Source organism: Nansenia antarctica, assembly GCF_963989245.1.
Source record: "Nansenia antarctica genome assembly, chromosome: 4".
Taxonomy (NCBI): Eukaryota; Metazoa; Chordata; class Actinopteri; order Argentiniformes; family Microstomatidae; genus Nansenia; species Nansenia antarctica.
The window spans coordinates 48,464,272-48,536,168 of NC_137689.1; the positions used below are offsets into that span (position 1 = coordinate 48,464,272).

At 43.1% G+C, this 71,897-nt stretch overlaps 6 protein-coding genes across 6 annotated transcripts; 2 read left to right on the forward strand and 4 right to left on the reverse strand.

Annotated features, from left to right (window-relative positions):
* Window positions 1-1,237: 1,237 nt before the first annotated feature.
* LOC308156031 (putative global transcription activator SNF2L2) lies at window positions 1,238-8,009 on the reverse strand (the record flags this gene model as incomplete). The annotated part of the gene is made up of 6 exons (XM_080529393.1): window positions 1,238-1,338; window positions 1,608-1,752; window positions 4,207-4,308; window positions 5,340-5,445; window positions 5,736-5,959; window positions 7,914-8,009. The coding sequence occupies 6 exons, from the start codon at window positions 8,007-8,009 to the stop codon at window positions 1,238-1,240; spliced, it is 774 nt and encodes a 257-aa protein (XP_080385519.1).
* Window positions 8,010-12,061: 4,052 nt separating this feature from the next.
* LOC308156032 (KN motif and ankyrin repeat domain-containing protein 1-like) lies at window positions 12,062-30,014 on the reverse strand (the record flags this gene model as incomplete). Its single annotated transcript, XM_080529394.1, has 11 exons — window positions 12,062-12,136; window positions 17,049-17,147; window positions 17,388-17,588; window positions 17,767-17,909; window positions 18,113-18,332; window positions 19,705-19,792; window positions 20,424-20,618; window positions 20,860-20,959; window positions 21,581-21,730; window positions 22,118-24,769; window positions 30,005-30,014. 11 exons carry the CDS (start codon window positions 30,012-30,014, stop codon window positions 12,062-12,064), a joined length of 3,933 nt encoding a protein of 1,310 aa, XP_080385520.1.
* Window positions 30,015-33,390: 3,376 nt separating this feature from the next.
* On the forward strand, window positions 33,391-37,926 carry LOC308155595 (fructose-1,6-bisphosphatase 1-like). Its single transcript, XM_080528960.1, has 7 exons — window positions 33,391-33,632; window positions 34,417-34,579; window positions 34,832-34,924; window positions 35,534-35,674; window positions 36,375-36,512; window positions 36,642-36,761; window positions 37,144-37,926. The coding sequence occupies exons 1-7, from the start codon at window positions 33,463-33,465 to the stop codon at window positions 37,330-37,332; spliced, it is 1,014 nt and encodes a 337-aa protein (XP_080385086.1). The 5' UTR covers window positions 33,391-33,462; the 3' UTR covers window positions 37,333-37,926.
* Window positions 37,927-42,176: 4,250 nt separating this feature from the next.
* On the reverse strand, window positions 42,177-45,975 carry LOC308155597 (fructose-1,6-bisphosphatase 1-like; the record flags this gene model as incomplete). Its single annotated transcript, XM_080528962.1, has 7 exons — window positions 42,177-42,852; window positions 43,106-43,225; window positions 43,347-43,484; window positions 44,036-44,176; window positions 44,536-44,628; window positions 44,729-44,891; window positions 45,806-45,975. 7 exons carry the CDS (start codon window positions 45,973-45,975, stop codon window positions 42,664-42,666), a joined length of 1,014 nt encoding a protein of 337 aa, XP_080385088.1. The 3' UTR covers window positions 42,177-42,663.
* Window positions 45,976-48,775: 2,800 nt separating this feature from the next.
* LOC308155596 (fructose-1,6-bisphosphatase 1-like) lies at window positions 48,776-52,320 on the forward strand. Its single transcript, XM_080528961.1, has 7 exons — window positions 48,776-48,984; window positions 49,680-49,842; window positions 49,929-50,021; window positions 50,587-50,727; window positions 51,431-51,568; window positions 51,690-51,809; window positions 52,063-52,320. Exons 1-7 carry the CDS (start codon window positions 48,815-48,817, stop codon window positions 52,249-52,251), a joined length of 1,014 nt encoding a protein of 337 aa, XP_080385087.1. The 5' UTR covers window positions 48,776-48,814; the 3' UTR covers window positions 52,252-52,320.
* Window positions 52,321-55,991: 3,671 nt separating this feature from the next.
* LOC308155599 (procathepsin L-like) lies at window positions 55,992-58,324 on the reverse strand (the record flags this gene model as incomplete). Its single annotated transcript, XM_080528964.1, has 7 exons — window positions 55,992-56,091; window positions 56,261-56,378; window positions 56,534-56,702; window positions 56,856-57,080; window positions 57,395-57,550; window positions 57,925-58,047; window positions 58,199-58,324. 7 exons carry the CDS (start codon window positions 58,322-58,324, stop codon window positions 55,992-55,994), a joined length of 1,017 nt encoding a protein of 338 aa, XP_080385090.1.
* Window positions 58,325-71,897: the final 13,573 nt, after the last annotated feature.

Below are 71,897 nucleotides of genomic sequence, written 5' to 3' on the forward strand. Positions count from 1 at the left end.
CATCTGAGCGTTTGAGCTTTGTTTGCTAGCCTCGACCACGGTCAAGAGTGATAGCGACCTCCATGGACCTCTTGTTTCATCCTTCATGCACTCAGTTTGCCCCTGGCGACTTTAGGGTGACGATACCTCCTAACACTGCGTTTGTTCCCAAAGTCATTTCTATGGCATACAGCGGTCGTGCTGCTGAATTATTTTCTTTCCACCCCCCCACTGTTTCTTCTCTGGAGGATAGGTGTCAGAACACTCTCTGCCCAGCCCTGCGCACTAAGCATTTACAGATCTGAGGCGTTCAGGGGTGATCTACTGTTTGTAAGTTCTAAAACGGCGGTAGCCTAGAGGTTAGAGAGGCAGGTAGCCTAGAGGTTAGAGAGGCAGGTAGCCTAGAGGTTAGAGAGGCAGGTAGCCTAGAGGTTAGAGAGGCAGGTAGCCTAGAGGTTAGAGAGGCAGGTAGCCTAGAGGTTAGAGAGGCAGGTAGCTTAGAGGTTAGAGAGGCAGGTAGCCTAGAGGTTAGAGAGGCAGGTAGCCTAGAGGTTAGAGAGGCAGGTAGCCTAGAGGTTAGAGAGGCAGGTAGCCTAGAGGTTAGAGAGGCAGGTAGTCTAGAGGTTAGAGAGGCAGGTAGCTTAGAGGTTAGAGAGGCAGGTAGCTTAGAGGTTAGAGAGGCAGGTAGCCTAAAGGTTAGAGAGGCAGGTAGCCTAGAGGTTAGAGAGGCAGGTAGCCTAGAGGTTAGAGAGGCAGGTAGCCTAGAGGTTAGAGAGGCAGGTACCCTAGAGGTTAGAGAGGCAGGTAGCCTAGAGGTTAGAGAGGCAGGTAGCCTGGAGGTTAGAGAGGCCGGCTAGCAATCGGAAGCTTGCTGGTTCGATCCCCGCCTCAGGAGGGAGCTGCATGTGAGCTGGTGACTGGAGGGTTGCTGGCATCATATCTAAGATGCCTACCACTGCCGTTGTGCTTTTGAGCAAGCTTTAACCTTTAATAGCTCCAGGGGAGCTGACTATGGCTGACTCTGTGCCTAGAGCAAAAAATACATTTTACAAAAATACTTGCAATGATACTTGCAATGACAAAAAGGTTGAATCTAAAAAAAAAAACTGCAGACAACCACTTTGGGAGTACAGGAGCATTCCACAAGAGAAATTGCTACATCTTGGGCTCTGATCAAAGGCATCTCTGTTTCTGACATTTTGTGCTGCTGCCAGTTTGGCTCCCATTTTCCCCTTCCTGAGATTCTACCGCCTGGATGTCACTTTGGCACCTTCTTTGGCGCATGCGGCCCTGGGCCCTGGAGCTGAGTAGGGTGGGCCGGGAAAATGTCCATGAACTCGATGAGGTTGTCTGTATGGGCTTTGGCAATTGGGGAATAGGGAATGCAAGGGGTGCATATCCCATAGTCTAAGCGTCCTTGGGTTTGAGAAAGGCGCTATATAAAACTAAGATATTATTATTATTATTATTATTATTATTATTATTATTATTATAGTGAGATGTCTCCCTCATCTCCATCAGAGAATCGTGAACGTTTGTCATTATCACTGTGTTGTATCATCTTCCACTGTGTTTTTAGAGTAAGGTGTCTGTCCCTCACAAAGACTCTTTTCAGATGGGGCACTTACCTGATGATGAAACAAACTGGTCTTCATCTTGGCCACCGTTATTGTCACGAATGGCAGTGCTCTCCTCCTTCCCCTCCTCATAAATGACCATTCTCTGTCTTGCACTCTCAAACACAGACTTGAGAACGATCGAGTCCTCGAATATCTGTTGGATATACACAAAACATACACTCAATCAGCATATCCAATTCAAGAACAGGGCACATGGGATGTGCAGTTATTTCAGTGCTGTTTTTGTAGCATTTCAACTATATGGAATTAGTGGCAAGAAAAAGTAAGCGATCCCTTTGTAATTACCTGCATTTATGTATAAATGTGTCTTAAAATATGGTCTGATCTTCATCTAAGTTACAATAATGAACAAACACAATGTGTTTTAACTAATAACACACAAATTATTGTATTGTTCTTGTCCATTTTGAATACATCATTCAAACATTCACAATGTAGGTTGGAAAAAGTATGTGAACCCCTAGGCTACAAAAGCTAATTGGAGACAGGATTAGCAAACCTGAAGTCCAATCAATGAAACGAGATTGGAGGTGTGGGTTAGAAATACTTTGACTTATAAAAAATACTCAAACATTTTGAGTTTGCTATTCACAAGAAGCATCTGCTGATGTGAGCCATGCCTCGCAAAAAAGAGATCTCCGAAGACCTACAATCAAGCATTGTTGATTTGCATGAAGCTGCAAAGAGTTACAAAGTAATCACAAAGAGTTTGATATTCATCAGTCCACAGTTAGACAAATGGTCTATAAATGGAGATGATTTATTACTGTGGTTACTCTCCCTAGAAGTGGGCGCCCAGCCAAGATGACTCCAAAGGCACAATGCAGAATGCTCAATGAGATCAAAAAGAACCCTGGAGTAGCAGCTAAAGGGTTGAAGGAATCATTGGAACTGGCTAACATGTTCATGTTCATCAGTCTACCATACATGGCAAGACACCACAGAGGAAGCTGCTGCTCTCCAAAAAAAACATTGCTGTGCGCCTGAAGTTTGCCAATGAGCACCTTGACACTCCACAACGCTACCCAGTAGAGATGCTGAGAAATCACCTCAAGAGAACCATTTACACCAGACATCTTAAGAATATGGCTAAAGCAGTTCTGTAAGGAAAAATGGTCCAAAATTCCTTCTGAACGTGGTGCAGGTCTGATCTGCAGCTGCCGGAAGCGCTTGCTTGAAGTTATTGCTGCTAAAGGAGTAGGGATGTCCCGATCCGATATTGATATTGCATATCGCCGCGATATTGGTCCTGAATGCTGGATCGCAGATCGCACCAGAAAAAAAATAGCCAGCGATCTGGGGCTCGCGATCCGGCGTGTCACTCACGTGATGACAACAGTAGTAGTCAGTGGTCACGGGCATGAGAGTTGGCTAGTAGCTACCTGTGTGTAATGAGTCTGACAATGTCATGATGCTAGCTGGTGAAATCATAAACCATTTGCTTATGTAATTTTTCGGTTGTTTACATATTCTGAAACTACAGATGGTAAGCTTTCAAATGATGCATCATACATTGAAATCGGAAAACAATTCAAGACTACACGAGTATTTGAATGTTTGTTTGTATCAATGTTTTGCTCAAGAATGGTGACTGCTAAAAACACTGCTAACAGCTAGTGGCTAACGTTTCGTTCTAAAACGAAAGTATGTTTACAAGACAGGTATCACTTACCGGGTAGCCTCTGGCAACAGTGAATCCAACCCACAGATTATAAGTATTTAGTGATCGTTAAACTGTTATATATTATATCGAGTGGTACTTCAAGTTGCCTGTTATGAAAAAAAAGAAAACCAGATATTGTTTTACATACACCCCTTTAATTCTGCAACTGGTTTCTGGTCTCACCAGCAGCGCCACTAGGCTACACTTTTAAAAAGGGTCCTATAATTGATTTGCCATTTGTAAGAGAAGATAAATAGAATAAAAACATGAAGGCACTAAAACTAGAAATCAGACAGTAACTTTTTTTTTTCTACAATGCTGAATGCTGCAGTTTAAATAGTTTTAACTTTAAACCAGTTGGTCACTGAGTACTGCAGAGTACTGTTTTTGTTGCTTGAATAAAGGCTGGCAGTCTTTAATAGCCAACTGTTGTTGTGGACTATACTGGGGAAGTATTTGTTATTATTCAGGAGTAAAACAATAAATACAAATATCGGATTGATATCGGTATCGCAGATACCTGAAGCCCAGGTATCGGTATCGGTAGTGAAAAAATGGGATCGGGACATCCCTATAAAGGAGGTTCAACCTGTTATTAAATCCAAGGGTTCACTTCCTTTTTCCATTAGCACTGTGAATGTTCAATGGGTGTGTTCAATAAAGACATGAACGATTATAATTGTTTGTGTGTTATTAGCTTAAGCACATTGTGTTTGTCTATATTTGTGACTTAGATGAAGATCAGATCACGTTTTATGGCCAGTTAATGCAGAAAACCAGGTAATTCCAAAGGATACTTTTTCTTGCCACTGTTTAAGAACTGTTGTATTGGATGATGGGCATTTCATTTCAGACAGAGACATTTGTGTCCATTCTGAGTGGGCCCATGATGAATCCCTGGGTAACACACACACACACACACACCTGAGATCCCTCCAAGTTGAACGTCTGAGCGTTGTGACACAGGAGTATGATGTCCTTCTCCAGATCCCCCACACTTCTGTACTTGTGATTACGTACACGCTCCTGACACAATAAGAAAACACACACTCGCATAAAACGACAACAAATGTGTGTCTGGCACATCTGATAGATAAGCGACAGTTCATGGGGATTGAAAAAAGGACCTTGATGAAGGTTGATGAAAGATAAATGATATCGTAACCAGAGCGGCACACTGACAGCTGGGCACAACCAAGACCTGTGCTGCCATCTGTGGCTCTTCCATGAACGGGTCCAGGTCTACAGGCTGGAACTGAATAACAACTAGTTGACTTCGTGTGGTTTCATCTTCTATGTTGGCGGTGCATGGCTTAGCTGCCACTCAAACGTACTTAGTGTAATTACCACAAATATAGAAAATGTCTATCGTTGTTCAACATAACTCTGGATCGGATGTGTATGATATTACAACAGCTACTAAATATACACTTTCATCCTGACCCTGTCAGTGCTGACACTATTGGGAACTGTTGTGGTATATTTTACTTAAAACACACACACACATAAACCATATAAACTGTATAAGAATGTATAAACTGTATAGGTTGCCTTTTGCTAGAAGGATCCTCCTGACAAGGGGGTTTTATGACTGCCATATGTTCAGAATACTGCCTCAGGGATGGTCATCTGAGGAATTACTTCCTGTGAATCTGCCCTAACCTTTGACCTGGAATAACATTAGCCCAGAGTGACATCATATGTGGGTGTCCTTCTTTCACACCTGGGTCATCTCTACAGTAAAGGTGATAGGCTATTATTTGAAACTGTATTTACATATTATTGTTTACAAATAGGGCAGCCAGGGGGCTGAGCCCGTTCTCTTTGTCATTCCAGCACTCTCTTCACCTCTTTACCACCAGCATCAGCTGTTCTTATAAACTGTACCTTTGTTTAATAAATAGTCTTAAAACTCAGAAGTTTATTCGTGATCTATCTCAAACAAGTTACTTAAGTTAAGAACCAACACTGTCAACCTTACTGACTTGACATGAAGGAGACATGACTAAAGCACGTAACCCACACCATCAGTATGGGAGTTGAGTGGTGCAGCCTACCCTGATCCTTCTGAAGTCCACAGGTTTACGGATCAGCTCGTAGTACTCCGGCACCTCCTTCTTAGAGGGCAGCTGGACGAAGCCTTTACTGATCTGTCGACCCAACCTGAAAGTATTAGTAACAGCTCAGTAGAGCTCAGTGGACCTCTGTGCTCCTGTCTGGAACAAAAGGTTCTACTGCTGCTAAACCTTACGCACAGTGCCAAACAGGAAAAAAGAACAGTGTCAAATGGAGGGAAGCAGTCCTTAGTGTCTCAAAAGAGAAAACTGACACATTAGCTAATTATGTAGGATATGTCATGTGTGAACAACGTTTCTAAGTGTTCACTAAGTGTTCATTAGTGTCCATCACGGTGTTTTAGATCATTAACGTACGTTTCAGCGTTTGAATCTTACCCGTCCTTGTAGTTGATGACCATGTCCACCAGCGTGTTGAGCTGCTTGGTGAGTTCGGGGGGGTTGGGGGGAAGTTTCTCGGCTGGAGGACGCCCACGCCGTCTTTTGACCTTTTCACCCGCATCCTGGCCGGCCTCGGTGTCCTTATCACCCCGGTGTTCGCCTTTGCGTTTCTTCAGGCCGATATCCTCCTCCATGTCCTCCAAGGCCCCGTTTCCTAAGGCCTGAGAGATGAGGAGGAGGAGGAGGAGGAGGGGGGGGGGGAGGAGGAGAAGGAGGGGGAGGGGGAGGAGGAGGAGGAGGAGGAGGGGGAGGGGGAGGGGGAGGGGGAGGAGGAGGAGGAGGAGGAGGAGGAGGAGGAGAAATTATACATAAATAAAAGAGAATACATGCATACTTAGTATAACTGTAACATTTCATTCAACTGTCATTATTCATGTATTTTTCATCTTGTTAGAATTTGGTAATAGGATAAGAACAACATCGGGGCTCTGGACAATGGTTTTAACTCTTACTTTTGACAACCACTCCTGACAGCTGCCGTTCTCACCCTGCTGTTAGATACATGTCATCTCAAGCTGTCATCGCAAACAAGTACAACAGTTTAGAAGGCTTTCCCTTTCAGACAGTCTGACAAAGTTTGAGCTAGATAAATGTCCCTCTAAAATACCTAAAATATCTAAATTAAATGAGTATAGATCAAGGAAATAAATTATGGTGATGGTCCCTTTCATTTGGGCTCTAAAATGGTGTCATTAAACTTAATGTAAAACAATAACTATAACACATCACATTTGTATGTACGTTAAGTTAAGTACGTCAAAATAAATTATAATTATTTTATAAAAATTATAAACATTGTCAAATTTAAAAGACTTGTGGTATTGATTGATACCATTTTGAAATGCTTGTCACTATTTGGCTGTGTGTGTGTGTGTGTCTGTCTGTCTGTGTGTGTGTGTCTGTCTGTGTGTGTGTGTGTGTGTGTGTGTGTGTGTGTGTGTCTGTCTGTGTGTGTTGTAGGGTTTGACTGTGAGTCTTTATGCTATTTTAATGTCACAGCAGAAAATGTCTGCTGCAATTGCTGTATTTTACACAAAGGCAATTAAAGTCCAGACATTATGCACACAGCAGCATCTGTCCAGGAGAGGAAATATGTATTCAGCAGAGAGTGAGGAATGCAGGCTGGCCAATCTGAACAGAATATTGATGTAAAAATCATATTCGCGCACGCACGCATGCACGCACACACACACACACACACACACACACACACACGCACACACAAGATGAAAGAGAGCATACAACTGTACACAGATACATGTTCTATATACTATTTGAATACACAGTCACCCCCTTTAAACCTCTCCTTCTCTCTCTCACACACACACACACACACACAAACAAACACACACACACACACACACACACCCTCCCCAGGGAGTATGTTGAACAGTTACCAGATAATCATCATCAGTGGCGAAAATTCCTCATCACATTCAAACAGTGGAATAAGGAGTGACACACTCACACACACACACACACACACACACACACACACTCACAGACACACACACACACACACACACACACACACAGAAAAGACTGAGAGCGGTGAAAACAGTAAAACACATAACAAAAGAACCCCTGCTGATGATCGGTCAGCTCAATGCTAAGCTTTGAAAGCCCTGGAAGCATCTCTCTAAGGGGCTGCGATCGCTCCAGCGCAATACAGAGGGATGCAGAGTAATCCAGAAAGATGGATAAAACAGCTCAACGCTGCCTGTGTGTGTGTGCGTGTGCGCGTGTGTGTGTGTGTGTGTGTGTGCGTGTGCATGTGTGTGTGATGCTCCATGCCTGTACCATCTCCAAACAAGCCTGCCTCATCCCTGAGTCGTCTGGCAACGATCCCCTCTCATCCGTTACACTACACACCTACACACTCCCTCTCCCCTCTCACACACAGACACACACGCACACACTTACACAGACCGAGACACTTACTCTCTCTCTCTCTCTCACACACACACACACACACACACACACACACATACACAGGCGCACACACACACACACACACATTCTGTCTCGTTCTCTGCCTCTCTTCTTCCGTGCCCATGCGATGTAGCCTCTCTGAATCCCGAGCAGGAGAATAAAGACAGGAAGGAGGATATTTACCTGACTGCAATCTGCAGGCTGGCTATCTGGATCGGCTGCAGCTGGGGGGGAGAGAATTAGCAAACCAGCATAGCGGCGAGCTGCTAGTCTCTTCATCAGCTGATCACTCAAAAGCAGAGCCCAAAAGGGGGGAGAGTAAAAGCGCTATGTTTTCATACACAAATCAATGGGCTGGGGGAAAATACAAATGTAATAGTCATCTCCGACTGCAGCTCTCCGCAGTCTCATTCCCGCCAGTGAAAGGCCCCAAGCTTCTCTCCCTCTGCATGTTTTAATATCGACTGTCGCCACACGCTTTTTTTTTTTCTTCTCCCTCCTGTTAAAGTTGTCTTTTTTTTTTTTCATAGATTTTTTTTTTTTAATGATTTTTGCATTATGATAGCGCTTGTGTGACTCGCTGTGTATGGAGAGAGACACTGACAGCGTGCAGGGTTACATACAGTGCAAGGAACAGACGGCTCAGTCTGCACAGAAATGATTCAGGCTGATTTCACTGACAATGATGTCATGTTAGCGGTAACGCTAGGTTTTGTTCATGGTTCGTGTGTGTGTGTGTGTGTGTGTGTGTGTGTGTGTGTGTGTGTGTGTGTGTGTGTGTGTGTGTGTGTGTGTGTGTGCGTGCGTGACGATGTGTGTGACAATGCAAGCGTGCGTAACAATTCATCAAATAATAGCATGTACAGCAAGCATTCTGTAGCGCAAACAATGTATCAAACAACCAGTCCACTGGAACCCCTGATACCACAATAGCTACATTTAAAATAGAAACATTGATATCTAGGTCACCATTGAATATATGTCAAAGATTAAATGACTGCAAATGTGAAAGTCAATGTTAAAGTCAATCATACAGTACATACAGTATACGTAAAGTCAATGTACTGTATATTAATATCATACTAGTATGATGCAAACTAGGATTAGCTTGGTATGATCATTTATGAGGGCTTTGTACATGACAAGGGCAGAACTGACAATTAGGGGTTCTTCAAACACCTCATGATCATGTCCAATGCTGGCTGGGTAATAAGTGATCTGGAGCTCATCTGAGGCTGTCCAAACACAATCTGTTGACCATCCTCTGAGATTTGGGCTGACCTGAGATCTGCCGATAGAATGAAGCACCAAACACAACATTATGTCTTATAGACAGCTTCTAGAAAATCTCAGAATTGCAGATTAATCTTAAATTCTTTGTTAAAATCCCTCACACTTAACACTATATTCTGTGAATAGTTCTATAGGCTATTGCATCAATTCATCACTTGAGGGTATAGTCCTAGTGCTCTAGATTAGATTTCTAGTGTGATTCCCCCTACATGGCCATCTCGCCATGGCAACTGGTGATTGAAAAAAGGAACTGCAGTAGTGCTCTTGATGTGAAAAAGGGATCAATATCTAATCAATGTTGTGAAGATTTGATTTGATTATCAGATCTGAGTCTGGACGTGCTCGACCAAGTGAAACATAGATATATTTTCATTTTAATCTCCCCAAGATCCACTTGCTCAAAACAACATTTTCTACTGCTGCCTGTTACCATAGCAACAGCACATTTTGATGGTGGACCTCATAGGCAGTTATGTTTGTATTCACTATGATGGGTGGGGAATTACAAGGACACGAGCACATGCACACACACGTAGCAGCACAAGGACCCACACAGGCATGGTATTACACAAGTACACACAATCACAGATACCAAAAAATCTATTATGCTCAAACGTATGGATCTGACCATGTATTCAATCAAACCTGCAAACTGGCTTTCCGCATTAAAGTGTAATTTAATTAATGTACTGTACAAAATTCTATAAAAAGTGTGAAACAAAAAAGGACATTCAAACTCCATATCAATTCAATTGAAACATACTCTCATATAAGTGTTACTTTCAATTTAGCCCAGGAAAACCTGAATGGAATTGCTGACAATGTTGTTTATACACCATAGCAGAGACAGCAGCCTACATATTGCTTTTACAGATAAAGATGTTCTTCACTTTCATTAGAGTTCCCTTGGAATGCCTAAAAATAACAAGCTGGAATGTTGAATCCTTGGGTAGCCTTCTGAAAATTAAAAGGATATTGTTGTATATGAACAAAGAGACGGTAGACATGGCTTTTTTTTGTTGCAGGAAACCCATCAACTGTAACATCTGTATCACCAACTGTAACATCTGCCCTTGAACAACTCAAAGAATTTATTGAATTTGTTATCCTGGATATCTTTGCTGAAGTGCATCAACATTTGCCCTTTAATAGTTTGGTATACCTTAAAATCAGGAGGAAGAGTAGGCATTCACTTATTCTTACAAAAAATAAAGCAAAAGATGAACTGATGTGTATTGAACATGAAATCTGGAGAGGCAACACCGTATAACTAAATACCCTCTTTCTCTCTGCCAGATAGATAACTTACAAATGAATTGAATTATTGATTAAAAAAAGAAAGCAAAAATATGTAGAACAAGGTGAAATTGATGGTAAAATGTTGGCTTGCAGATTTAAAAAAGAATCAGTGGAAAGAACAATCTTTCTAAATCTCCACAGACATTCAGGTCATACTGTAATGATAATTATCTTCAAGACAACTCAGAAACACTTAGGCTACCTTTTGTACTTTCCAAAAAAGATTAAGAAGTTTAAAACAACCCATCTCTCTATTTTGAAATATATGTGCTAAGTCCAAAATGGGAAAGCATCGGGTTGGATGAGTTTCCCATTGAGTTCTATAGTGATTAAACATGTATATACATTCAATGAGTTCCACATGATTAGTACCTGTCTGAAAAAGGCAATATGTGTGGCAGCCATTACTCTATTGAAAAAAAAGACACCACCTGATGTGCACGTCCTATAGGCCAATTCTGCTACTTGATGTGGATTATAAAATGCCGTTGTGGCTGTGGTAGTACCTAATCCTATTCATATGGACCAGACAGGTTCTGTTCAGGGTAGTTTTCAGGGTAGTTTTTCCTCAGATAATCTACAGATTATTTTAAAAATATATATATATAATCTACAGAGATATAGATTTATTTTTTCTCATACTAGTGATCTTGTCAATTCCTATGTTGTAGTCTCTCTAGATGCAGAAAAAGCATTTCACAGAGTCAAAGGTAGGTACGCTGTCTCACGCTGCTGATATGATATCCTCACCCTGGTCGCAGCTTTCACTACACAGCAGCAGGAGTTGGTTGGGCTTGACGTGCTGAGACACCTTGTACATGACTCAAATACCACCTGGAAGACAATAGGATAGGGGAGGGGACTGACAAACCAACTACAAAACAAACCAGAAGCCAGAAATGGTGGAAGTCTTGGAAAGGAAGACACTTCAGCGTCCCAAGCTAAAGAGAAAATAATGCCGTACATGGAAGACCACAAGGAGACTGTGCATCCAAAGCTTCTGACCCCTAGACGATCCACCAACATAGCAACATGGAACATGAGGACGATGTATGAATGAATGAATGAATGAATGAATGGTCTTTATTGTCATTGCTATAGTACAGGTACCAAACAACGAAATTTGGGAGGGGTGGCTCCCCTGGTGCTAGGAAAGAAAAAAACTAAAAAAACAAGAAGGGAAAGGAGCTGGTTTACATAAATAAAGGCTATGTACACTATCCACTATACTATACTGTACAGATAAAACGACTAGGAGGAACTATACAGGAGGAAAGACAGCAGTAATAGCGGAGGAGAAGAGGAGGTACAGACAATCTCTCCTTGGTCTGGATGAAACCAGATGGCTCCAGTCAGGGCAGGTCACGTTGGTGAGCGAAGAGTCCATACTGTACTCCGGGCACCCAGAAGACTCTGCACCACATACAGAGGGAGTAGCAATCATGCTTTCCAAAGAAGCACAGAGGGCCTTTCAGTTGGGAACCCATGAACTCAAGGATCAGCACAGCTAAATTCCACACTACATATAAGAAAATAAACCTGTAGTACAATGCTACAGCCCCACCAACGACACAGACGATGAAACGTTGGAACACTTCTACAACCAACTATATCACATACTCCAGGCCAAGAAAGGATTCTGATGGGAGACATGAAAGCATAAAGCAACTTGGGTTTCTGCTGACCATACAACAGAAAATCTAATTGACCACATCTGCATTAGCCAAAGGTTTAGGTGCTCACAGCTGGATGTCAGAGTTAAAAGAGGAGCTGAAGCTGGATCTGACCATCACCTTGTTACAGCAAGGATCCAGCTGAAAATGAAACACACGAAACAGAGGGAAGGAAGAGTCCAATTCAATGTAGACCAATTTCAGGATATAGGCATATCGGAACTCTACCAAGCCACATTCCACAACTGGTTCCAAGCGCTACAAGTACTACAAAACCAAGAAACATTAATCGTACGGACGCAGAGATAGCAGAGAGAGCAGCAGGAAAAAAACTATCTGAGGGAACTCTACTTAACCACAAAAAAGCTCACAGGCAAGTTCAAACAAACACAAGTACACATTAAAAACTCCCAGGGTACACTCCTCACAACCAAGGAAGACCAACTTAAGAGGTGGATGGAACACTTTAGAGCACTGCTCAACAGGCAGCCTCCTCAACTGACAGCAGAGATCCCACCAGCCAAAAACCTGTTGGAGAAAAACTGCAAACCCCCCACCAAGACAGAAATTAAGAAGGTCATTAAGGTCAACATCGAAACCTCCACCAAAATGCTTTACCATCTCATGCGAATGATCTGGGAGGGAGAACATGTCCAGGGATCTGGGAGGGAGAGATGGCAACATTGTGAAGATTCCCTAGAAAGGGGACCTCAGTGAGTGCAAAAACTACTGAGGAATAATGTTGCTTTCAACACCAGGGAAGGCGCTCAACTGCATTCTATTGGAGAGGGTTAAGAAGGCAGTTGATGAGAAAGCCAGGGAACCAGGGAAAACCAGGCTGGCTTCAGGAATAGTAGATCCCGTGGAGACCAAACAAGGATTTTCATCGAGCAATCCATCAATCTGTCAATTTAATCGATTTTGAAAAGGCTTTTGACGGTGTGGATCGGGAGATGCTATGAAAATGTATGGCACACTATGGCATCCCACCAAGTTCATCAGCATCATCAAGAGCACCTACCAAGGGATGCAATGCCAAGTTCTCCATGAAGCATGCACATCTGAGGCCTTTGAGGCCTTTTTCCCCACTCTTTTATGCAGAATTCTTTCAGCTGTGTGATGTTTGAGGGGTTTGTTGCATACACAGCCCATTTCAAATAATCCCACAGAATCTCAATAGGATTACAGTTTTTCTCAATTGCTTCCACACATTTTCTGAAAGCATGGTTCATTCTCAAATCCAAAAACTCACCCACAAAACCCCAAACTCCACAAATCTCTTGCAAAAGCAAACACTGCATTCAAAACAAAGTTATGTCTTCTCAAAATTAAATGTTGTCTTCAAATGACAGACACACACACACACACACACACACACACACACACACACACACACACACACACACACCATTAAATGAATAGACACTTCTAAGAACCAACTGAACACTGAAGTGCTCAATGGAAAACACTATGATGAGCGGAAAACACTACTATTATAAGATTATCAGCGACACTACTATGATGAGACTATCAGTAACACTACTATGATAAGATTATCAGTAGGCCTTTTGCCTTTTCAGTGTAACAATGCATACTGTACGTACAGTAGCCTGTTGTAAAATGTTATGTTTTCATACTCAAATATAAAACACAAATATGTTTTATTTTCTGAAATGCTGTATACATCTCAGTAAACACAGTTGGATTTGTAATGTTCTTCATACACAAAAAAAAGAAAGAAAATTAGCCTTGATTAAATGTCTGAGGTTTAAGTAAAGCCTGGTACACACATAAAGATAATCTGGCCGATTTTGGCCGATTTCCCTCCTTCCGATCAAGGACAGCAAACACCCGATTATCGGATGGCTCTAAAGATTATCCTACAAGATTATCCTGTGGTGTGAGGTCTGTTAAGAGTAAATTTCTCCCGACAATCTGCTTGGAAAATATATAATATAAATATTAAACGTGTTCAATATTTACAATCAAAAATCCTCGTGTGTGGGCGACTCCTGAGTCCGATTGTGATGTGGAATGGAATGTAGCCAATCAAGAAGCGAGCTGACTGACGCGTCTTCTTTTTGTTCTTCTGCAATTTATTTGCCCTGTCGCACATGGCTGCCTCGTACAGGTCAGTCAGGGTACTACTACCACGCGAGATTTCTGGCTTGGGGGACGAGACTCTAGACCAGGGGTATTCAATTAGTATTATGTATGTGGTGTGCTGTATTGGGAATATCGGAGCACACCACACACAATATGATCAAAACTGTTCAATCCATGATTTTTTATCTTCATGTGTGGGGTCTCAGATAAAAATTCTGTTAAGATTTAGAAAATGTTTATGTGTGTACCAGGCTTAAGACAGGCTCCTCCAGAATCCTCTCTAATGATGTTCTAATCATTTGCACCTGATGTGGTGCGCTTAATTTTAATTTCAGGCATTTTAAATAGTAATAAATGTGGGTAAGGGGTGTCTAACCTTTTCCTCACAAGAAAATTGCATTTCTATTAATTACATTTTAGAAATCATGTATAAAATAAAAAACTAATATTTGTTTAGTTGTATTACCTCCATCTCAATATTGTTAAAATGAAGATCAAAGTGTTGTTTAAACATGTTGAAAAAGACAACGGTTTTCATGGGGTGTCCTATCTTTCTCATGTGACTGTACAAGTGTCAAAATAAAGGACGTGCTCTTCACATACAGTATCTAGTAGAGGGACACACCACAAGCATACACACACAGTACACGTTGGCCCTGTTTGACAAGACTGCTGCTCTCATCTATTACCATCCATCTTGTGATCCGCATCAGTGGGACTCAGAGCTGTTTATTGCCTACAGCCCTACACTGTTCCCAGCATCTCATCCATTTCACAAGGCATTTCATTTCTCACCAGGCACCCCCTAAACATAACGAACTCAAAATAGAAGTTATAAAGAGTTTACAAAGACATCAGGAAGTGAACATTAAAGTTTCCCACAGAGTTTTTTCTGAATGACAATCGAGGAGGCAGAGTGAATGGCAGAGGATAATGAGCTTACATAGGGAGGAAGGTAGCATGCAGGGAATCCGCCAGACACAGTAAACCAAAGGGATGTACCGGCATCATCTAACTTAGTCCTTCCACTTTAATGAGGGAAATTGACAAATCACACTACCACATAGTGTTGAATGTGACACTCATCTGCTCTACCAGTGGAGGCGATGGAAGGGCTGTTTGGCACACCCGATGGGGAGTCCAGCTGGGAGTTTCTACTGGATGAGGAGGAGGGGGGGGGGGGGGGGAGGGGTTCGACATGTACAGCCTACAGATTGATATATCAAGTAATGCCTCTTGCCATATCCTCTCATAGGCTGGGCTGGCACAACTGGGGAGGGAAACAATGGAGCTCAGCTATCGCCTGCCTGACAAGGGGTATAATCACGGCCACGGTTCTTTGAGTGGAATCCTGAGTGTGAGAAGTAAATAGACTGCACTTATACAGCGCCGGTATCCAAAGAGCGGTATACCCAATCATTCACACACCAAATGGCAGCAAGCTACCATGCAAGGGTTAGGGTCATTGGAAGCAATATGGTGTTCAGTGTCTTGCCCAAGGACACCTTGACACGTGGACAGGAGGAGCCGTGGATCGAACCGCCGACCTTGTGATCATTAGACGCAGCTCTACCTCCCCAGCCACAGCCGCCCCAGAAGCAGTTAGACTTGGATAGTTCGGACTCTACATGAGGCACAAGACCCTTTATTACGGCATGTGAGGAGGACATGGAAATGAAACTAAAGTTAAACCAAATATCTCCAGCAGGTGGAGCCATGTACAAACACCACAACATCAACATTCCCCATACCACACTTAAGGGTGGTTATAGCGTAGAAGACCCAGATTAAAGCCTTCAATTACATGCTCTCTAGTCTAATCTGGGTCACCATCATGACGTGAGCTGTGGTCAGGTAAGGATTCTTACCAGAACAGCTGTTGAAAATCTTTGCGCAACATGTTGTCTTGTTTGTCTGAGTAAGATGAGTGGGGGGAATCACTTGAAAGATCTTTGAGGTAATTCAGTTTATTCCATTAAAAGCTTAAGGCACAGCACATTACATAAATCCTGATAAAGTAAATCATTTCAAATGTATTCATCCATACATCCAATGTCCTTCAATTTACAATAATGTACAAATACAAGTCTATATATTAAAATATGTTTCAGGATAAAATGTCATTATTTGCCTGGGCATGGATACAAACATGATACATATAATGGATCCTTTCCTTACTGTACACTTTCATAAAGGATATACAGGGACCATGACCGATATTCCTTCCCAATACATTTGCATAAAGAGGCTAAACGAACACATTGCAGGAGTTGCCTGCATAGAGAATTAATAGCTAGCCAGACAAGCACAGCCAACCCATAACATGATGAAAGATACAGCCAACAAAACAATGTATCTAAAGTACAGGCATAAAGCAGGTAAGTGTATGTCGTTTAAAGCCAATACAACTCCAGTGATACTTGAGGGCTTGTCAAAAACTTGGAGGGCGTTAACACTGATCTAAACAAAGGGAAAAGAAGCAGTTCGTATCAGTCTCTTAACATTTCACACACCTCTAAAGAATTCCTTCAGAAGGCAGACAAACAGATGAATATCAGAAGAGAAGCATCCATCCACATCAACTGTAGCAGCAATGGAGGAGGTTTGTGGGGCTTGGGGGGGGTCGGTTCATTCAAAGATGCCTTTTCCACTGGAACTGGAGATTGACTTGCTACTGAGACGTGGGGTTCCTCCCTGTGGAGAGAAGTTGGAGACATAAACACACACAAACTCACATTTCAAATACAGCATACAGAGCTAATAACAAGGTGTTGCATTTATTTAGCCATAGTCCAGCTATATGTGATATGTATATATAGGTAGTAAGTCATTTGAAATAAATTAAGTCACCACCCACAAATGAGCTTACATTTTCTGGTTTCTTTCACACACACACACACACACACACACACACACGACTTCAACCCGAAAATATGTTCTTACTCACCCCAGGCTGTCCTTTGGAGAAGTTGACATGGGCATACAGCAGCACAGCGATATCTTTGTGTCCAGCCTCCAGAGCAACAGACAGGGCTGTACTCTCATCCTGCGTACACACAGTGAGTAGAACTAAGTATACAATGTACTCTAAAACCTCCTCAGTCTTCCCTATTCTCTAATGAGATCGGATCTGGGGAATCCCCTCTCTCAAATCTCAGCCAGCTTTTCCCCCTGCCAGGGGGCACACAGATGGATAAAACAGATGCACAGACACCGCCCCCCCCCCCCCCCCCCACCCAGACACGGTCCCAGGGAGAGTGTGCAGAGTGTCGGGGCGGGGACTCACGCCGTCACTCAGTGTGGCGTCACAGCCCGGCTGGGCCAGCAGCAGTCTGACGATGTCGGCGTGGCCGTGCTCGCTGGCGCACATCAGCGCCGTGGAGCCCTCGTCGTCCTGGAGGTTGACCTCCGCCCCCCTCACCAGCAGGGCCTTCACCATGTCCATCCTGCCGTGGCTCACGGCCAGCATCAGAGCTGTCTGACCAGCCTGGGAGGGGGGGGGGGGGGGGGGGGGGTTAGGAGCTCAGAGGTCACAGACTTAAACAGTGTTTACATCACACCTCCACTCACACAGATACTCCACTCTGGTATCGGTATCGATTGGTCTCTCTATCTATCTCTCTATCTATCTCTCTCTCTTTATCTATCTAGCCCGCCCAGCTGACCTGGCTGGCCTTGGCGTTGACGTCTCCCTTGGTGAAGAGCTCCTCCACCACCCTCATGTCCTCTGGAGCCTCCACGGCTGCCAGCGCCGCCAGCATGATGGGGGTGTAGCCCGCCTTGTTCTGCTGGTTCACGTTACACACCTCTGTTGGCGTGGGCAGAAGGGAAACCGAGGGGCTGCATTACTGGTTTGACTGAATAGCGACCATGAGGTACATGCACACTACTATTTTCTATACAAAAAAGGTGTATATAAAAAAAGGTATTCATGTCAATGGTGGACAAAGAACATAACATCAGTGAGAGGTGCAAATGGTAGTTAGGTTCTGAATCTGAAGGCCTAGGTACCTGCACCCAGCATCCTCTTGACCACATGGAAGTTGGAGTGGGAGACACTGTAATGCAGAGCCGTGTTGCCGTTGCCGTCGGCCATGTTGGCCACGTGTCGCAACACTGCCGGGGAAACGGCCCTGAACGCCGACAAGTAGTCGTCGACCGCAGCCGGGACAGCAGACTTCTGACTGGACACGCGGAACCACTCGTGCTGGAGCGTGTTCAGGCAGGACCGCTAAGGATGAGACACAGGATGGTAAATTTAACACACACAAAACACCAACAACACACTTTCATTGTTCATGTTTTTTTTGTTTTTTTTACAGAGAAGTGGAAAAAGGCGCCTTTGTCAAATTCCGGAGTAAACACACAACACTGTAATTTCGTGACCCTCCATAATTCACTCTGTGGGCAGAGCAATTTGAACTGTGAATAGCCAAAAGACATGTTGTAATTATGGGGACAAACCGAAATGAAAATAAACAGAACACAATGAGCCAATAAACTGAGGGAGAGGACTGGGGAGGGCGGTTTCAGCTCATCCACAGCCATTCACCACAAAAACAGTATTTCAGGACACACTCGGCACCATTCAGTTACAGTCCCAATGCTCGGCATGCCCAAGAAGAGTGTGAATAGAAAGCATATGGGTTGTCTCGCATATCTAAATGTGTTTGGGTGTGTGTGTGTGTGTGTGCCTTGGCCTTATCTCTTCTCTCATCTGTTTCTCACAATCTTTGAAAGCTTTAGCCCAAATCTTCCTTTTAAATCAACATAGTATCCCCTAGTTCCTCTCAATTATTTCCCTTGCTCTATTCTACTACATTCTTTTCTTTTGTGTCAGCTTATCGTTGTCAATGACAAGATGGAAAAGCAGGAAATGTGGAAATGTGTGCAATGTTAGCTTTGCAGTCTGGAGTTAAAGAGGACAGGAGCGCAAACAGAAGCACAGATGTTTTGTCTGAGAATAACATAACAAGGACGTCTCTTTGACTGAAACACAGCGTTGCCTTTAAGTGCCTGCCCAGAAAAAACCCTGAGGGAAGAAAATGACAGGAGCCGGCACATTCCTGAGTTAGACTACAGTACCGTATGTGTCACAAAAACCAACGTTCCGAGACATTGACAAGATGCCAAAATGATTGTGGTTTTATTCCAACTCAATGAAAAGGAAGCAGGTAAATAGATATTTAACAGACTACTCTTGCACACGCACACACACACACACACACACACGCTTTTCCTCTCCTAGGCCCTGTACACACGCCACCTAAATTCAGTTGTCAGTCCTTTTAAGTGCTTAATCCTGTTAAACACACAGTCCAATTAAAAATAAGAGCAACAACAACGTACATTAGTCTTAAAAAAACAAAGAGATAATGACTACCGAAGTTCACTCCAGTTGCCATGTAGATTAGCAAAGCCAAGCCTGTGTGTAGGACAATCAGAGTTAAACAGTGGTAGTTAATATGCGTAGCGGCTGTCTGCGTAGTGATCTGTGAACCACACAGAACAATAAATCTGGAGCGGGACCTATTTATAGTGTATCAGTATGTACAGAATAAGAATGGGAGTAACTACGGTTTAATAACTCTAGTTGTACTCACCTGCTCTCTGCTGGGCAAAGCCTTGTCATCACTCAGGTGGGTTCTCAGGGCTTGGCATGCAGACTGCATCTTCTCACTCAGCTTAAACCTGTCGCGGTGGATCGGATCAGACACTAGTGAGGTGACAGTTGCACACACACAGACTTAATCTCAATGCAGCTTAGGTTTGACATGTTGGCCTGAACAGAGGACCATAGTAGAGCACTCTGGTGGTAGAACACCCTTCACTCTGCGGGTCCACCTCCTGTAGAGCGGAATTTTACTACAATCCGTTTCTGTCTATTAGAATACGGTGGAGATTTCAGTCTGTTTACTTCATAGCAAAACACATCTAATGTTGATAATCTGACTCCAATTAATTATCACTATGAGCATAGAAATGTGGAGTCGGTGCAGGACATGGTAGGACAAATCGAATGAATCAATGAACCTTTAATATAATGTATACTTGTACATATCTAGTACAAGGCACAATACTAGATAAAATATTAGAGAAAAGTTACATTCTAGTATAGAGGAGAGAGAGAGAGAGATTACCAATGATCATTACAGCACCCTGATACTTCGGATTTGACTTGGAATTTGCCCCTCTATAGTCCTATGCAGCTTCCTCAGGTTCAGAGGGTTCTATTTAGGGTTAGTGTTTGGATAACAGCCCTTACAATGTACTCATTTTTATTGAACCTCAGTTTGGGTCTGTTCCAGACAGTACCACCCACCTCTCCTGTGTCTCTGCCTTCATGTGGCCTCTCCAGTCTCTGCCCACCACACCTTTGTCCCTGCGTGGTTCGGTTCTGCCCTGATCCGGTAGGCCACAAACCTCCCTCCACTTTCTATTCACATTCCTGTGTTTCTCTTCCTCCTCAGAGCTGGCTTCCTCCGAGGTGGGCTCGCTCGTGGATATGGGCTCGAACCTGCAGCCGGCACAGAGGGCGGAGGGTTCTAACAGAGCACAGAGACCACGCACCCGTTTGGGCCGAGGACCGACAGTCTCACAACCGACCACAACCTACAGTGGTAATAGTGCATATCATAAGATAGTAGTCTCATAAGACTACGTAGTAAGATACGTAGTAGGATAGGAGTAAGCTGCACAAAACATTATGCCTGAACAATCTGCTTAAATAATTCTGGTGACAGTCATCAGACCCTCACCCTGCATTTACACCCACAAACTTCAGGCTCTTCCTTGTGCCGCCGGAGCCTTCTTGTTTCTTCATGATGGACCGCAGGACGTTGGCACTAGTGGCCTGTCCTGGAGAAACCATGGAGCACAAGCGTCTGGGTCAATGAGCTGCTTTTTCAGTAGGATTTCATAAACTGATTTCATAAACTGTACCAGTATGCACTCAACATTATAAATCTACTTAAACAATTGTCAAAGGTCTAGGGAAATCTGTGAGATACATATAGATCACATTTACATCTAAGGTTATCTCATTACATGTACTTTTTTTTCTCAGGAACAATCTTTATGGAAATGTTAATAATAAACAAATGTCTACTAGCAGCTTGGCGAGAGAGCACATCCTGACTCTCACACATACACAAACACTCTCACACAGCACAGACATTCAATTTTAGACCCTGTCAACCACAGACCGCTATGTAGTGAGAGATGTGTGCTTCCCAAAACCCAACATAATCCCAAATATTTCAAGTGTAGGCCTCCAAAGTCAATGCCAAACCAAGGAAAGCTATTTCCTCCTCTAGAGTTCGTACTAATTTAAAGAGGCCTGGGTTCTAGGGAGCGGTCTGAGAACAGAGTGTGTGTGTGTCTCTGTCTCTCTCTTTCTCCACCTCTCTCAACCTGATGGAACTAAAGAGATGAGTGTTTGAATGCAAACACACATACACAGGCACACAAAACCTTTACCATGCTGAGAAGAGGATGTTTGGTGTTCCATTAGTGTCTTTTGCTTGTCCTCTGACTCCTGAGTGACAGGCTGGCTGACCCCCGAGTCACTCCGGGGTGAGCTATCTATGAGCCGGCTGGGCCCAGAGAGGGACTGAGACTGTGCACCATCTGCACCATATAGAAGGAGACAGACAAGAGAAATAATTCTCGATACGACTATAATAATAATAATAATAATAATAATAATAATAATAATAATAATAATAATAATAATAATAATGGTTTATTTGCCATGCAATCAACTTGTCAATCAATTGTTGGATTTTTTTTCTAGGCACAGGGTCAGCCATAATCGGCGCCCCTGGAGCGCTTAGGGGTTAAGTGCCTTGCTCAAGGGCACATCGGGCACATCGAACCAGTGACCTTCCGATTGCTAGCCAGCCTCTTTAACCACTAGGCTATAATATCTAATTGATGACTGATACAAATCTAGATGAAATAGCCACAGTAAAAATGCCAAATGACAACCAAATAAAGTGTGAAAACTTGGACTACCTCTGGATCCTGAGGTCAGTGAACAGCCCTCCGCGCCTCCTTGTTTCATGGCTGAGTTGATGCAGGACAAGGTGCTGGACAGCTGGGTGCTGATGGTGCCGAGGTTGGCGTGTGGCTGGATGAACACCTCCCCCAGCTCACTGTAGCTCTCTGTGAGCAGGCACTGCTGTTCCCTCAGAAGCCTCTGCATCTTCTCGATGTAGTGGTCCAGTCCAGGCTCCAGCTGGGACTGGCACTGAGGAGAGAGCTGGGATGTCTGCGCAGGCGTTTGGAATGACCTCGTATCATCGCGAATCCTGCCCTCCCCTACCGCCACCCCAATACTCCTGGTCTTAGCGGGGTCAGGTAGACACGAGGGCCCGCAGGCAATGTTTCGGGTTTTCAGGCCAACCAGGTAGTTCTCGTTGACATTGGCCATTCCAACCCCTGTGTCTCTGAGCGTTGTCTTGGCAACAGCAGGCAGGGCTGGGGTTAGTGCGAGTCCAACCCAGGTCGAGGTGCCGACACCTACTGAGCGGGTTTTGGCGACCGCCTGGACGTCTCGAACCCTGCTGTTGCCCACGGCGACCGTCCTGGTGAGAGTTTGTGCAGTGTTGGTGTGCTTCTCCTGGGTGTTGAGGACGGTGTTGGTGCTGGAGTTGGTGTTGAAGGCCTGTCTGGTGTTGGTGAAGCGTGACACAGAGCTAAGCACTGTGTTGGTGCGCTGAGAAGCTGTCTGGGGCGAGGCCATGACTCCCAGATCCACCCCTCTGACTGGATCTGTGACCGTACCGTGAGAAGCCACCTCCTTCAGAGCACCGACTGTCACGTTGACCGGACTGTCCCCACACCCCACTGACCGACACTCCCCCCTTCCCTTAACTAAACTTTCCATTGTGACATCTGTGCTGACCCCTGCTTCACGCAACCCCACCTCCGTCCCAACACCCAGTGTATTTGTTACCAGTTGTCTCCCGACACACTGATCCCGGCTCTCCACTTGCTTCCTGACCTCCCACTGGGTCATTGGTACATCTGGGCCTGTGCTCACACTCCTCTGCTCAGGCCTGCAGGACACGCCGACTGTGCACCCCTCTACCTCCACCCTGCCCCCAGTGCAGGCATCCTGGACCTCCGTGTGGTTTCCCACCCCCAAGCTCCTGGTCTGGGGCCTGGCCTCTGTGGCCGTGCTGTTAGTGAAGGGCCGGGCAGTGGAGCCCTTGTCAGTCCGGTTCCTGGCGCCCGCAGCCTGCAGTTCCAGTCTCAGCCTGCCCATTTCCTTCTGGAGGGTGGACTCTTTTAGCTCCGCCTCCAGCTGGCAGACCTTGTCTTTCAGAGCTTCAATAATTTGCTGCTGTGCTTCAAGCTCCACATCCCTGTCAGAGGTGACACTGAGGTGGGCCTCAGATACACCTGTTGCTATGCACCTTGTCTCGATTGGCTTAGTCTCCACTCCGACATCCCTGCACTGCTTAGAAGACTTGGTCAATATGGCTTCCAAGTCTTCATCAATGGCCTCTGTGACAGACTTGTAAGCGCTGTCATGTCGAGTGTTTTGGGTCGGGCCGCGTCGTGCTTGCAAGCGGCCACCCTTGATGGTCCTCTCCAGCGCGTCCATCTCGGCAGAAAGCTGTCTGAACTCCTTCAGTCCAGAGGTGGCACTGTGCAATGCACTCTCCATCTTATCCTCAGTCTTCCCCGCCTTCCCATCCTCAGAGAGCTTCTTGAACCGCTCAGAACTTCCTGTGCTGTGGGCTCTTTTCCGGAACATGTCGTTCAGGTCTTGATTGTTATTCTGGTTCTTCATCTGAGAGACCAGCTGCCTCTTCTCCTCTTGCAGGACGGAGATCTTAACTTGCAGGACAGGAATGGTCTTCACCTGCTCCTCCATCTCCTTCAGCCTCTGCAGAGCCACCACCATCTGATCCCGGATGTGCTGCAGGTGGAGGGGGCTGAGACCAGTCACTGGGGTGGCCCTGCCGGAGCTCTGGGGACTGGGCCTCAGGGATCCTCCGCTGCCTCCACTGCCCAGGGAGGAGCTCATGTGGAGGGACAGCTCACCAGCACTGGGCTTGTTCCCATTGTTGTTCTGGTTGTAAGCTCCCCAGCCAGTAAAGGGGGACAGGGAGCCACTGGAGCCAACTCCCCCAAAACTGGCCAACCGCCTGCGGGGATGGGGCTCTGGCTGGGGTGGAATGGTCTTTTCCTGTTCCAAACGTCTACGGGTCTCCATCAGGGTCTTCTCCACAAGGGCGTTGTACCTGGGTGAAGTCAGGGTTCGGACAGCAGGCAGAGGCTTCCCTTCCTGGGGTTTCTGAGAGACTGAGGGTCCATCATGACTGGAGGTTATTGAGGTGTTAGAGGAGGTGCCGTGGGGTGGAGGAAGCGGGGGCCGGCCTCTGCTCACAGAATGAATGGCAGAGTGGCGTGTGTCATCGCTACTCGCAGATGAAAGGGATTCCGAGGAGGTCCATTGGCTGGGTGTGGCGCCACTCTGTGGTTCTGCCACATTATCGGCCACCCTTGGCCGCCTCTTCAGGTTAAGCCTCTTAATGGTGGAGCCGCTCTGGATATCCTCCACGTACTTGAGGAAGTCCAGATCCAGCTGGTAACCGTAGGCAGTCTCTAGGCAGTAGGGGGTGCTAATGTCAGCAATGACTGTGTTTCCTCTACCTGTTCGGAGCAGAGGGAGAGGAGCAGGAGGTCATTAAAGGTATGACGATAAACCAAACATTGGGATGGGCGGGAGCCAGGAGGAAATGAAAAGTACAGTACCAGGAATGTGGGAATAATCAAATTCCTGAGCACCCTCCCTGGTTCACAGCGATGGTTTCAAGATTCAATAAACACACTAATGTAAAACACACTAATGTAAAACTTTATCATGTGCTGTTTTGATTGCAAGCCTGATGTTTTGTCGAAGCAATACAAATCTTGACGATACAAAGGTTGATTTAACTATTCTGACTCAACGTTCTGCACAATATTTCAACCACATATTTAGCTTTATACATAATATATGCTATGCCATAGGTAATTCTGAAGTTTTGTTGAATTTGCAACAACTTCATCGCCACAACCTTCTAAAGATTGACAAACAAAAGAACATTGGAATACTGACATGTGTATTCTTTACCCTTTACCTAGTATTGATTGGATGTTCTTACCTGAATGTTACATCCTCAGCTGAACCAACGGCTTTGTTTGTCAATCTGTGTTCTGTTTCCTCTTTTCACCTCCAAACCTTTCTTGACTGTACTCTCTCCTTTCTGACTGTACTCTCTCCTTTCCAATCTCTCCAATGAGGGGGAAAAAGGAGACTGACCAATAGAGTCGGCTTAACAAAACTCTGTATGAAATATCATTGGCTGAGAGCACCCTCCGATTACTACGCCTCTCTATACAGACTAGACCAACTCTATAATTACTGTGTGAGTCTCGCTTCGGATGCCCAAACATTTCCCTGCCATATTATCTTCATACATAAGCCCTTTTCAATGATTTCAGCCAATGACTATAGTGTTATAGCTCCAAGTCTCTAAGGAAGGGTTTGAAGCATGTCTTAACAAAGCCTATGACAATAAATATCATTCTATGTGCAATATGACAACCCTAGGGTACACAAGGTTGCAGAGAATAGGAAATGTTAGAATAGGTATAGCATAGCATAGAGTACAGCACAGTGTTTTATTTGTACAGTATAGTATAGTGGATAGTGTACATAGCCTTTATTTATGTAAATCATCTCCTTTCCCTTCTTTCTTTTTTTTTCTTTTTCTTTTTTTCCTAGCACCAGGGGAGCCCCCCCTCCCAAATTTCGTTGTTTGGTACCTGTACTATATCAATGACAAATAAAGACCATTCCATTTCATTCTATGTAATATTTACTGTTTCTGGGGAAGAAAAGGAAGAAAAGGAAAAATAAATGGAATGTATTCTACCTGGCCCATTTCTGTAAATGTCCGCATCTTGAGCCATGGGTGCTATAGATCCTTTTTGCACCGACTAATCTACCCACATGTGAAGTCCAGCTCAAGGCTTTGTATCTACCTTAAAGACAAAGAAATAAACAGAAACATCATGTAACATCTTATTAACATCTAGATTATCCCTCTCTCCTTCCACACACACACACGCATACACATGCGCGCGCACACACACACACACACACACACACACGGCCAGCTGTCAATAACAGATAACATTACGATGTGCTTGCAGAGGTAATACAATGCCAAGCGAGACATACAAGAGATCATTCTGCAGAGACATAAATGCACCAGACTGCACTTCAAAATGAAACAATTGGTATCAAACTGCACAAGCTTTGTCACCAGCATTATAATACTGTATCACTTTTCCTGAAAGTAACACCCAAAGTAATCTGAACAAGACATTTTACATAGGGAGACCATTGTTTTCAAATGTAATCTCAGAGTAGGAACTTCCATGCCAGAATGGGTACGAGACCCGTCCCCACAGTGATCCTTTCAAACTATCCACTTGCCTTTACTGACACTGTTGTAATTTGTTCTATTCACGTTGCAAAACACAGACACTGTCCAGGTGCACCTGACAACAGAACAGTTGACTCATACATACATTGGCTTGGGATGGTCACAAAGGCATGCAGTGATGGCTGAACAGAAGAGCAAATTAAAGTATACCAATTGGGACAGGTGAACTGCACAGGCATTACGAGTAGATTAAAAGTATGACATTCCCTAAGGGAATCTTAACGATCCAATTCAAATCCAAGCCAGTTTTATGGGCGAAGCTGGCAGTGAGGGTACAATTTGGTTTGAAATGCTCCACTTGCCGGAAAAAGACCCTCTATTTGAGGACTCTGAGTAGGTGGTGAGAAGCCACTGTTGGCTCAAGCTCAGAGCCAAGCCAGAGAAATGCAGCCACAGGCCTTCGCCTCAACCCAATCCAGCGCTGCCATATGTAGGGGAGGATCTTTGGTAAGGGCTACGCAGAGTTGGCAATGTTTGCCCGACCAGAAAAATTATTCTGTTTAACAGAATAAGAAAAATGTCACACAGCGATTTAAATGAGTCAAAGTGGCCAAGATGAGAACTTCCTAGCCAGTCAGAGTTCAACTATGTAGCCAAGCCGTTCTTGGCAGCAGCAGAGCCTGCAGACACAAATAACAAACTCCTCACAGCTCATTCTAAATGAATGGTTTACAGGTCCTCTGTGTTGATGAGGCTGGCTTTTGACGGTAGTGGCAGTTTGTGACGGGGCATCTTCGACATTCTACCCAGAAGAGCAAGTGTTACAGTAGAGGTGGTTTACTTAGTTCAGAAACTAAAATACCATTCAGAAATTCTGAAAAAGGAAACATTTTGAGTTTTTTTTAAAGAGAATATAGGATAGATTCAAAGTATCCTGGCCACACAGAGAAAACAAAGAATGGCCCGACAGAAGTAATTGTTTCGATTTCTCTTCATCACACAAAAGGATGTAGGATTAATGGTTTGCAACTCAAGAGATTTCTTCTCAGCTACTTGGGGTTCTATAGGCATGTCAGTGTAGTATCTAAACGGTTGCTAACGTTCTTGGCGTCAAATTCCTAGTTCTAGGCAACCACATGACATCACTAGTTAAACAAGGGTGAGTACTCAGTAGAGTCAGCCACTCAGATAGAAATTCCCTTACTGCACATGGCCCTGAATGTTAAAGTGAGTAAGAGGGACATGAAGAGGATGAGGAGCAAACAAAAGGAGGGGACAGGAACAGTGAGATAAACAGAGAGAGAGAGAGAGAGAGAGAGAGAGAGAGAGAGAGAGAGAGAGAGAGAGAGAGAGAGAGAGAGAGAGATAGAGGGTAGGGAAGAGCGAGAGAGAATGAGGGCAAGGCATCAAGCCGTTATAATTCTTCTAATAGATTCCCTTTAGTTAGGTCTCTCTCTCTCTCCCTCCCTCTAGGAAATGGAACACGGAAACCCTGTTGCCAAGGTGAGCCCTCCCCTGTCTCTGCTGACTGAGGTCAGAAACCTGAGAGGGCCTTTCTGACTGGGCCTTTATCACACACACTGAGGAGGCTGAACAAAACCAGCCCAACTCTACACTATAACACTGTAGGGCTGTGGATTACTAATGTATTCGAGCTGAGACTTTGAGATTTCCCATTTCCAGTCACTCATCCAACTGACAAAAACCAATCTGTTTGCTAAATGCAAAACATATTATGGTCAAGAAGGAATCAGCCACAATGCACCGCTTGGGAGATTGCTGTGACTGTCCCAGGTTGGCCAAGAACTGGTAATTGTGTGCAAAGCATTGTCCTCAATAATTTCTTACTTAATAATGTTTGTATGATGGGCTTGTTATAAAAGGCATGCATTTTAAAGTGGAAGCCAACACAAACAATATTGGGCACACTGTAATCCTCCACTAAATCATTAAATTCCTAGCTAGAACAAATCGTTTCCTGGCCAGGGGCTAAATCTCCCATGTAAATCCTATAAGATGTACACCAGTGCATGCTTTGATCGTTGAGGTAATCTCGATTTGGTACCACCAAGAACACTGTGCCAGATCTATGGATTACATTATTCTATATGAACAAGGGGACAGCAAATCATTTTTTTGTAGTTCAAACCACGTAAATTAATTAATCGAGATGTAACGGTTGGGTGCAGGCCTACATTCGTAGCAGTTGTTCTCGATGTTTTGCAATAAGGCATATGAACAAAATCATAATTGCATTGTAAATGCATTGGCTAATTCTAATCATACTCACCTGGAGAGGACAGAGAGAGAGAACGTACAACTGCTGAACAATTGATTGATTGTTTCAAGCGATGATACTGTAGCATGCTCGTCGTTTGATATCGTGTCATTTACTTTGACATGTCATGACTTACTTGTTAGCAGCTGTTACAACCACCGGCCTTCAGTTTGATATGCCATTCATGAATCCAACCGGCCTATCGAAGTTTTCACTGTCCACCGGCCCTTTGCACTGCTCATGCGCACAAAGTTGTCAACAAAGCGCACACCCGAGTGCGGAGCGACGCTTAGGAACGTCAGGTGGAGTCGCTTCAGTCCATTATGAATTAAATATGTATGAACCGTTTTCAAAACGCAGGTGAATGCACAGCACAGTAGCCAACATCCTTTTGGTGTCTACTTTCAGCTGTGTGGCAAAACAATGGGAACTGATAGAGGGGGGCTTGGTAGGGTCCCCCAAATCCCCCAGATGAATGAATGGGGAAAGTGGGGGGACAGGGAGATAATACCTTATCTATTAGAATTATACGTTCAAATGTGCAGATGTGTCTATAATGTCAAGCCACGGATTTAGATAATTCTATATTTCTAACTATATAGTCAAAACTGATGCAATTTACACAGTGAAGTACATATTGATATAAAATGTTGGGTAAAGTATATAAAAATGAGTTTTACCAGGGATACGTGCTGACATCATGTGGATGCAGGGGGAAGTGCACCTTCAGGTGCCCTCAACTGATGACAAAAAGGCTCAATTTGTACACTGTGAACGGACATAGGACATAGTATGTGAATGATGTAATACATGTCTACCACTGAGTGATAGGGATTTAGATAACGCTTGGAATTCCTTCTGCTGTTATTAAAAGTGTATAGCTTTTTCATGAGATTCAAAACCATAATCTATAGGCCTAGGCTACTTATATTTTCTAGGCTTAGGGTCTGTTATTCAATGGAAAAAGGAGCACGGCAAGTTTGAAAACAATTCAGATAAGAACCTAGAAAATGGTCTTTGAACCTTGCACACATTGGCTCTCAGTGGTCACCTGCAGCGCCTTCACAAAGTTCAAAGTTCAAATCAACCCCTTGTTGTGAAATCCCCTTCCGGCATTTTGTGCAAACATGCGTAATAAAAACATGTAACCTCAGTGAAGTGAACTCATCTTACCTGAACTCATCTTACCTTTGTTTTCACACACAGTCAAATACAACTTTAAAGTGGAGAGAACAACACAATGAATTGACCTATGAACTGAACTTTAGACTCAGCTGTTCTCCAAGGCACGCACAGAAAGCATGCATCAACATGCATCAATGCAACAAGCATCTCATAAAAGAGTTAAGAGGAAATACATAGGGTCCATTGATAACTTATTATCTATGCAATTAGAGAGAGTTGTCCTTCACCATAAAACACAATGACATTTGTATTGCTGAATAATAGTTTTACATTTTATGTATCATAACCTCATAATCTTGAATAGAAGACAATAACTTAAATTACATTCAGTAGATACTCAGAGGCTAACCACAGATACTTCCCCCAGGCGATCAGGTTAATAAACAAGCCCCCTGTAGACAATTGACTATCATCCTCAAGCACATCCCATGTATACAGACTACCTAAACCTTAAGCTCACAGTCACTTTACTCAATACTACCTGTCACACGCACTGCCACCGAGTGCAATACTCATGACATTCTACTATGTGTACTGCTAATTGTATCCTGTCTTATTTGTCACTTATGTCTTGTACTATTGTTAATTTATTTATCTTGACTTATCTTGCCTTCTACCTCAATGTCTTGTGCCGAAATGTCAGGAACTGAAGCCTAAGAAGTTAACTCTCTTACACTTGTGTAATGTGATTTAACAATAAAACTTGAAACTTGAAACTTGAAAGAGTACATAATCTTCTGAATGATTTAGAGTTTAATGGAACCATAGATACAATTTTAGATTAATTTATTGTCTCTGTTAACCCTTGACCTATGGCGGTCAATACTGAAAGAAACACGCGTCATGGCCACAAGGGCTTTTTGGGATTGAGACAGTATGTCTGATGTGATGGATGGTGTGCTTGGTTGTTGGTAATTTGTTCTGTCATTGCATATTTTCCTGATTAAAGGCTACCAGTATTCATGACTGAAGATATTTCCTGATATCTAGTTCTATCTTTTATATGCCATCTGTATTTCCAATGATGTATCTATTAAAAATGTATCCTATGGCCTGTGGCAACAACACTTTTGATATCCAGTGCAAGGGTGTAGGAATCAGGGGGGACTGTGGGGGACATGTCCCCCCATCCCTGTCCCTGTCCCTGCCCCTCCAAAATGAATAAGATTGTTTTGCAAATGTTTCATTTGAAAAGCAAGTCGCCGCTTTTGTTGCATGATTTTTATTTTGAAAGGCCTCCGCAGTGCTATTGTCAGCCTCAGCTTGAGCAGCATCATTAGCCTATTCATCAGGTAAGACAATTGTAGAAACAACAAACAGTAAATCTAGATAACAAGTTTTAAACTATTACCTTTCTCCTGCCTATTTATATATTATAATCACCCAAAATGGAGATCCCCCCAGCAAAAGTATCTCACACGATTGTACTTGTATAACCAGAGTGTCGAATAAACATAAAGATCTAGTAGTTACTGTAGCTGTGGTGCCAGGTTTTTATCTCTAACACTTGCTAAGTGATCTCGCTAACATTGGGTAATTCTGGCTGTGTATGTTTGTGCAGTATCAGGGAAAGAGTACATTCACAGTCTCTATATTGTCTCCATTGTCGCATAACTCGCAAGACAGGTAGTTGAATGACTAGAATGATGATACGAGTTGTAAGACAACACAGTCACACTGGAATTCAGTACAGTGCGCATATGCAAGTGCCCCTCTGCAAGGCCCCACCTTAGCTTTGTAATTTGGTTCAATTGTAAGTTAAGATTTGTCTGTATCTTGTCCTTTTCTCAGGGTTCACTAGAAATTTGCCTTTAAAAGCAGGTTAATTATTTTTCAAACTAAATGTGTCCCACCTCATGGAACTGGGCCAAAATTGTTGGATATTTGTGAGAATATGGGTAATTCTAGAAACAGGGAACATTTCAGACTTTTGATTTTGAGAAAAAAGATTATTTTTATTTTTACATTCTGTCATAAAGACCACATGTTGAACCTCATGAAAAACATGTTGTGCCACCTCCAGAGGTTAAATTAAGACAATTTTTAAGATGCACAAATTCTTGACACAATAATCGTGTTGTCTGTCAACCCTTCTCATATTCATCTTCACATTCATAAAAATATTAAAATCCTAAATTGTCTTTTTTTTATGTTAAAGATTTTCTCAAATCCACCAGAATATTTTATATTGGCAAATAGAGATCACCTTTCTCTACAAATATTCATAGGGATATATTGAGAGTTTTCATTAAACAGTTGGATAGGGAGCCAATTTAACGATTAAGCCAGACTGTCCATTTAATCAGTTAATACTGTCAACTTCAACTAAGATCAGTGTCTTACTGGCCTATTACAAATCCTGCAGGATTGCTCCCATCAAAAGAACAAAGCTGAATGACTCCTTCCAGATACTGTATTACTGGTTTGTCAGGGATTTCTAGATCGTCCTGGGTTGACATTTGACTTTTGGACCTTTAACAGTTAGTGTTAGTTAGTGTTTTCATTCAACCTTAAATTGTGATATATTTCAAACTCATTAAACCTTTGAGGACTATAATTGATGTTAGTTTATGCATTTCTCATCTTAAAATCCCATAGATTTCATTATACACATTCTTGTTGGTGTAAATTGTGAACGAATGAAAGGACAGTTACAACTAAATTACTATAGGTAACAGAGTTGACAAAAATGAATGAAAGTTAGGCTTGACCATAACAGACTTGATGCTAGGTTTGACCATAACAGACTTGATATTATGTGTGAAAATGTGATTAATTACTGAATACTATACCATCCTAAAGAGGGAGTTAGTTGTGAATACATGTCATACAACAGTTGGATTCAGTATTTCATCAACATTTACTTGCTTAAGCTCCCAAGATGAACAAGTGCAAGTCATATGTTTGTGACTAGTAATGTTCCCACCTTTCATGCTGTGTTGAGGAACTTCACGTATACATTTATGTGTCAGCTAATTGGTTCAAAAAATTTAATCATAATGGCTCTAACTGAGCCTAGTGACATGGCATTCCTCTTGTCTTTGGAAACACTGGAATAAATGTCTGCATGTGTTTTGATCACTGTGGACTTGAAATGACATGAACTCATACATTTCTCTACTGTTGTCTGCGTATTGTATTGTATTGCATTATTTTAAATTTGTATTTGCTGATATGGACCTATGTGTCTGAAGTAGTGTTAAATTGAATTGAAATTGAATTACTCCAAACATATAATTTTCTATAAACATTAACTTCGAACTTTGGCCAGATGTGTTTCAACCACTCCCCCGATCTGTGATTGGTTGGAACACATACACACCCTAGTCTCTTCCCCCCTCCAGGGTCTTGAGTTCTCATTTAACTTCAGGGTCCCTGTCTAGGCCACTCACCTGTCCCACCTCAAACACCAGGACCACGTCGCCGCTCCACACCTGCACGTTACTATGACTGACCGGGGTGCCTTCGATACCAATGTCGTTACCCTCACACGATTCGTGCTGGAGGAAGGAAGGAAAGCCAAGGGAACTGGAGAGCTGACCACCCTCCTCAACTCCATCTGCACAGCCGTCAAAGCCATCTCCACAGCTGTCAGAAAGGCTGGCATCGCTAACCTGTAAGTGTAACAATTGATGCGGATGTTTATTTACCAGTAGCTGGAAGCGTAGTGGTCATACAATCTCCACAGCGTAAAAGTTCCAAGCGTCTTTTGTAGTTGGCATACACTTTGTTTTCTTTTTAAATGCGCAATCTTGAAACTTCACGACCAATGTTTTGCCCGAAGTGGAATGCTTTTTTACTGCACATGTGGGATTTACATGTCTATTCGAAACAAGTGGATGATCAGTAAGCTCTATGAGGGAGCAATATGCACCTATTGCACGTGGGCGGGCGGGGACACTCAAATTAAATATTTACCTAGTTGGATAAGGAGCCACCTTAACGATTAAGCCCGATATTCCATTAGTCAGCTAATACTGTCAACTTCGACTAAGGTCAATGTGCAGATGGCTGTCCTTATTTGGACAAGACCGAATTTTACAAGATATCAATAATCAGGACTCAAGATTAAGCTCTTTTGGTAAGGTCTTACTGGTTTATTACTCACAAATCCTGAATGATTGCCCCCATCTATAGAACAATAGCTGAAGGAATCCTTTCGGATAATGTATTACTGGTTTGTCAGGGACTTCTAGATAGTCATGATTTTCCTCTATGAAACACTTACCTGCAGGCCTGATCTAACAGAGCCAGGATGCCCACTGGAATTCTACCAATATTATGTATAAAAAAAAGAAATATGGAAATATCTAAGGAAGTTGCTTAAAAATGTCCTGTTAAGACCTTCCTGTGTTCTCACACATTCTCCCCCCTGTCCCCCTGTCCCTTCTCCTGAGCAGCTATGGCATCGCTGGGACCACCAACGTGACAGGTGACCAGGTGAAGAAACTTGACGTGCTGTCCAATGACCTGGTCATCAACATGATCACGTCCTCCTTCACCTCCTGCATCCTGGTTTCTGAAGAAGATGACCACGCCATCATCGTGGAGCCAGAAAAACAGGTGTGTGTGTGTGTGTGTGTGTGTGTGTGTGTGTGTGTGTGTGCGTGCGTGTATGTGTGAGTGTTTGTGTGTGTGTGTGTGTGTGTGTGTGTGTGTGTGTGTGTGTGTGTGTGTGTGTGTGTGTGTGTGTGTGTGTGTGTGTGTGTGTGTGTGTGTGTGTGTGTGTGTGTGTGTGTGTGTGTGTCAGCTCTGCATGTGATCATTATGACATAAATGTGACACCAACATGTTGTGGTTCTTCATCTTTAACAGGGAAAATATATTGTGTGCTTCGACCCCCTGGATGGTTCTTCAAACATTGACTGTCTTGTATCGATTGGAACCATTTTTGCCATCTACAGAAAGGTTTGTTTTTCTTATTTTGTTCCTGATAATATCAGGCTGATATTTAGTTGTATTTCAGTCTTACACATTTTATCTCAATGTGATGCCGTCTCAGACATTCTATGTCATTGTGATCTACGCTGTGTTCGTAAATTCACTCTGGAAATCTGATCAGCACTTATGGAATGCCTCTTGTCCAATCAAATTACTTGGTCCCTTGATGACGTTGAACCCAGTGTGCGCTCCGGTGCTCTGAGAGCGAATTTACGAATGTATTTTATTTTATTTATTTATTTACCAGGGACAGTGCACATTAATCAACAAATCAGTTTCCACATCAATGTAAATGCGCCAGAATTAGTTCATGAGCTAATTTCCATCTGTTGCTGAATGCAGCCCTATTCCAGACATTCTGTTTCAGTCCCAGACGTTGTGATCAGTCCCATACATTCTATGTCAGTTCAACACATTATGTTTCAGTCATGGACTGAATATTGACTTTTACATTAATTATGATACTACATTACATTAACTATGATACTACATTACATTAACTATGATACTACATTACATTAACTATGATACTACATTACATTAACTACGTCTCTCTGTTATTCTGTTGTCCCTCAGACCACAGATGATGAACCCAAAGAGAAGGATGCGCTGCAGCCTGGACGACAGATTGTTGCCGCGGGTTACGCCCTCTATGGCAGTGCCACCATGATGGTGCTGTCCACTGGTCAGGGGGTCAACTGCTTCATGCTCGACCCAGTAAGTCTCTACACACTTCCTTCCTAGTTGATAGCACACTATGTCCCTAGGCACACCACATTAACCCACATACTATGTGACACGGTCTGGTTAAAACGTCCTCAGGTGGGCATTTTGATTTGTTTTCAGATTTGTTTTTGTTTCCAGATTCCAGAAGTGCATTGCAAGCTTTCAAATGATGTGTCATACATTGAAATCTGAAAATAGTTATAGAAGATATGCTTATTTTAATGTTGGTCCACCTTAAACCAAATAGCGGAGAAATGCACTCTGAATCAAAACACAGCCAAAACAGCTGCTAGTAGCTGGCGCCAAAAAGGAAGTCCACTACGAACATCTAACTGCATGTTTAGCACATCACAACATGCTGATAGAACATCAACATGCTAAAAACACGTAACTACACATAATTATATGATCACACAGCCCTTGCTTTTGAACACATCTTAAAACATACGTTTCTTTACAAGCCATGTATCAATTACCAGTAGCCTACGGCAAGTATTTAGTGCTCCTAAAACTGTTGTTTGTTATATCGAGTGGGCTCTTCAACACTTCAACTTTCGTTTTATCCAAAAAACGGAGAACACGTAAAAAAATGTTAAAAAGATGACGCTTTTTTCCTGACATGCGGGCCTTTTCACCAGACCGTATCACATATAATAATTTTCTTTCTTCTTTTCTTTTTTTTTCTTCCAAGTCCATTGGGGAGTTTATCCTAGTGGACAGGGATGTGAAGATTAAGAAGAAGGGAAAGATCTACAGTCTGAACGAAGGTTACGCACAGCACTTCTACCCAGATGTCACAGAGTACCTGCAGAAGAAGAAATTTCCAGAGGTAATTAAACATGATGAAACGGCACAGTTCAAATGAAGAAGAGACCATGGGCTCACATCGGTGGCTAGTATGGAGTGTCCATAGCAGTTTGTGACATAGAGTATGTCTGACGGTGCCTTTTGTCTTCAGGATGGCAGTGCCCCCTATGGTGGGCGATATGTAGGCTCCATGGTAGCCGATGTGCACCGGACTCTGGTGTACGGAGGCATCTTCTTATACCCTGCCAATGTCAAGAGCCCTAAGGGCAAGGTGAGTGAGGGAGAGCTTCTAAAAGGCTGGCTTCATAAAAGATGGACAACTTCAACTCAACACCATGCAATCTATGAACTATTCTAATGGCCTCATACTTAGGACTCAAAGGGCCGGTTTCACAGATAAGGCTTAATCCTAGTTCTGGACTAAATCACACTTTCAATGTAAAATCTCCATTGAAGATCCTTTTTTAGTCTAGGATTAGCCATAAGCCTTGTTTGTGAAACCGGCCATAAGTGTCATAGATTTTTGCATGAAACATCTTCAGTTTGTAGTCAGTAGGACATTGCAATACCTATACGGTTGTGTAATCTGTTTCAGGACATTATTATTATTAACAGCTCTTTTCTATCCCGTCTCTCCAACCCCACCCTGTTAGCTGAGGCTGCTATACGAGTGCAACCCCATGGCGTTCATCATAGAGCAGGCGGGAGGCATGGCCACCACAGGCTCCATGAATGTGCTGGACATCCAGCCTGATAACATCCACCAGCGGGTCCCTGTGGTCCTGGGCTCCCCTGAGGACGTGCAGGAGTACATCTCCATCTTCAAGAAACACGCCAAGTGAGGAGCCACCTCCTCTGGATCCATCTCTATATCTTCACCATCCAGGTTGTGTTCAATAGGCACATCACAGATGAACTATTTTTTAAAACAGATAAGGTTCTACGACCTGAACCTTGTTTTCTGTTTGAAAACTTTTTCTCCAGTTTGTGCCAATTGAATGTAACCCACCTGACCCACCCAGTGGTGGACCAAAGACTGCAGAAGAGGGTTAGGAGGTGACGAGAGTAGTGGGGAGACCGTCAAAGACCCAGAGTTGCATCTCAATAGTGTAGGGTTTCTTTATACACTCACATCCTTTTCCTCATCACCACTGATCTGACAGGATAGATGAAAGAAGAGAGGATGCCATTTTAGATGATTGGGATGCACTCTCCTAGCGTTGTACTTTTTGAATCCATGAACTGAAGTTCCCTCCTCGTTGTACCAAAGATGACCTCAGCCTGACACTGTAGGAATGTATGGTATGTGTTGTGTGTCATTTGTACAGGTTGCCCTGAAAGATATTTTGATTAAAACCCTATGTAAAACAAACTATTAGCTGTTTTCCATTTTGTGTTTTTCATATGAGCACCAATACAGACAATACAGGGCAATAAATAATCAAAATCAGAATCAGAATCACTTTTATTACATCCCAAGGTACGAATACACAAGAGTAAAATTATTTAGCTTAAGTTCCTCAACATTATCATTGCAGCATCAAGATACAGATCACAATAATAAAGTACAGTAGTAATAAGTAATAAAGTAAGTAATAAAGTGATAACCGTACGAGTCGTACTACAGTGGATTATTCAGTGCAGAATGCTGTCTAAATACAGTACAATACACTATTATTGTAGTGTGCATGGGGTTGGTTTGGGGGTAATAGTCTTTTGTTTATCATCAGTGTATTTCTCCAGGAGCCTGATTGCTTGGGGGAAATAACTGTTTGTCATAATCTGGGTTTTAGCCCTGAGGCTTCGGTACCATTTCAACTGTGGCAGTAGCTCGAACATTTTCTGATTGGGGTGGCTGGTGTCCCTAATAATCTGAGGGCATTTTTGACACAAAAGTCCTTGTTGGTATCCTGGATGGGGGGAAGCTCACATCCGGTGATCCTCTTAGCTCTCCGCACTACCCTTTGCAGCATTTTTGAGATTTTGGGCAATGATGTATCCAGTCAGGATGCTCTCGGTTGTGCCTCTGAAGAAGGTCCCTAGGATCTTAGGCCCTAAGTCTTTAGTGTCTACTGCTGTCAGGATTGATGACATGGATGGTGTGCTTGGTTATTGGTGATTTCTTCTGTCATTGCATATTTTCCACATTAAAGGCTACCAGTATTCATGACTGAAGATATTGCCTGATATCTAGTTCTATCATTTATATGCCATCTGTATTTCCAATGATCTATCTATTAAAAATGTATCCTATGGCCTGTGGCAACACCACTTTTGATATCCAGTGCAAGGGTTTAGGAATCAGGGGGGACTGTGGGGGACATGTCCCCCCATCGCTGTCCCTGTCCCTGATCTCCCCCCCCCCCCAATATTAATAGGATTGTTTTGCAAATGTTTCATTTGAAAAGCAAGTCGCCGCTTTTGTTGCATGATTTGATTGAGTTTGATTGAGCAGCATCATTAGCCTATTCATCAGGTAAGACAATTGTAGAAACAACAAAGAGTAAATATGTTCTATTAATAATTGTTTTTATTAAAACTACTTCAAAAGCTAATAGCCAATATAGACTATTAACTTTCTCCTGCCTATTAGTTACTGTAGCTGCAGTGCCAGGTTTTAATTTTCAACACTTGCTAAGTTATCTAGCTAGTTGGGTAGTTCTGACTGTGTATGTTTGTGCAGTATCAGGGACAGAGCACATTCACAGTCTCTCCATTGTCTAATGATAGATACTGATCTGATTACACTGATCTGTCGGACAAGTTGAATGACTAGAATGACGATACCAGTCGTAAGACAACGCAGTCATACTGGTATTCAGTACAGTGCACATCTTGGGCTTTCACACCGGCAAAGAACCGTGCCGGTTCGTGTTCGCATTTGGAAACCTCCGAACTTTTGCGCTGTCTGGCGAACGATACACTGGTATGAACGCGGGCTCGTTCGCCAGACAGCGCCAACGTTCGGAAGTTTCCGAACGCGAACCGGCACGGTTCTTTGCCGGTGTGAAAGCCCTAATATAGAAGTGCCCCTCTGCAAGGCCCCCCTTAGCGTTGTAATTTGGTTCAGTTGTAAGTTGGTTCAGTTGTAAGTTAAGATTTGTCTGTATGCTTTTCTCAGGGTTCACTAGAAATGAGCCTTTAAAAGCTGGTTAATTGTTTTTAAAGCAAAATGTGTCCCACCTCATGGAACTGTGCCAAGATTGTTCGAAATGTGTGAGAATGGGTCATTCTACAAATAGGGGACATTTCAAACTTTAGATTTTGAGAAAAAAATATGTTTATTTTAAAAATCTGTCATAAAGACCACATGTTGAACCTCGTGAAAAAGCCACCCCCAGAGGTTAAATTAAGAAAATGATGCACAATTTCTTGACACAAAAACCACGTTGTCTGTAAACCCAGTTAAAGAGAATCTCTTTTTTTTTTTTTACATTTTACATTTATATTTACCAAATATATTTTTTTAAATGTTAGATTTTCTCAAATCCATCAGAATGTTACATATGTGTTACGGCTGAAATGTCCCAAGAAAACAAAAGGGGCTAAACCAAAGTGCTCATCAAAAAGCTGTACACATAAAGCCAGCCACAACATAGTCACTGAAATGGCAAATTGGGCAGGGGCATAACATATTGGCAAATAGATATAATCTTTCTCTACAAATATTCATGAGAATATATTGATTGTTTTAATTAAACAGTTGGATAGGGAGCCAATTTAACGATTAAGCCAGACTGTCCATTTAATCAGTTAAAGGCTACTTTCTAGTGAATCCTGAGAAAAGCATACAGACCAATCTTAACTTACAACTGAACCAAATTACAAAACTAAGGGGGGCCTTGCAAAGGGGCACTTATATATGCGCACTGTACTGAATACCAGTGTGACTGCGTTGCCTTACGACTGGTATCGTCATTCTAGTCATTCAACTTGCGAGTTGTCCGACAGATCAGTGTAATCAGATCAGTATCTATCATTAGACAATGGAGAGACTGTGAATGTGCTCTGTCCCTGATACTGCACAAACATACACAGTCAGAACTACCCAACATCAGCTAGATAACGTAGCCATTTTTAAAGATAGAAATCTGACACTGCAGCTACAGTAAATACGAGGCAGGAGAAAGCTAATAGTGTCTATTGGCTATTAGCTTTTGAAGTAGCTTTAATTATGTATTTGTTTACTTATATTTACTGTTTGTTGTTTCTACAATTGTCTTACCTGATGAATAGGCTAATGATGCTGCTCAAGCTGAGGCTGACAATAGCACTGCGGAGGCCTTTCAAAATAAAAATCATGCAACAAAAGCGGCGACTTGCTTTTCAAATGGAACATTTGCAAAACAATCTTATTAATTTTGGGGGAGCAGGGACAGCGATGGGGGGACATGTCCCCCTGGTCCCCCCTGATTCCTACACCCTTGCACTGGATATCAAAAGTGTTGTTGCCACAGGCCATAGGATACATTTTTAATAGATACATCATTGGAAATACAGATGGAATATAAATGATAGGACTAGATATCAGGCAATATCTTCAGTCATGAATACTGGTAGCCTTTAATCAGGAAAATATGCAATGACAGAACAAATTACCAATAACCAAGCACACCATCCATCACATCAGACATAAGTCATAGTAAGAAAAAGTAATCTATGACCAGGAGTCATTGGCCGTTACAATGCTAGAAGAACAAATAATTCTTTTTTTTAAATTTAATTTTAATTTTAAAATGTTCATGTATTTATTGTAGAGAAATTGTACAGGGGGAGGTGGGGATGAGTCCTTTAGGAGGGACAATTAAGTAGCCTGAAGAGATGGGTCTTTAGTGTACGGCGGAAGATAGGTAGTAACTCATCAATCCTGACAGCAGTCACTAAAGACTTTAAAGTTCAGCTTAGGGCCTAAGATCCTAGGGACCTTCTTCAGAGGCACAACCGAGAGCATCCTGACTGGATACATCACTGCCCAAAATCTCAAAAATGCTGCAAAGGGTAGTGCGGAGAGCTAAGAGGATCACTGTTATTTCCCAGTTATTTCCCCCAAGCAATCAGGCTCCTGGAGAAATACACTGATAAAAAACAAAAGACTATTACCCCCAAACCAACCCCATGCACACTACAATAATAAATATATTATATGACTTCTGGCATTGTATTGTAGTACGACTGGTACTGCTATCATGTTATCACTTTATTACTTACTATATTACTTATAACTACTGTACTTTATTGTTGTGATCTGTATCTTGATGCTGCAATGTTAATGTTGAGGAACCAAAGCCAAATAATTTTACTCGTACCATGGGATGTAATAAAAGTGATTCTGATTCTTTATTGCCCTGTATTGTCTTTGGTGCTCATATGAAAATTGTTTATTGGAAGATCGTACGTGTGGAAGATCATACGTGTGGAAGATCATACATGTGGAAGATCATACGTGTGGAAGATCATACGTGTGGATAAGATGTTTGGAGAATTGAGAGTGAAGAAGGTCCATTGCACCACCTGGTGATGATTCACTTAAAGACCAATGAGTATTACAGTTGACGTACTCAGCTACCTTGTATTTAGCTAGAATTGAGGATATACCTTCTCCTGCTGTTCATCTAACAACACAACATGGAAAACAGCTAATAGTTTGTTTTACATAGGGTTTTATTCAAAATATCTTTCAGGGCAACCTGTACAAATGACACACAACACATACCATACATTCCTACAGTGTCAGGCTGAGGTCATCTTTGGTACAACGAGGAGGGCCCTTCAGTTCATGGATTCAAACAGTACAACGCTAGGAGAGTGCATCCCAATCATCTAAAATGGCATCCTCTCTTCTTTCATCTATCCTGTCAGATCAGTGGTGATGAGGAAAAGGATGTGAGTGTATAAAGAAACCCTACACTATTGAGATGCAACTCTGGGTCTTTGACGGTCTCCCCACTACTCTCGTCACCTCCTAACCCTCTTTTGCAGTCTTTGGTCCACCACTGGGTGGGTCAGGTGGGTTACATTCAATTGGCACAAACTGGAGAAAAAGTTTTCAAACAGAAAACAAGGTTCAGGTCGTAGAACCTTATCTGTTTTAAAAAAGAGTTCATCTGTGATGTGCCTATTGAACACAACCTGGATGGTGAAGATATAGAGATGGATCCAGAGGAGGTGGCTCCTCACATGGCGTGTTTCTTGAAGATGGAGATGTACTCCTGCACGTCCTCAGGGGAGCCCAGGACCACAGGGACCCGCTGGTGGATGTTATCAGGCTGGATGTCCAGCACATTCATGGAGCCTGTGGTGGCCATGCCTCCCGCCTGCTCTATGATGAACGCCATGGGGTTGCACTCGTATAGCAGCCTCAGCTAACAGGGTGGGGTTGGAGAGACGGGATAGAAAAGAGCTGTTAATAATAATAATGTCCTGAAACAGATTAAACAACCGTATAGGTACTGCAATGTCCTACTGACTACAAACTGAAGATGTTTCATGCAAAAATCTATGACCCTTTGAGTCATAAGTATGAGGCCATTAGAATAGTTCATAGATTGCATGGTGTTGAGTTGAAGTTGTCCATCTTTTATGAAGCCAGCCTATTAGAAGCTCTCCCTCACTCACCTTGCCCTTAGGGCTCTTGACATTGGCAGGGTATAAGAAGATGCCTCCGTACACCAGAGTCCGGTGCACATCGGCTACCATGGAGCCCACATATCGCCCACCATAGGGGGCACTGCCATCCTGAAGGCAAAAGGCACCGTCAGACATACTCTATGTCACAAACTGCTATGGACACTCCATACTAGCCACCGATGTGAGCCCATGGTCTCTTCTTCATTTGAATTTCATCATGTTTAATTACCTCTGGGAATTTCTTCTTCTGCAGGTACTCTGTGACATCTGGGTAGAAGTGCTGTGCGTAACCTTCGTTCAGACTGTAGATCTTTCCCTTCTTCTTAATCTTCACATCCCTGTCCACTAGGATAAACTCCCCAATGGACTTGGAAAAAAAAAAAGAAAAGAAGAAAGATAATTATTATATGTGATACGGTCTGGTGAAAAGGCCCGCATGTCAGCAATTCTCAACTCGCGCAAATGAGCAAAAAGCTTAATCTTTAAAAAATATATTATTTATTTATCTTTTTGTGTTGAAGAGCCCACTCGATATAACAAACAACAGTTTTAGGATCACTAAATACTTGATCCTCTAATTATGTGTAGTTATGGTTTTTTAGCATGTTGATGTTCTATCAGCATGTTGTGATGTGCTAAACATGCAGTTAGATGTTCGTAGTGGACTTTTTAGAGCCAGCTATTAGCAGCTGTTTTGGCTGTGTTTTGATTCAGAGTGCATTTCTCCGCTATTTGGTTTAAGGTGGACCAACATTAAAATAAGCATATCTTCTATAACTATTTTCTAATCTGGAAACAAATCAAAATGCCCACTTGAGGACGTTTTAACCAGACCCTGTCACATAGTATGTGGGTTAATGTGGTGTGCCTAGGGACATAGTGTACTATCAACTAGGAAGGAAGTGTGCAGAGACTTACTGGGTCGAGCATAAAGCAGTTGACCCCCTGACCAGTGGACAGCACCATCATGGTGGCACTGTCATAGAGGGCGTAACCCGCGGCAACAATCTGTCGTCCAGGCTGCAGCGCATCCTTCTCTTTGGGTTCATCATCTGTGGTCTGAGGGACAACAGAATAACAGAGAGACGTAGTTAATGTAATGTAGTATCATAGTTAATGTAATGTAGTATCATAGTTAATGTAATGTAGTATCATAGTTAATGTAATGTAGTATCATGGTAATGTAATGTAGTATCATAATTAATGTAAAAGTCAATATTCAGTCCATGACTGAAACATAATGTGTTGAACTGACATAGAATGTATGGGACTGATCACAACGTCTGGGACTGAAACAGAATGTCTGGAACTAGGGCTGCATTCAGCAACAGATCGAAACATTGAGATAAAATGTGTAAGACTGAAATACAACTAAATATCAGCCTGATATTATCAGGAACAAAATAAGAAAAACAAACCTTTCGGTAGATGGCAAAAATGGTTCCAATCGATACAAGACAGTCAATGTTTGAAGAACCATCCAGGGGGTCGAAGCACACAATATATTTGCCCTGTTAAAGATGAAGAACCACAACATGTTGGTGTCACATTTATGTCATATTGATCACATGCAGAGCTGACACACACACACACACACACACACACACACACCTGTTTTTCTGGCTCCACGATGATGGCGTGATCATCTTCTTCAGAAACCAGGATGCAGGAGGTGAAGGAGGACGTGATCATGTTGATGACCAGGTCATTGGACAGCACGTCAAGTTTCTTCACCTGGTCACCTGTCACGTTGGTGGTCCCAGCGATGCCATAGCTGCTCAGGAGAAGGGACAGGGGGACAGGGGGGAGAACGTGTGAGAACACAGGAAGGCCTTAACAGGACATTTTTAAAGGGCTACTGATAGTGTCCTAGTATTCATTTTAGGCAACTTCCTTAGATATTTCCTTTTTTTTTAAATACATAATATTGGTGGAATTCCAGTGGGCATCCTGGCTCTCATAGATCAGACCTGCAGGTAAGTGTTTCATAGAGGAAAATCATGACTATCTCGAAGTCCCTGACAAACCAGTAATACATTATCTGAAAGGATTCCTTCAGCTATTGTTCTATAGATGGGGGCAATCATTCAGGATTTGTGATAGACCAGTGAGAAAAGAGCTTAATCTTGAGTCCTGATTCTTGATATTATACAATTATTATACAAATCACAAATTATACAAATAAGGACAGCCATCTACACATTGACCTTAGTCGAAGTTGACAGTATTAACTGACCAAACCGGACTGTCGGGCTTAATCGTTAAGGTGGCTGAAGACCCATCTCTTCAGGTTACACCTTAACTGCTCCTCCTGAGACATCTACTACCCCCCAGCATTGCATCTCCGGAGACACCCACTTTTCCCCTTTACTGTGTCCCCTATGACTTCTACTGCCCCCCTTGTACTGTTTCTCTATTTCTCCAGTGTCTATATATATACAGTATATATATATACAGTATATATATATATACAGTATATATATATATATATATATATATATATATAAATATATATTAAAAAAACATTTTCCTTCTATTACTGAGACTGCCAACGGCCCCGGGCCTGAGCTAGATTACTCTTCCTACTACGACTGGTGGATTGATGACGCATGGGACGTTTACGTTGTGTATGACCACTACGCTTCCAGCTACCGGTAAATAAACATCTGCATCAATTGTTACACTTACAGGTTAGCGATGCCAGCCTTTCTGACAGCTGTGGAGATGGCTTTGACGGCTGTGCAGATGGAGTTGAGGAGGGTGGTCAGCTCTCCATTTCCCTTGGCTTTCCTTCCTTCCTCCAGCACGAATCGTGTGAGGGTAACAACATTGGTATCGAAGGCACCCCGGTCAGACATAGTAACGTGCAGGTGTGGAGCGGCAACGTGGTCCTGGTGTTTCAGGTGGGACAGGTGAGTGGCCTAGACAGGGACCCTGAAGTTAAATGAGAACTCAATCCCCTGGAGGGGGGAAGAGACAGGGGTGTGTACGTGTTCCAACCAATCACAGATCGTGTTGTGGGGAGTGGTGGAAATATCTGGATAAAGTTCAAAGATAATGTCTATTGAAATGTATATGTTTGGAGTAATTACTGAAATACTGAATCTAACTGTCTACCTCCCTCTTTAGGATGGTATAGTATTCAGAAATTAATCACATTTTCACATGGAAACATCAATTTTGTTATTCAGATTCAGATTCAGATTCAGATAACGTTTATTGCCACTATGCATTACACATATAGGAATTTGCTTCGTCACCACAGCAAGTGCGTTTATACTTTTTTCACGTGTCAAAAAAACCAGGACAACACAACAACAACAACACAGGACAGACAACAGTGCATTGGATAGTGCGGTATAAAGTGCAGTGCAGAGTTTTTACAGTGAGTCCAGTTCAGTCCTGGGCAGACTTGGGGGCGGGGGGGAGGGGGAAGCCAGAGTCATTTATCAGCCTGGCGGCTGAGGGGTAGAAGCTGAGCCTGTGGCGGGCCTTCAGTGCCTTAGGCAGCCGCAACCTTCTTCCAGAGGGAAGCAGGGTGAGGAGGCCGTGGCCGGGGTGGAAGGGGTCTGCCATGATCTTCCTTGCCCTCCTCAGAGCCCTGGTGTCATGCAGGGAGTTGAGGGAGGGCAAGGGACAGCCGATCACCCTCTCTGCTGAACGTAGCACCCGCTGCAACTTGGCCTTGTCCTTGGTCGTTGCAGCAGGGAACCAGGTGATGATGGAGTGGGTGAGGATGGACTCTATGATGGCCGTGTAAAACTGGATATGGTCAACCCTAGCATCAATTCTAACAAAAACTAGCATAAATTATATTCCTCAAAGGTTTCATGGGTTTGAAATATAGCACAATTTAAGTTCACACTTTTCTTTAAGCTTTTGTTCATTAGCATTGATGTTTGAACAGTTTAATGAAAACAATCAACACTAACTGAGTGCTGAGACCCAAAAGTCAAATGTCAACCCAGGACGATCTAGAAATCCCTGACAAACCAGTAATACAGTATCTGGAAGGTGCATTCAGCTATTGTTCTATTGATGGGAGCAATCCTGCAAGATTTGTATTAGGCCAGTAAGACACTGATGTTAGTTGAAGTTGTCAGTATTAACTGATTAAATGGACAGTCTGGCTTAATCGTTAAATTGGCTGCATATCCAACTGTTTAATGAAAACAATCAATATATTCTCATGAATATTTGTAGAGAAAGATGATATCTATTTGGCAATATGTTATGGCCCTGCGCAATTTGGTCTATTGAGGTGTTGTGCCTGAGGAGGCAGGGCCATGAATGTGCTGCACCTGCTGCTAATGGGATGAACCTGGGGGTCCCTTCCTCCCAACCCTTCAAATGGACTACAGATTGTGTGAATGGTGGCTGTTCAACAATGCCTACCTTTTGTTTTTGTTCAAGTATGGTTATTTAGCTGGTTTTCCTTTGTTTTAATGAGTTTACTTTGTTTGTTTCTCCCTGTGAAGTATGCTTTTCTTTTGGTTTTGTCTGGCAGGGCGGTGAGTATTGATTTCTTCTTTTGTTTTCCTGTTACGCCCTGCCACAGACCGGACAATTAAGGTAGTGGGTGATGCCTGTCCTGTTTACCCTTGTTAATGGATGCTTTGTTCTAAAATATGAACCTTTTATAAGCCATTTCAGTGACTATGTTGTGGCTTGCTTTATCTGTACAGGTTTTGAGCAGCACTTTGGTTCAGCCCCTTTTGTTTTCTTGGGACACTTTCAGCCGTAACAAATATATAACATTCTGATGGATTTGAGAACATCTAACATAAAAAATAAAAAAAAGTAAATATAAATACATGTATTAATGTATGTAAATGTAGTAATTATCAGAAACATGCAAAGGGATCAATCTCAGATGAATATGAGATTGTCTTTAACAGGGTTGACAGACAACTTCATTGCATACACTTCATACATTTCTAACAATCTTGGCCCAGTTCCATGAGGTGGGACATATTTTTCTTTAAAAACAATTAATCAGCTTTTAATACTGTCAACTTCAACTAAGATCAGTGTCTTACTGGCCTATTACAAACCCTGCAGGATTGCTCCCATCAATAGAACAAAGCTGAATGCACCTTCCAGATACTGTATTACTGGTTTGTCAGGGATTTCTAGATCGTCCTGGGTTGACATTTGACTTTTGGGTCTCAGGTCTTTATGTTGGTTTATGCATTTCTCATCTTAATCGCATAGATTTCATTATACAAATTATCTCTGGTGTAAAACAAATAAAGGGGCAGTTAAAACACTATAAGGGACAGTTACTGTCATTGACAAAAAATGAATGAAAGTGAGGCTTGACCATAACAGACTTGATGCTAGGGTTGACCATAACAGAATTGATGTTTATGTGAAAATGTGATTCATTTCTGAATACTATACCATCCTAAAGAGGGAGGTAGAAGGGGTGAATGTCATACAACAGTTAGATTCAGTATTTCAGTAATTGCTCCAAACATACATTTCAATAGACATTATCTTTGAACTTTATCCAGATGTGTTTCCACCACTCCCCACAACACGATCTGTGATTGGTTGGAACACTTACACACCCCTGTCTCTTCCCCCCTCCAGGGTCTTGAGTTCTCATTTAACTTCAGGGTCCCTGTCTAGGCCACTCACCTGTCCCACCTCAAACACCAGGACCACGTCGCCGCTCCACACCTGCACGTTACTATGTCTGACCGGGGTGCCTTCGATACCAATGTCGTTACCCTCACACGATTCGTGCTGGAGGAAGGAAGGAAAGCCAAGGGAACTGGAGAGCTGACCACCCTCCTCAACTCCATCTGCACAGCCGTCAAAGCCATCTCCACAGCTGTCAGAAAGGCTGGCATCGCTAACCTGTAAGTGTAACAATTGATGCGGATGTTTATTTACCGGTAACTGGAAACTTAGTAGTGGTCATACACATCGTAAACGTCCCATGCGTCTTATGTGGTAGGCATACACTTGTGTTTCATTTTAGATGCAATCTTCACAACCGATGTCATTTTGTCCAAAGTGCAACACTTATTTAAGGCATATGTGGGTTTTACATGTGTATTCGAAACAAGTGAATGATCAGTAAGCTCTATGAGTTTATTGCGCTGGGGCGGGGAGCCTCCAATTAAATAGTTACCTATAGGGAGCCACCTTAACGATTAAGCCGGACAGTCCGGTTTAGTCAGTTAATAATACTGTCAACTTCGACTAAGGTCAATGTGTAGATGGCTGTCCTTGTATACTGTGTCAAGAATCAGGAAAATAGCTGAAGGAATCCTTTCAGATAATGTATTACTGGTTTGTCAGGGACTTCTAGATAGTCATGATTTTCCTCTATGAAACACTTACCTGTAGGCCTGATCTAACAGCCAGGATGCCCATTGGAATTCTACCAATATTATGTATTAAAAAAAGAGGAAGTAACTAAGGAAGTTGCCTAAAATGAATACTAGGACACTAGACTAGGCATCAGTAGCCCTTTAAAAATGTCCTGTTAAGGCCTTCCTGTGTTCTCACACGTTCTCCCCCCTGTCCCCCTGTCCCTTCTCCTGAGAAGCTATGGCATCGCTGGGACCACCAACGTGACAGGTGACCAGGTGAAGAAACTTGACGTGCTGTCCAATGACCTGGTCATCAACATGATCACGTCCTCCTTCACCTCCTGCATCCTGGTTTCTGAAGAAGATGACCACGCCATCATCGTGGAGCCAGAAAAACAGGTGTGTGTGTGTGTGTGTCAGCTCTGCATGTGATCATTATGACATAAATGTGACACCAACATGTTGTGGTTCTTCATCTTTAACAGGGCAAATATATTGTGTGCTTCGACCCCCTGGATGGTTCTTCAAACATTGACTGTCTTGTATCGATTGGAACCATTTTTGCCATCTACAGAAAGGTTTGTTTTTCTTATTTTGTTCCTGATAATATCAGGCTGATATTTAGTTGTATTTCAGTCTTACACATTTTATCTCAATGTGATGCCGTCTCAGACATTCTATGTCATTGTGATCTACGCTGTGTTCGTAAATTCACTCTGGAAATCTGATCAGCACTCATGGAATGCCTCTTGTCCAATCAAATTACTTGGTCCCTTGATGACGTTGAACCCAGTGTGCGCTCCGGTGCTCTGAGAGCGAATTTACGAATTTATTTTATTTTATTTATTTATTTACCAGGGACAGTGCACATTAATCAACAAATCAGTTTCCACATCAATGTAAATGTGCCAGAATTAGCTCATGAGCTAATTTCCATCTGTTGCTGAATGCAGCCCTATTCCAGACATTCTGTTTCAATCCCAGACGTTGTGATCAGTCCCATACATTCTATGTCAGTTCAACACATTATGTTTCAGTCATGGACTGAATATTGACTTTTACATTAATTATGATACTACATTACATTATCTATGATACTACATTACATTAACTAAGTCTCTCTGTTATTCTGTTGTCCCTCAGACCACAGATGATGAACCCAAAGAGAAGGATGCGCTGCAGCCTGGACGACAGATTGTTGCCGCGGGTTACGCCCTCTATGGCAGTGCCACCATGATGGTGCTGTCCACTGGTCAGGGGGTCAACTGCTTCATGCTCGACCCAGTAAGTCTCTACACACTTCCTTCCTAGTTGATAGCACACTATGTCCCTAGGCACACCACATTAACCCACATACTATGTGACACGGTCTGGTTAAAACGTCCTCAAGTGGGCATTTTGATTTGTTTTCAGATTTGTTTTTGTTTCCAGATTCCAGAAGTGCATTGCAAGCTTTCAAATGATGTGTCATACATTGAAATCAGAAAATAGTTATAGAAGATATGCTTATTTTAATGTTGGTCCACCTTAAACCAAATGAAATGAGAAATGCATTCTGAATCAAAACACAGCCAAAACAGCTGCTAGTAGCTGGCGCTAAAAAGGAAGTCCACTACGAACATCTAACTGCATGTTTAGCACATCACAACATGCTGATAGAACATCAACATGCTAAAAACACATAACTACACATAATTATATGATCACACAGCCCTTGCTTTTGAACACATCTTAAAACATACGTTTCTTTATAAGCCATGTATCAATTACCAGTAGCCTACGGCAAGTATTAAGTGCTCCTAAAACTGTTGTTTGTTATATCGAGTGGGCTCTTCAACACTTCAACTTTCGTAATATCCAAAAAACGGAGAACACGTAAAAAAATGTTTTTAAAAAAGATGACGCTTTTTTCCTGACATGCGGGCCTTTTCACCAGACCGTATCACATATAATAATTATCTTTCTTCTTTTTTTTTTTTTTTTCAAGTCCATTGGGGAGTTTATCCTAGTGGACAGGGATGTGAAGATTAAGAAGAAGGGAAAGATCTACAGTCTGAACGAAGGTTACGCACAGCACTTCTACCCAGATGTCACAGAGTACCTGCAGAAGAAGAAATTCCCAGAGGTAATTAAACATGATGAAATTCAAATGAAGAAGAGACCATGGGCTCACATCGGTGGCTAGTATGGAGTGTCCATAGCAGTTTGTGACATAGAGTATGTCTGACGGTGCCTTTTGTCTTCAGGATGGCAGTGCCCCCTATGGTGGGCGATATGTGGGCTCCATGGTAGCCGATGTGCACCGGACTCTGATGTACGGAGGCATCTTCTTATACCCTGCCAATGTCAAGAGCCCTAAGGGCAAGGTGAGTGAGGGAGAGCTTCTAATAGGCTGGCTTCATAAAAGATGGACAACTTCAACTCAACACAATGCAATCTATGAACTATTCTAATGGACTCATACTTATGACTCAAAGGGTCATAGATTTTTGCATGAAACATCTTCAGTTTGTAGTCAGTAGGACATTGCAATACCTATACGGTTGTGTAATCTGTTTCAGGACATTATTATTATTAACAGCTCTTTTCTATCCCGTCTCTCCAACCCCACCCTGTTAGCTGAGGCTGCTATACGAGTGCAACCCCATGGCGTTCATCATAGAGCAGGCGGGTGGCATGGCCACCACAGGCTCCATGAATGTGCTGGACATCCAGCCTGATAACATCCACCAGCGGGTCCCTGTGGTCCTGGGCTCCCCTGAGGACGTGCAGGAGTACATCTCCATCTTCAAGAAACACGCCAAGTGAGGAGCCACCTCCTCTGGATCCATCTCTATATCTTCACCATCCAGGTTGTGTTCAATAGGCACATCACAGATGAACTCTTTTTAAAACAGAATGAAGATGACCTTTCTGTTTGAAAACTTTTTCTCCAGTTTGTGCCAATTGAATGTAACCCACCTGACCCACCCAGTGGTGGACCAAATACTGTAGGAATGTATGGTATATATTGTGTGTGTCATTTGTACACGTTGCCCTGAAAGATGTTTTGAATAAAACCCTATGTACTAACTATTAGCTGTTTTCCATGTTGTGTTGTTAGATGGCCAGCAGGGGGGGATATATCCTCAATTCTAGCTAAATACAACGTCGTCGTCGGTCAACTGTAATACTCATTGGTCTGTGAATCATCACCAGGTGGTGCAATGGACCTTCTTCACTCTCAGTTCTCAATCCAAACACCTTATCCACATGTATGATCTCCTACATGTACTGTACCAGTCAAAAGTTTGGACACACCTCCTCATTGAATGGTTTTTCTGTATTTATATAATATGTTCTACATTGTAGATTAATACGGAAGATATCAAAACTATGAAAGAACACATATGGAATTATGTAGTAAACAAAAAAAGTGTTAAACAAACCAGAATATGTTTTATATTTTAGATATTTCAAAGTAGCCACCTTTTGCTTTTTTTTGTGGTTTTCTCCCACGTATTCTAGAGAAGAGAATGTTGGGCACAGTGTTCACAGTTTCCTTTTCCACTGACACACACACACACACACACACACACACACACACACACACACACACACACACACACACACACACACACCAAGCTGATTGAGAGAATGCCAAGAGTGTGCAAAGCTGACATCAAAGTTAAAGATGGCTCCTTTGAAGAATCTAAAATGTAAAACATATTCTGGTTTGTTTAACACTTTTTGTTTACTACATAATTCCATATGTGTTCTTTCATAGTTTTGATGTCTTCAGTATTCATCTACAATGTAGAAAACAATAAAAATAAAGAAAAACAATGAATGAGAAGGTGTGTCCAAACTTTTGATTGGTACTGTGTGATCTTCCACATGTATGATTTTCCACATGTTTATATCAGCACCAAAGACAACACAGGGTTCTCTGCTTTTTGAATAAGATATAGTATGTTCTGCAGCCATAATGTGCACATTCTCTAGTGACGCTGATGCTGCAGCATGGATGCACTCTATGCTGTGTTTGCTCCTTAGATCAGACGTTAGTTAATGAGTGCTCTATATTGCACTGTTAAAAATGTGTTCAGAAAATGAATGTAATGCTCATTTCTTTTGGGTAAATTGATCTTGTTTCATATCAAGCAATAAGCTAGCTGACCAATGGTAAAAAGAGATAAATAAGCAAATCTGTCCAAAACTAAAAGTAGAAGCTGCTTACACACACACACACACACACACACACACACACACACACACACACACAGGATAGCAGAGCGTATCATGCTACAAGCTCCATCAGACCCAAGCCAAGCTGCGTCATCCACTGAGGCCTAGGCCTGCTGTGGCAGACAGCCATGGACTGCGTAAGCTAAATTAGAAACGGAAACTATGTAATCAGGGAAGAGAAAGAATACATGGATCACTGTACAAAACAGTTGTTCAGCACTCAGGAGATATGCCTATACATGTGAGCGTGTTTAGTCATAGACACAAGGGTAGATGAAATAACACAATACCACACACCAAGCAAATGGGAAGAATGCTATTGAAAGGCTTGCTCATCATACTGCTGGTAGTATGTATCATAACTGTGTAACGATAGCCAAGTATTGATCATCATTAACATTTTGCAGAAGTATACATTTTCCATAGAGCGACAAAGTCAAGGCCCTGTTGTCAGTATGCAGGGCTCTCAAGTCTCACGCATTGGGCGTGAGACACACGCATTTCAACCCGTTCACACGCTCACACGCCGCGTGTGTCTCACGCCCAATGCGTGAGACTTGAGAGCCCTGGTATGTGTCGCAATTCAAAGTAGGACGTTTGCAAGTTTGTTGCTGTGTTGTAACTGCAATGGTAAGAGGGTGGTATATCAGGAAGTTTGTCCGCTTGTTACCGAGTCATAATCATACTCTAAGGGACATTTACATACAGTTCCATTGTCAAACACACACAATTAGCTGCAGATAAAGAGACATCTAAAGGTAGCAGTCTCAGGTCTTTCTTTATCATGCATGTTTTCCGTTTCAACAACAAACAACAACTTTCTCAGTCTTCTTATCTAAATGACCATTGCTCTCAGCTATACTCTACACATGACTGAAAGCAGACAAAATAGATACTAGGCTACGCCCCTATATGGTGACCAGGGGTTGGAAAATATCCAGTGTCTATAACAGTGTTGTAAACAACTAAAGTATCCACAAACAGACTCGTTCTGTAGATAGATGTCAACCTAACTTAACATACATGAACCTAACGGTAAGAACGACTAAACACTCTAGTCTATCTTAGCATGCAGTTACGGCTGCTATGTTGATGGTGTCAGAGCTCCCTGTTGTCAGCCTATGAGGGTTCATATTACTGCAAGGACTGTGCTTCGCTGTGGCCTGGCATGTTTCAATTGGAGCAAGAGAGACATACTGCATAAAGTACACAGATTAACATCATCAACAACAACAACAACAACAACTCAAGAAGCATTTCCTTCTGAGTTCATTAGACAGTGTGTTCTTTTCCACATATCACATATACAGTAAGCAGTGGCCTGGTTTAACTAAAGCCTTATCTGTGTCCAGATGACTTACCCCTCTACAGGGTGAAGCTTCAAGGAGAGGTTCTGATTCCCTTATCTTCTCTAATATACCCTTAAACAAACAGCTTTTAGAAGTATCAACAAACTCCTGTGTCATGTCATGTTTTTATGGGTTTTAGTTGTTCTTTTTCATGTCGTGTCATTTTTATTTCTAACCCTAAATTAATAATAGTTTTATAATGTATACATAATTTATACATCCCTCATGAGCTTACTTAAAAATGTTTTACTCTGCTAGAACCCAAAATATAAGCTTGAACAGTCAAATTACTAAAACTAACTTGACACAAGCAGTGCCATAACTGCCCTATGAGGACTCCACAAGCACATTCAGCAGACAAAAATGGTTGGAATTCTACTGATAAGGGTACTTTACAGTAGGATCAGCAAATTAGCTGATTAAAATAAGATTAGCCAACGATTACCTATGTGGGGTTTGATTACCTGTGTGGTTTGCCTAAATCACTCAATAGTTAGCCACCAGATAAAGAAGGCCCAACAAATCAATTTTTAAAATGTTTAATTACAACATACCTGTGTACAAAACTTTTTACATGACAGGCATAAAAGCAGAAACAACTAGGAATGTGGACAAGTCACTCCAAACATTCACTTGACTCCAATATAGCAATATTGACAGTCTCACTGAACACATATAATCAAGTATAAAACAGAATTTAATACATTCTCTAAAACAGTGTTTCATTACAATCAAGCGGTCTTCTCCGGCTCCTTGCAGAGCTACGGCAGCACTGTAGTCATGGTCATAACATAACCCTGTCAGAACATGTTTCAAGCATTTCTAAAACTCCTAACTCCCAAGCTGGCTGATGGAGTTACACCAGAGGGTGGCTGGGTGATGGAGTTACACCAGAGGGTGGCTGGGTGATGGAGTTACACCAGAGGGTGGCTGGGTAATGTAGTTACACCAGAGGGTGGCTGGGTGATGTAGTTACACCAGAGGGTAGCTGGCTGATGTAGCGATCCCACAGTGGTTCTTCCTGTCTCTGGCCATGTAGATGTACCCTTTGTCTCCCCACTTCTCGCTCCAGCTGAAGAAAAAAGACGAAAATAACCAACAGTTAGCTTCACTCTGCAATTCAGAAAGAAATACATTTGGCGCGTTTTACTGGGTCTTTTTGCTACCTTTTACTTTATACTGTATGACAATAGGTAACAAGTTGGCAGGTAAATATCGGCAGGAGAAAGTATGTACTATACCTGTTCTTGACGATCCAGTATTTCTTGCGATCCACATCCTGGCCCTCAAAACCGTACCCAACCACTACAACACCATGGTCCAGTTCATCTGTGCTGCATTCCTTCTCATAGTATATCCCTATAAGGAAAGGACAGACAGTCACACGCTATAGAATGGAGGTACAAATTAACTCATGGCTAATGCTAATAGACAAAACTATGAAGCTTTGGCTTCACTACCATTATGTACTGCATAACCACGACAATAAATCAGCAGAATCCAATACTACCCACCAGACTCGTAAAACTGGAATGAATGGTGAGCGGCATCGATGGCGACAGCGAGAGGCCCGACCGCGGCCACAGCCTTCATCAGGGCGTGCTCCTTCCCACTGGGGACGTCCACGAAGCCGGTGTCGTTGGCAGCACTGAACTCTGGCTTGTAGTGGCAAGGCTCATCATCCTAGGAACCCAGAGAGAACAGCCAAGATTTAAAAAAAAAAAAATATTACAGTATCTTGAGACTACATTGTGGGTGACTAGCAGGGCCTGAATCACGAATGAGGGGACAACTGAAGCTGTGCCCAGATAGGGGTAGGACTGAACAGGCCCTCACCGTGCCCAGATAGGGGTAGGACTCCTGGGTGTCCAGGCCGTGGTTGTCCTGGACGTACTGGAAGGCCTGGTCCATATGGCCTCCGTTGCAGCCACGGTTGCCCTCGGGCAGCGAGCAGTCCACCAGGTTCTGCTCACTCAGAGACACCAACGTCCCCGTCTTCCTGAACTGCTGGCCCTCCATGGCCCCAATGGCGCTGAAGGCCCAGCAGGACCCACACTGACGCTGGAGGAGAGAGAGGGGGAGAGAGAGAGAGAGAGAGAGAGAGAGAGAGAGAGAGAGAGAGAGAGAGAGAGAGAGAGAGAGAGAGAGAGAGAGGTGCAATCAATTAATCTCAGAGAAAATGCCACTGTCTCTATAGGTAATAACAATAAGTATTAACCAATCAGTAAGCACTGTGTTGAGCCGTAACTAACTGTGAGTTGTTTTTTAAATCTTTGTACACATACAAGCAAGCCATCTTGATTTGAGTAGAGTTATACTGATAAGCAGTGTTATACTGTATGTCCTGGCTGAGCCGTGGAGGATCGTGACCGTACCTGGTCTTTGACAGGAGTCACGTAACCCTTCTCTCTCCAATCCACCTGCTTGGGAACCTGCAGGAAGTTGGGCTCCAAGAACAGGGACCCCTTGATCTTTCTCTTCTCTGTCTTCTGCTTGTAGCCATTCATCACCTGCTTGAACTCGTCATTCGTCTGTGGAAACATCACCACTTGAATATTGTAATCTAGTCTCTACACTGGAAACATGAGTTTTGGGTTTCATCAATCTCTAGTACATCTGCATTCTGAAACACGGAGGACGGTGTCTTTGGACAGCTCTGATGCATGATGATCTACGGTTGTTCTTTCAACTTGTGCACTGAACCATTAAGATAGTGTCTGGAACGCAAAGAGAGGGTTTCTGTTCCCTTTTCACGATTACTGTTCCTTTTCAGAATTGAAACCTGCTGGAAGAAACCTAAACAGTGGGTCTGAAATTATGCCGCGGTCTTCAACTGAACCCTGATTTGGGCTTCCGTGGTCACCTTGCCTGTGTTAGGCACCTTATACAGTACAGTGTGTCTTACCATGTCACCAAAGTGGTTCATGCCCAGACGGAAGGAATGCTTTCCCAAGGAGTGCTCTAGGTTGTGCAGCTCAATCTTCTTCAGGTTCTTCTCCCAAACCATTCGTCTCCAGCCCTCCTCTCTCTACAGAATGAGCCAAAAAGTCAGAGAAAGACACGATCATTACAATTCTATTATGGAGATTAATGCAGTGAAGAAGTTGCCAACATGTTGGAGATTAAATCTATAATTCACAGGGAATAGCATGTGCCCCAATTAGAGTTTTGACACTCACCATGTGGTAGCTTTTGCTGTGCCAGCTCTTCCATAGGTGCCAATGGTCATCCATCTGTGGGTCCAGCCTGGGAGCGGCAAACACGCCACTCATACAGAGCCCGAGCACCGCCAAGTATAGCGTCATGGCCACACAGCTGTGAAAGGACAGGGCTATCAGTCAGCCTTGTATATCAACATGGGTAGGTGCTATACAGATTGTTGTCATGGCCCACATGCCATTCTCAAAGCTACCTAGACTTGAATGTGTGTGTCTCAAACAACAAGAACTTCATTACAAAGAGAGGAGATTCAATCCATCTATGAATCACGCACATTCCCTGAAAATCAATGTAAATACCAGACTGCAGGCTATGTTATCTAGTTAAGTCAGCATTGAGGACAGACTGGGGACAGAGGGGGGAGGGGGGTGATTGATTGGTTACAATCAATTGGTTACAAAAACATTGTTTTTCTGAACATGAGAGGCAGGCAGACCCGATGATTGAAGTGGAATCCTTAAGCAGGAGGAAATAGAAAAAGCTGCCGGGCTCCAATCGTACATGGCAACACAATACTTTGTTGAAACACAATGTTGTCCCTCTTTGGATGAATTAAACAAAGCACCTCGTACGACGCAAAGCCAGCAAAAAGATTTGCAACATTACAACTTCACCATAGTCAACTTCACCATAGCCTACATGATGTTAATACTGGGCCTATATCCAAGCAACTATACACTACATAGAACAAAAAACATGAAAAAAAAGCAGTTATAGTGTAGACTTTCATATCATACCCCAACTATCCTACTTAAAACTGTAGAAAAGAAAAACAACAACAACAACAATAATAAAATAATAAAATAATAAAATAATAAAATAATAAAATAATAATAATAATAATAGTATTGATATAGAGTAACACTTACTTCAATTTGATTGAGGAGTGGTTTTCATGTGTTGTGGTTTAGGACCGCTATTTATACAGTCAACACATCTCACTTGTGCAGTGTCGGGTGTTGCGATTGGCTTCGGATGTAAATAATCTGCAGATCCCGCCCAGTGGAAACACAACCCAGCATGAGACTAGCCGTGACTGCTTTGTCCCAGCAGGAGTTGATATAACGTTTTTGGCAACGCGACAGATTTTTTTTTTGCAGTTATTGCAGTTTACAGAATGCTGCTATTATAATTGTATGTAAACCCTCATCCTAAAGCAAAATGCAGACAGTGCCAGTAGCCATCTCAATACTGACCCAGCAAAACTTGACTACAGACATGCCATAACAGGTAGAATATGCAAACATTTTGTGACAGTAGGTCTACAGATTAGGTAGGCCGTGGATGCCGACCAGACTTCTTCTTGTACGTATCACTTTACATAGCGAAGATGCTACGCTGTTGAAATTGAAAATAAATGTGATTTAATACAGTACATGTTTGTTGACGTGATATAGGCTAGGTTAAAGTTGAGAGTGGGATGAGTAGGTGGTCAAACAAGGCCAAATGGGAAAGAACGTTACATTATTCCAGTAGGACAAAGGGTTAGGCCTAAAAGGCCTAAAGAATTTCTCGCACTTTTAAATGATTGGTACCATTATGTATCATTGTGTGAAGCGCATTGAGTTGCATCTTGTAAGAAATGCGCTATACAAATACAATTTGATTTGATGTAGTTTACTTAAAACGTCCTTTGTATAGTGTTCCTTTGATGTGCTAATAGATTTGCACCAAGTTGTAAAGACATTTCGAATTTGTGTTGACAAGAGAGCAATCAGCTGGGTGAGATCTCTCATACAATGCACTTGAATGTTCCTATAGCTGAACTAACAATGGATATACTGTATGCTCTTCAATATACCGTAAACTGCTCAAAGCACTTATCAATACGTTGTGTCTGATCAATGCACGTCAAACATATATTTTTAAAATACCCATACTTAAGATACCCATGTGTTCATGACATACATAAAACCCCATGTTCACTCATCACCACTGATCATTTAAATCCACATGCGCCATCTGTCAGACATAAAGTATACTGCAAGTTGATTTTCTGTCTCACCTTCTCTATGTCCTTTACTTTCCAACAGAGGGCGATCTCTAACAGCTAGTCAGTTCAGAAGTTGACTGGATTCTAGGCCTTCAATTGAAATTAATACTGTACATTCCCTAACCAATAGCCTAATAGTATAAGCTACTCACATGATTTGAGATGTTACTGTTAGGGGGATCTTCATGGAGATGTGCTTGTTCTTGTTCAAATAACTCAATTATTACGTATAAGTGAGTTATTACTTGCTTATACCTATTACTTTCCCCGTCAGTCTGAACTGACCAAATTGATGTTAGCATTTTCAGACCAAATTGATGTCAGGGTGTGTAAAATAAAAGCATAACCAATCACGTGACCGCAATAACTTTCTCACAGTTCTCATTGAATTGAATCTGTATTATTGGTTGAGGAACACCCAATCCTTTGAAGGAGGCTGAATTTCATTGCTTTCCTCTGCCCAGTCTTCTCCAATTAACACAAGCAGAAACACTCCCCACCACAAACGTACACATCAATTACAGAGCAGTTCTCCGAGAGCCTCCAGTCTATTGACACAGTGCTGTAACTAGATATAAACAACACAACCCCATTGCCATGAGATGGGAGCTAAATGATGGGAGCTATTTTCTGTTGGCAAAAGAGGTTCTGTAAGTCCTCAGTTCTCAGAGGTCTCTTTCTTTCATCTTTTTTTGTGTGTTTCTTATAATGTTTCAAAGTGCACAATATCTCAGGACAATCTTGCCGCTGTGAGTCTTATTCGGTACTTGCTGCTTCTATAGGGAGATAAAGAGTGAAAGAGAGAAAGTGTATGCCTTCCAGGTTATACACAGGTACACATGGATAGAATGTAACAAGCTGCTATTTTGTACACATTCACATGCGACCATCTTAACCCCAGCAAAGATCAAACTGAATGACCTCGCCCATTAGGTGTCGTAACAAACTAGTTTGATGTTCAGTTGTTGTAGTAGTGTTTGTTTTGGGGGGCTACAGGGCATCAGTGCAGGCTGAGAGGACATCCAGTCAGGAGGAGAAAGAGAAGTCTGTCTGTTCAACCGTTCTGTCCACAATGAATGTTTTTTCCCTCCCGTTTCTCCCTGCCAGTGCAGTCCCCTTGCCAGTGCTGTCCCTTGCCAGGCGCGGTACTCTCTCTGTGCTCTCCCCTGATTGTCTCTGGCATCGGCAGCACGCCCTAGCAGGCTCTGTGTAGCCGCGCCAGAAATGTCTTAGCATTGCTGCGACGCTAATGGACCATAAAGACTCACCCAGAATGGAAGAAAAAAAATCAACAGCTAGCGCCACAGTCTCAATTCAATGGCAGTTTATTTGGGCAGCAACAGTCATTACGGTCCGCAGAAGAACAACGTTTCGCAAGCCAATGTTCTTATGTCTTGTAGGGAGGGGTGCAGAGCAGTCAGTGCAACAGGGAGCCAGCAGAGAGGGAACAATACATAAAATGGTCTAGATTTAGAGTCTGATATATGAGTGTGCTTGAGACTTCTGGGCCTCTGTGTTCAGTTGTCAGGAGTTATTCCATAGAGAGAGAGGGGGAGAGAGAGAGAGAGAGTCTATGTGTGTGTGTGTGTGTGTGTGTGTGTGTGTGTGTGTGTGTGTGTGTGTGTGTGTGTGTGTGCCTAGACACACACACATGTAATTGCAATGATTGATGGCTGTTATTATGATGTCATGTATGAGTTGAGTTCAGTGGAAACTTGGCAGGTCAGAATGAAAGTTCCTCTGAGAACCTATTGGAGTTTTTACTGCTCCTTCTTATTTTATTCTTGGCCATTGATAAAAGTCCCTTGATGTCAGATATTGGTATGCAATTCATATGAAACTAAAATGATATGAATTAACAGCAGATGCTAGTGAGGAGACCATAAGCTCTCAATACAAATGGACTGCACTTCAATGCACTGCACTTATATTTAGTGCCTTATTACAAAGCGCTTTACAGTGGCTCTTCACCCATTCACACACACATTCACACACCAATGGCGCCAAGGTACCATGCAAGACGCCGGCCCGCTCATTGGGAGCAATTTGGGGTTCGGTGTCTTGCCCATGGACACCTCGACACAACAGGAGGAGCCGGGGATCGACCCGCCGACCTTGCGATCATTAGACGCCCTGCTCCACCTCCCCCATGTTCAATAAATGTTTGTTATGTGAGGTGACATTGCACACTTTCCTCCTTCTAGTGTAAAACTACTTCAACATCCTGAACTTTTATTTGCTTTTATTTGTTGAACACACACGTACACACACGCGCGTGTGCACACACACACACACACACACATGCACACACACATGCACGCACACACACAGTTGTTTATTTCGATTCTGTTCAGACTGTATATGATTACAGGTTACAGAGTCAATATTTAGATTTTGCGGCGAAAAGTACAACCCTGCCTGTATATTTTCTCTTGCTACTGTTTGTGTGTGTGTGTGTGTGTGTGTGTGTGTGTGTGTGTGTGTGTGTGCGTCGACTCACTATAGTTTATCAGTATTCTGGACATGTAGTGGAATGCAGTGTTACCGTACGTCGGTGGTTCGTATGTGTGGTGCCGAAACATTTCCATACACCCTCAAGTGGATTTCTGTAGTTTGCGATGGTCTGTACCATCTATTTACAGCAATGTTCATTTGATGAGCTAGGGAAGGTATTGTAAACATTAGCGTAGGTCGCACAGTGTATTGACTGGTATTCTAAACATTAGCGTAGGTCTCACAGTGTATTGACTGGCCCTGTAGCAGGTGGTCCTCTGGGGTTGGTGTGAGTTGTCTGAGGTGGTCTGGTGTCTCAGTGTAAACAGCTGAGACAAGGTCGTATCTGAGTTACTGCTGATGCAAACAGATAGGACCTAGGACAGAGGAGGGAGGAGGGGGAGGTAGGACCTAGGACAGAGGAGGGAGGAGGGAGGAGGGGGAGATAGGACCCAGGACAGAGGAGGGAGGAGGGGGGAGGGAGGAGGGAGGAGATGGAGATAGGACCTAGGACAGAGGAGGGAGGAGGGAGGAGGGAGGAGGGGGAGATAGGACCCAGGACAGAGGAGGGAGGAGGGAGGAGGGAGGAGGGGGAGATAGGACCCAGGACAGAGGAGGGAGGAGGGGGAGATAGGACCCAGGACAGAGGATGGGAGGAGGGAGGAGGGGGAGATAGGACCCAGGACAGAGGAGGGGGAGGGAGGAGGGAGGAGGGAGGAGGGGGAGATAGGACCCAGGAGGGAGGAGTGGGAGATAGGACCCAGGAGGGAGGAGGGGGGAGGGAGGAGGGGGAGAGTGGGGGAACAGGCTCTGATTTGTGTGTGTAGATCACCAATTCAGATTTTTTTTAAACATTCTTTTTCTAGGATTTTATAGATTTTAAAGCACTCTGTTTTTTAGATATTAATTACAATATAATAATAATAATAATAATAACAATAACAATAATCATAATGATGCTTTTCATTATGGGAAGTACAGTGAGAATCTGAGTGCAGTTGTTACAATGTAATACAAATGGTGGTAGAATTTGTCATTGATTATTTGGTGACACTGATGACCTTGCACTTCCCCTAAACCTACAGGGTTCGAGGGCAAAGTCATGTTGTTTTATGCTGATAAACTGTTGTTTGGTAGCTTCAGAAATATTGCCACATGATGACCTCAACCTGGCTCAAATACCACTGTACTGGCCTCATTTCACCCATGTTTACTTAGTCACAGGAATTGTGGCCCCTGTATAAAAATAAGTAGTGTTAGGGGTTTAGTGTTTTTCCAGTTCCCTGACTTGCAGTCCTTGCCATACATTTTATATGATCTAGATATATTCTCAGTGTTCTCTTAGCTGTGGGGATATACATTACATCTTACTTGGCTCACTGGCTGGTGATTAAACTGAATTCAATGGTGTTTTTGTTATCCAGTAAAAGAAAAAAAGGGCTGATTTAGGTACCGGTAATGAAACAATTGAAGTGGATAACACAAAATACAAACGCTTGTGAATGTTTAGACTTTGGTAATGTTTCGCTCTTCTCCCCCAGTGTATTCTACTGTAAGAGGTGGTCAAGGGTTGTTCTTCTATACATCTCCATAGAAATCCCCTGCATGTTATTGAGGCCTAACCCCTCAAGGCAAATAAGGCAAATCTATTAACAACGCAAAGAAGCTGTTGTTTTTTCGTTTAAGAGGAAGTCGTGAGTTTAGAATTATAAGGTTCTATCTCCGTTGAGGGTAGTTCAGAGATATTGAGCGTCAAAGTTTTTACATTCCATTATGTTTTGTGAGATGGAACCTTTGTATTTTATTAATTACTAACTAAAAAATGTCAACATTTTAAAAATAACACCACACAGGTATTACTAAACTGGCACCTAATGGCACCTAATGGATCAGATTATGTAAAGAACTAAATTTTGACAAAAATGGAGATAGAACCTTGTAATTCTAACGTCACGAAGTATCAAAAACAGTATGATCAAATGAGTCCGAGGCATTTTCACACACAGATAGTGCAGTTCAAGTCCATGTCCAGACAGGCACTGCACTGTCACTCCTCTGTCACTCCTCTGTAGAACTGGGATACTGTTGGGACTCGCTGTGTCTGCGTGACGACGGTGCTGGCTCTATGTCCCCCCCTCTTCCCTGTACCCTTCCTTCTCCTCTCAGGGGAGACAATAGGTCATTCACACACGGCTCAGCTTTGTCACTGGTGATTGGCAGGGAGGTAGCGGGGCCTTGCGTGGGAACATCCCGTCCCAAATGATTACCGGGACCACAAAAGACAACGGAGGCCGTTATTTATGCCTGTCCAGAAAAAGAGAGAGAGAAAAGGGGAGAAAAAAGGAACCAAAAACAAAACAGGGGCAGTCATGGCCGTCGCTATCTGCTGGCTGGTGAGCGATGAACACGTTCTCACGGGACGAGGGACCATCTTCCTGTGTACAGCCCAGCGTTAGGGTCGACTCACCACGTGTTCAGATCTGTGGAAATGGCTTTCTGTTCTACTGGTCACCGGTGGGGCTACTAGAGGACAAGTGCTGCCAGAGGAGCTGTTTGGGTTCATTCACCTTTAGACGTGTTTGTGTGTTGGTGTGTGTTTTGAGGAACGTAGTATCGTCAAGACGAGTATCGTCATCATAATTCCATATTTTTTTTATTTTTTTACAGTATTTGAGGCATTATGGTTATTTTACCCAATGACTAGTGAGGCCAATGATCTCATCTTTCCTGTAAACGGGCAGCGTTGCCTCCCCTCCCCTACCATAGTGACAGTTAGCAGAGCAGGATGATCTGGAGAGGGGTAGTCGTGTTTAAGACAAACATAAACCCAGCGTCACAGACCACCCTGACTGGAGTTAAACACAAATCCAGATTCTCTCTAAACCCACGGTAGTCCCTCCACCTCTATAGCATGCGATCTAAAACACAGAGTTGAATACTAACAAAGAGACACATTATACCGTTAAACACAAAATGTACTTTAGTCTCCCGTGGACTACTATTTCCTGATCCAGGAAGTGACACACCACTGTATTTAAGTGCAGTCGCCTAAATGCCTCGATCCTAGTCAGCGTTGCACTTTTCCACACCCAGCTTCTTAAATTCATACTGACATCTCAATGGGCGACTCGAATTAGTCCCAGCATGCCGCTCTCTTTAATAACCTTCCCTCAACGCTCTGGTTACCTCAATCAGGAAATCTTTGGGTCGCTCAGGGGGGAAAACACTACCCCTATAAGTCAGAGCTAAGGTCTGGATTTAAACAAATGTGCTCCTTTGGAAAAGCAATTTGAGTGTTCCACACAGCATTTTAAGGGGCATGGGGTATGCAGTGAAAAACGTCTAAATCGCATTTGTAAGTGAAATGTTTTGTCCAATGTTGTGCCTGTAACTAGGCAACACTATGGCTGCCGCTCTCGGAACAGTCCACATTTCCCTCGCACGTCTACCTTTGATAGGAGTGATGTCTCACGAGATACCCATCTGTAATTCACATTTAATGAAGTGTCATCTGCTGAGGAAAATCTACCAATGCCATAGACAGTGGCCTGGTAGATACTGTAGGCTACAACAGCATGCAAACATTTAGCACATAACGAATGCTAGTGCTATCTACAGTATGTTATACCTAAGTGTCTGTATGATAAGTTTCCAAATATGGCCATATATATTCTCGACATGGTGCGCTATAAATCACTGTTACTTTTTGAAATTCTAGCATATGACAAGATCAGACCCCTGGAGATGCAGCATCTCATTTTGAAGGAGGTATCATATCACATGTAACACTAGGAGCGACAGCATGTGTCTGTTTTTCAGCAGGTCACACAGGGGTCAGGAAGAGAGAGTGCCTTGACTTCCCACTCTCTCCCCAGGATCAGTACAGTGAGGTAGGGATTTCAGACCCCTCCCTCCCTCAGCCAGACCACCCCCGACGCTGCTCTCTCTGATCATCAAACACAGCCGGCTGGAAAGATTGGAACCAACCCTGGGGAACAATCCACAGTTCTCAACTTCTGATTTTTTGGAACCAAAAAAAGGTTGATTTTCTTGTGTTGCCTGTGAATAGTCGGAAGAAACTTTGAGATGATTGCGATTTGGAAAATGGTGTCGTGAGTGAGGGCACTTGCTGCAGACCACCACTGCTGCTGTGCCTCGAGTAAGGGAGTGTGTTTAGACTCAAAGTGTGGTGACTGTCTGTCTCTGTGTTGGAGAGCTTTCTTTCTTTTTTTTTCGGCTTCCAATTGTTTTGGTTTTTGACAAAGTCTTTGTGAAGGAAGCAGCATTTCCCATATCTCTGCTGTAGTGCTGTAGTGTAGTTGGAGCATTGACACTGCCCTGTTTTCTAACCTATGACAGATAATGATAGGAACAGGAGGTTGGATCGCTAACAACACATAGCTGTACTATGTTCATCAGGGGCAGGAGAAAGTGCTTATTCTCCTGACACTTCAATGGCTCTGATTGAACAAGGCCACTATTATGCCCTCCAAAGGCAGCAGGGTTTTTCCAGAGGGAAAGATGGAGTGTGTCAACAACAGAACTTACACTGTACATAAAGAGAGTTGATTTGACTCCAAGTGTACTAAATTGAGGACACACATACACACACACACACACACACACACACACACCAAACCTGCATATTTCAGCACAAACACATTTCCTGTTACATCTGGACTGAAGTACCGGGGCTTGCTCTCACTACCAGCAGGCTTCTTCTTCATCTGGGAACAACGGCCCGTGTTATTCAGACGGCGGCGGCGTTAGTGTCTCTCCCTGCGTTCCCGATTACTCAGGCGGATGTCAGAAAAGCCCTCGGTCACATCTCATTTTCGCTGTCTCCTGAAACAACGGCTACGCCTTAAAGACAAGGCTTAGCATGAGGCCCACACGCTGGCAGAGAGCCAGGCCCCCAGGACATGCTCCAGCCGGGGGATTAGGTTACACTGCTCACCCTAGAAATGAGGTCCTGTCCCTGCTGACGTCCTGCTCTCTCTAACCCCTGGCTCTGGGTACACACTGAATAATCAGGAGTGTGTGCGTGTGTGTGTGTGTGTGTGTGTGTGTGTGTCCGTGTGTGTGTGTCCGTGTGTGTGTGTGTGTGTTTGTGCGTGTGTGCGTGTATGTGTGTTTGTGTGTGTGCATGTTTGTTTGTGTGTTTGTGTACAATGTGTGTGTGCGTGTGTGTTTTGCATGTGTGTGTGTGTGTGATAATTAGTTTTTTTCTTCCTTCTTCTAGCATTAATTTTGACTGCCAATAGCCTCTGGCCCGAGCATAAATCATTTTTTCTTGCCATGACTGATGGATAGATGATTCACTTACTTAGACAAATGTATTTGTTGTAAGTCGCTTAGAATGAAGGTGTCTGCTAAATGCCATAAATGTAAATGTAAATGTAAATGTAATTGTGTGTGTCTATGTGTGTGTTACCACACTCGCAATCATAGGCAGACTAATGGTCACACCATGGCCTCTCCTGCTAACCTCTAACAAAAGAACAGGATAAAGAAAGTGGTAATTTAGAACAATTAAAGGAACAAAATAAATGTCAAAGAATAGATTTTCATATTTCTTTCGTCTTCATTTCTTTCTTCTTCGAGAAACATCAGTTCTCTACTACTGTACCACCAAGAGCACCATCACCACTTAAATAATGATACAACCTCCCATGTCCATTAAAATGTCAATTCTAGTATGCTCTGCTTCTTACAGTATGTTTCTGACATTTGTGAACGTATCCATAGGATGGTTCAAATGGAAAGCAGAGAATGTGGCTTTGACATCCAAACCCATTTCCTTTGGCAACCTCCTCTGCGTTCCCTAACTCTAAACTCTGCGGTTAGCATAAACAGTCATTACACCCTCATCTGAAGAGCCAGCAGGCCACAGTGAAAAGGAGTGTGTGTGATCAGACCCTCTGTATTTATGCTCATTGAGAATACAGAAGCACTGATCAAAGCCCTGTGCCATTACAAATGACTCCTATGATCTTTAAGGGTTTCGACTGTCTTTAAAGACCCCTTTTAGCTCGCTCTCTACACAAAAGCCAGTTGTCGAGTTTAGACTTTAAAGCGGGTTTATTGTTCTCACTGAAGGAGTTACAGTCACTCAATACGTAGTACTATAGGCTCTCTCCCTCTAGTTTGCCTCAGACATGGCACAGAAGTGGACTGTGGATGTGACTGTCCCCATTCAGGTTCTCCTCCAAGGCTCTCATCTGAAGGACAATGACTTCTCTGTGTGGAAGTCCTGGTGCCCTATCTCTCTCTCTGGCCAGGTATTTCCTTACAGTGAGATACATCATCACTGTCAAGGAGTGGGAGGGAAGGTTACATTACCAACAAAAATCTTAAGCACCCCCCCCTCTCTCTCTCTGCCTTCTCTCTTGAAATGGACTCCTACTTCCTGTGAAATACACAATGAAACAACCTCCTGGGAATTGTGTGTGGTTACGTTGGGTTGTCTCGAACAAGAAAACAGATTGATAGACTGTCTCCTAGACTGAGATGGATACCGGTGCTCTGTGGTCGGATATCATATCGGACAGACACCGACTGTGGTTAAGTTCATCAAGAGAACCTTGATCATGGTAATCCACATGGTTGGATCATCATCAACACACTGAGGTCACGAGCAGGTCAGTAGAGAAAGAGAGAAAGAGAGAGAGATGGTCTTTATTGAGCAAGTGATATGTAATGTTGTGACGTTAGAATTATAAGGTTCTATCTCCATTTTTGGTCAAACATTTGTTAGTAATGAATAAAATACAAAGGTTCCATCTCACAAAACATAATGGAATGTAAGAACTTTGACGCTCAATATCTCTGAACTACCCTAAACGGAGATAGAACCTTATAATTCTAAGCTCACGATGTGTCACTGTGTGATTACACTGACTGTACTTACCATGTACTACCATGTACCACTACCATGTTGGTTTGGGAACACTTGAGGATCAAGAAAGGACACAAGGTTTTGACTGTATGATGACTGTTGGATAGATGATTCACTAAAGCCTCTTTCACACATAGTTCCCTGTCATTTCCATGGAATCCCAAGCTGTGTCGACCAGGGGAGGCTGGTTCATTAGGGGCAATTGGACAATGCCCCACCAAAGGGAGAAGAGAGAGATTTGTTTTCTATGACTTCTAGACAGTGTTGCTTCTGAATATCATAGTCCAATCAGCTAGTGTTCTGTGGAGTATATCATAGTCCAATCAGCTAGTGTTCTGTGGAGTATGTTCCAATCAGCTTCAAGTCCCGCCCCTTTCAGGGCAACTTTGACTCTACTCGAAAGTGCACTAGGCTGTTCTCGTAGACTTGCATGTAAAATCTATTTTGGTAACTTCAGGCCATTCGGTCATTTGTCTATGGGGTTTTGGGACATGCACAAAGAATCGTACGTGCTTACGTCATGTCATACGGCCGGCGTCACGTTCGTTCACTTGTTTCACCATGGCTAGTAATGTTCTGAACAACTCGGTTGAATCTTTAAAAGAAACACCGTTCAGCCGTCGTAGCAACCAGGAGAAATTAACAGTAAAGGAATTAGGACCACCCAGACCAAATTTAATTATAAAGCAAGTTTATACAAAGGCAGGGAAAATTGGAAAATCGTATAACCGAGGATTTACGAGGGGTTGGTATGAGAAGAAAACATGGCTAGCGGGATGTGAAGTAACAAATGCGTTGTTCTGCTTTCCACTACCGGACTTTGTAAAAAAATTGAACAAATGGATTAGAAGGAGGCATCTTTTGTTCCCAACTTGATATTGCAACTGGACCTATTACCGAAGTCAAACTTGTGTAAGTAAGTGAATCATCTGTCCTTCAGTCATGATAGGAAAACCAAATCGATGCTGGGAGAAGGAATGGCAGACTGTATTCTGATTGTATCTTCTATGCTCTTTGTATGTTTCTATGCTCTTTGTATGTTTCTATGCTCTTTGTATGTGTCTTGGTGTAGGAGAAACGTAGGACCACGTTGGAAACAAGTGTTTCGGTACACGTTGACGTGTAGAAACTGTAGAGAGAAAATTGTAGAAATTGTAGAGAAAACTGGGGGGGTAGAGGTGATGAAGAGGTCTGTACAGGGGGGGGTAGAGGTGATGAAGAGGTCTGTACAGGGGGGTAGAGGTGATGAAGAGGTCTGTACAGGGGGGGTAGAGGTGATGAAGAGGTCTGTACAGGGGGGTAGAGGTGATGAAGAGGTCTGTACAGGGGGGGTAGAGGGGATGGAGAGGTCTGTACAGGGGGGTAGAGGGGATGAAGAGGTCTGTACAGGGGGGTAGAGGGGATGAAGAGGTCTGTACAGGGGAGAGGGGATGAAGAGGTCTGTACAGGGGGGGTAGAGGGGATGAAGAGGTCTGTACAGGGGGGTAGAGGGGATGAAGAGGTCTGTACAGGGGATGAAGAGGTCTGTACAGAGGGGTAGAGGGGATGAAGAGGTCTGTACAGAGGGGTAGAGGGGATGAAGAGGTCTGTACAGGGGGGTAGAGGGGATGAAGAGGTCTGTACAGGGGGGTAGAGGGTATGAAGAGGTCTGTACAGGGGGGTAGAGGGGATGAAGAGGTCTGTACAGGGGGTAGAGGGGATGGAGAGGTCTGTAGAGGAGGGTAGAGGGGATGGAGAGGTCTGTAGAGGAGGGTAGAGGGGATGGAGAGGTCTGTACAGGGGGGGTAGAGGGGATGAAGAGGTCTGTACAGGGGGGTAGAGGGGATGAAGAGGTCTGTAGAGGAGGGTAGAGGGGATGAAGAGGTCTGTAGAGGAGGGTAGAGGGGATGAAGAGGTCTGTACAGGGGGTAGAGGGGATGGAGAGGTCTGTACAGGGGGTAGAGGGGATGGAGAGGTCTGTACAGGGGGGTAGAGGGGATGGAGAGGTCTGTACAGGGGGTAGAGGGGATGGAGAGGTCTGTACAGGGGGTAGAGGGGATGAAGAGGTCTGTACAGGGGGGTAGAGGGGATGGAGAGGTCTGTAGAGGTGGGTAGAGGGGATGGAGAGGTCTGTAGAGGTGGGTAGAGGGGATGAAGAGGTCTGTAGAGGTGGGTAGAGGGGATGAAGAGGTCTGTACAGGGGGGTAGAGGGGATGAAGAGGTCTGTACAGGGGGGTAGAGGGGATGGCGAGGTCTGTACAGGGGGGTAGAGCTATTCTCATGCTAAAATTGACTG

What these genes read in the sequence shown, in the direction of transcription:
- LOC308155595 (XM_080528960.1), top strand. Translation starts at nt 33,463, where the DNA reads ATGACTGACCGGGGTGCCTTCGATACCAATGTCGTTACCCTCACACGA. An exon ending in AAGGCTGGCATCGCTAACCT is followed by an intron (nt 33,633 to 34,416) that starts GTAAGTGTAACA and finishes TCTCCTGAGCAG; the next exon opens with CTATGGCATCGCTGGGACCA. An exon ending in AGAAGAAGAAATTTCCAGAG is followed by an intron (nt 36,513 to 36,641) that starts GTAATTAAACAT and finishes TTTTGTCTTCAG; the next exon opens with GATGGCAGTGCCCCCTATGG.
- LOC308155596 (XM_080528961.1), top strand. Translation starts at nt 48,815, where the DNA reads ATGTCTGACCGGGGTGCCTTCGATACCAATGTCGTTACCCTCACACGA. An exon ending in AAGGCTGGCATCGCTAACCT is followed by an intron (nt 48,985 to 49,679) that starts GTAAGTGTAACA and finishes TCTCCTGAGAAG; the next exon opens with CTATGGCATCGCTGGGACCA. An exon ending in TCGTGGAGCCAGAAAAACAG is followed by an intron (nt 49,843 to 49,928) that starts GTGTGTGTGTGT and finishes CATCTTTAACAG; the next exon opens with GGCAAATATATTGTGTGCTT.